The sequence below is a fragment of the Pan troglodytes genome, chromosome Y (genome assembly GCF_028858775.2).
Source record: "Pan troglodytes isolate AG18354 chromosome Y, NHGRI_mPanTro3-v2.0_pri, whole genome shotgun sequence".
Lineage (NCBI taxonomy): Eukaryota > Metazoa > Chordata > Mammalia > Primates > Hominidae > Pan > Pan troglodytes.
Genome location: NC_072422.2, coordinates 32,047,585 through 32,119,673, shown reverse-complemented (window position 1 = coordinate 32,119,673; position 72,089 = coordinate 32,047,585). Strand labels below are relative to the sequence as shown.

The 72,089-nt window shown below is 41.7% G+C and overlaps 1 protein-coding gene and 1 pseudogene across 1 annotated transcript; one reads left to right on the top strand and one right to left on the bottom strand.

Moving 5' to 3' along the window:
* LOC112209183 (argininosuccinate synthase-like) overlaps nucleotides 1-3,692 on the bottom strand; it is a 7,309-nt pseudogene extending 3,617 nt beyond the window's left edge.
* A 27,003-nt stretch (nucleotides 3,693-30,695) lies between these two features.
* LOC112209182 (matrix-remodeling-associated protein 5-like) lies at nucleotides 30,696-62,224 on the top strand. Its single transcript, XM_054677205.2, is given in 8 exon segments — nucleotides 30,696-30,949; nucleotides 41,665-42,606; nucleotides 42,609-43,391; nucleotides 43,394-44,272; nucleotides 44,275-46,590; nucleotides 52,443-53,457; nucleotides 59,122-59,663; nucleotides 59,666-62,224. Coding segments are annotated over 8 exon segments (8,070 nt in total). The 5' UTR covers nucleotides 30,696-30,720; the 3' UTR covers nucleotides 61,030-62,224.
* The last annotated feature ends 9,865 nt before the right edge of the window (nucleotides 62,225-72,089 follow it).

Below are 72,089 nucleotides of genomic sequence, written 5' to 3'. Positions count from 1 at the left end.
GGGCCTCCACTGTCTCATTTTCTGGTTCTCCGATGGGTCCTTCCTGGTATCACCTCCCCATAAACACCTTATCCTCAAATCCTAGTCTCTGCTTGTGCTTCTAGGGGGAACTCAGTTTCCTACATTTAATTCTGCTTAAACCCCTACCCCAATAACCCTACCATAACCCTACCAATAACTCTTTCAAGCAATCCATGTAAGTTGTATGAGCCATAGACAGATAAACTAAGTGTAAGAAATGTTTGAATAAACAGATCAAACATTTAGATTTTAACTCGTTTATTTATGTTTTTTTCCAGTTGAAAAAGAAAGAAAACTTATAAAGAATAACGAACTCCCTAAAGGCAAAGGGAAAATGTTTGTATACTTATCTAATTCATATTGAAATCTGCATAAGATATTCATACATATTTAACTGCATAACTTTATACATGTTTTAATGAATATCAATTTATTGTATTGTAATACATAAATATTTTATAACATACATTATATTGATGACACATTTAAATGTATTGATATATTATAAAATATAAATATATAATTTATATAAACAAATTTTAATTAGATGTTATAAGTTAATTAGATAACTTGATTAGGTAAACATTAGATATTTTTAAATGAATGTATCATATATAATATACAAATATATAAATATAATATATAATATATAAATGTATTATAAATACATAATGGAATGAATATATCATTATAACAAATATTACATAATATAGAAAGATATTTATATTATGATGTCTGTTACATATTCATATGTAACTTTTTTTTTTTTTTCAGATGGTGTCTCACTGCATTGCCCAGGCTGGAGTGCAATTGCGAGATCTCGGCTTCACTGCAACCTCTGCCTTCTGAGTTAAGTGATTCTCCTGCCTCAGCCACCCGAGTAGCTGGGATTACAAGGGTGCCCCACACCCAGCTAATTTTTGTATTTTTAGTAGAGATAGGGTTTCACTATGTTGGCCAGGATGGTTTCAATCTCCTGACCTTGTGATCTGCCTGCCTTCACCTCCCAAAGTGCTGGGATTACAGGCATAAGCCACCACATGCAACTTATGTGCCATATATTATATATAATAGAATATAGTGTGTATTTTATTAATATGATATAATTTTATAATATAGCTTATATACCCATATAATGTATATCTTATATACCCAATAATTTATGAAATATACTTACAGACCCATATATTTATATACTATATACTATTTGCATTATTAACCATAAATATTATAATTACTACATTAAATCATTTGTAATACAATTATTAACAAATATACACAAGATAAAATTGCTTTAATAAGTTTTAAAGAAACCAATGATACAACACGATGTGCCTGGAAATCAAGAAATCTCTTATAGTTGTTATAAGATGTTGAAAATGAGGGCCAGGCATGGTGGCTCATGCCCGTAATTCCAGCATTTTATGAGGCTGAGGCAGGAGGATCGCTCGAGCCCAGGAGTTTGAGACCAGCCTGGGCAACATAATGAAATCTTGTCTCCACAAAAAATATAAATGTTAGCTGGGCATGGTGGTGCATACCTGTAGTCCCAGCTACTCAGGAGGCTGAGGCAGAAGGATTACCTAGGCCAGGAGGTCAAGGCTACAGTGAGCCATAATAGTACCACTGCACTGCAGCCTGAGTGACAGATTGAGACCCTGTCTAAAAAAACAAACAAAACAAAACAAAACAACAACAACAGAAAAAGATGTTCACTTTCCTTTAAGGTTTCCATATTGCTTAATTAGGAGATATTTACAAAAGAATCTATTATCTTTATTTCAGGAAATAAATTGACAGAAAGGTTTTTTCCTGGAAAAAGCTGTTAGAAAAATCTTTAAAAATTAAAGTAAGATATTCTGTGTTAAAATTAGGTTTTAGTAAGCTGGAGAAGCACATTCCTAAAACTACACAGGCAAGCATGTTACCAATGTGATATGGTTTGGCTGTGTCCCCACCGAAATCTCATCTTGAATTGTACTCTTTGTAATTCCCATGTGTTGTGGGAGGGACCCAGTGGGAGATAATTTGAATCATGGGGGCAGTTTCCCCCATACTGTTCTCATGGTAGTGGGTGGGTCTCATGAAATCTGATGGTTTTATGAGGGTTTCTCTTTTGCATCTTCCTCATTTTTTGTTGCTGCCACCATGTAAGAAGTGCTTTTTGCCTCCTGCCATCATACTGAGGCCTCCCCAGCCATGTGGAACTGTAAGCACAATGAAACCTCTTTTTCTTCCCAGTCTTGGGTATGTCTTTATCAGCAGCATGAAATGAACTAAGACACAATGCAGTAAGAGTTTGCACTGACATAGCATTCAGACTGATGAGGGCAGGTGTGCTAATTGAATGTCCCTGTGTCCTCCTTTCTCCCAGCCCTTGGCAGACATCAGTGATTTCTCTAAGTGGTTTTCTCTGCTCAGCCCACACACATCCCCAGACCGGTTCTCTATTTGCACTTCAGACAGGTTGGTACAGACCTGTTAAAAGCAGACAGGCAAGACAGCACACACTGTTCCCTGCTGAGATGTGGAATCCAGCAAGTGGGATTAACACAATTTAGGCCCTTGTGGAGTTCGAGCTATATCAATACACTCAATATTTTTGGATTTATTAACTAGACAAATGATGAAATCAATAAATGAATTTTTTTATTGCTTGACTTTTTAAATGATGACTTTTAGAAGCAGTGTAATTGGTTTTTTAAAAAATGTATGTTAATTTATGGGGTACACATGTGATTATGTAACCTAGACAGATTGTGCAGTGGTGAAGTCTTGGCTTCTGTATCCATCACTGGCATAATGCATTTGTGCCCATTAAGTAACTTGTTATCCCTCAGCACCCTCCTACCCTTCCCAGTCAGCAATGTCTATGATTCCGGACTTTACTCCTATGTGGTAACATTATTTAGCTCCTACTTATAAATAAGAACATGCACTGTTTGTCTTTTTATTTCTGAGTTGTTTTACTTAAGAAAATAACCACCACTTCCTTCCATGTTGCTGCAAAAGATATGGTTGCATTCCTTTTTGTGGTTGAATAGTGTTCCACTGTGTACATATACCACATTTTCTTTATCCCATCATCCATTGATGGACACTTAGGTTGATTCCATATCTTTGCTATTGTAAATAGGGCTTCCAGTACAGGTGTCTTTTCTTTTCATTTTTAGATGGAGTCTCACTCTGTCTCCTAGCCTGCAGTGCAGAGGCACCATCTTGACTCACTGCAACCTCTGCCTCCCGGGTTCAAATGATTCTCTTGCCTCAGTCTCCAGAGTAGTTGGGGCTACAGGAATGTGCCACCACCACTGGCTAATTTTTGTATTTTTACTAGATACAGGGTTTCACCATGTTAGCCAGGCTGGTCTCAAGCTCCTGACCTGTTGTGATCCACCTGCCTCAGTCTCTCAAAGTGCTGGGATTATAGGCATAAGCCACCATGGCAGGCCAGTGCATGTATCTTTTTGATATAATAATTTCTTTTCCTTTGGGTAGATATCCAGTAGTGGGTTGCTGGATGGAATGATAGTTCTATTTTTGGTTCTTTGAGAATTCTCCACACCCTTTTTCATCAGATTGTACTAATCTACATTCCCAAGAACAATGTATAAGTATTCCCTTTTCTCTGCATCCTCACCAACATCTGTTGTTTTTTCAATAATAGCCATTCTGACTGGAGTAGGATGAAATCTCATGGTATGTAATATCTATCTTGCTAAAACGTGTTTAAATGTACTTTGCTGTGTGGTTCACTTTACCATGAAACAAAATCACAGCCCATCATATCTTCTAGTGGCAATCAAAGTGCTCACATGAGGCCATGCAGGATGGCTCATGCCTGTAATCCCAGAAATTTGGGAGGCTGAGGCAGGTGGATCACTTAAGGTTAGGAGTTCAAGACTAGCCTGGCCAACATGGCAATACCCCATCTTTACTAAAAATACAAAAATTAGCCAGATGTGGTGGTGCATGCCTGTAATCCCAACTATTCTGGAGGCTGAGGCAGAAGAATCACTTGAACCCGGAAGGTGGAGGTTGCGGTGAGCCCAGATCATGCCACTGCACTCCAGCCTGGGCAGCAGAGCAAGACTGTCTTAAAAATAAACCAACAAAAAGTGCTTACATGTTAAGATCTACCATAAAATTTGGTATGCACATAGAGGTTCAGATAGGTCTAGGCTGAGTGTACTCCATGAATCTACATAAAAATCAGTCATCTACTTTTTCATTTACAGCACTGTTCATATGGAAGGGGGGCAGGGAACTGCTGGGTAGAGGAGGGTGTGGTCCCTGGCTAGGGCTCCACCTGTGGGCCTGTGCCCACGGACCTAAATGAGGACAGGCACTCCTGTTTTCCTGCCCAAATGTTGCATTTTCCAAGACCTTTCTGGCCTGCTCTGCCTCCAATCTGTGCTTATAAAAACCTCGAGACTGTAGCAGGCAGACACACAATTACCTGGACATTGAGAGGAACACATAAGCGGAGACGACACAAGCAGCTGGACCTTGAGGGGAGCATGCCAGTGGAAGAGTGCACTGGCAGACACTGGCAGGCTGGCGGGCCATTGACTGGCAGAATGGCATGGAGTTTGGCAGGAGAGGTCAGAGGAAAAAAGCCTGGGCTGCTGAGCAGCCAGCAACTCCAGGGGAAAACCATCTCCCTTCTGCCTCCCCTATCTGCTGAGAGCTACCTCCACTCAATAAAACCTTGCACTCATTCTCCAAGCCCACGTGTGGTCTGATTCTTCTGGTACACAAAGACAAGAAACCGGGGATACAGAAAACCCTCCATCTTTGTGATAAGGCAGGGGGTCTAATTGAGCTGAGTAACACAAGCCGCTTATGGATGGCTAAACTAAAAGAGCACTCTGTAACACACGCCCACCGGGGCTTCAGGAGCTATAAACATTCACCCCTAGATGCTGCCGAGGGGTCGGAGCCCCACAACCTCCCGGTCTGCCTGCACCTCTGAGGGGTTTGCGCAGTGGGGCACTGAAGGGGTGAGCCACACCTCCATCGCACGCCCTGTGAGGGAGATGAGGGAACTTTTCCCATTTCACTGTGGCTGAGATAGTCAGATACCTACGTGACACTCATTTTCCCTTACTTCTTTACTGAGTGTAACAGGCTGCATACAGGTGCCCAGAGATGTCCACATCCTAATCCCTGGAGCCCATCAATATGTTATTTCATGTGGAAACAAATGACTTTGCAGATGTATTAGGTTGGTGCAAAAATAATGGCAAAAACTGCGATTACTTTGGCACCAACCTAATATTAACGGCAAAAACCGCAATTGCTTTTGCAGCAAGCTTATAATTAAGTTAAACATCCTGAGATGGGGAGATGAGCCTGGGTTGTCCAGGTGCACCCTGATGTAATCACAGGGTCCGTAGAAGAGGGAAGGAGGAGGGTCAGAAAGAGAAAGATTGGAAGACACTAGGCAGCTGGCTTTGAACATACAGAAAGGGACCACGGATTTCACCCAAGAGCCTCCAGAAGGAACACAGTCTTGCCAGCACCTTAATTTTGGACTTCTGAGCTCCAGAACTATAAGATAATACATTTGTGTTGTTATAATCCACTAAATGTGTGGTAATTGGTTACAGCAGCTGTAGGGGAAAAACACTCACATACCCACACACTATGCAATATGCTCAACAGAAAAATCTATTGTTTTCTGAACACTCTTCAAATTGACGCTTTGTAAGTTCAGTGATGCTAGGAGCTCCTGGAGGGGGTCTTGTTTTGTTTGCTTTTCTTCCTTCCTCCTGTTCTCCTGATTTATGTCTGGAATACAGACGGGGTGGCTGAAGAGTCAGCAGTTTGTTTTTGTTTTTGTTTTGGAGACAGAATCTAGGTCTGTCCAGGCTGGAGTGCAACGGCACAATCTCAGGTCACTGCAACATCCTCCTCCCAGGTTTAAGTGATTCTCCTGCCTCAGCCTCCTGACTAGCTGGGATTACAGGCATGTGCCACCATGCCTGGCTAATTTTTGTGTTTTTAGTAGAGATGGAATTTCGCCATGTTGGCCAGGCTGGTCTCGAACTCCTGACCTCAACTGATCTGCCTGTGTTGGCTTCCTGAAGTGCTGGGATGACAGGCATGAGCCACCATGCCTGGCCAGCAGCTTTTGTTAAACGTGGGAGTCCACGTGCTAAAGGAAGAAGGTGCTGGCATCCCAGAACTTCATCCCTGGGTTTTCCATCTCGAGAATTCTTATAAATGAGGGAGAAACAAATGGTGCTCTTGTTAAAACACTATTTCTGCCAAACAAACACAGTATTTAAATTGTACAAGCACTTTCAAGTCAAGTTTTTTATTTTTCTTAACACCCTGCCCCTTAGGAAACAGGAGAATGTACGGACTTTGAAGGATTGACTAAAAGAAAGAACTGGAAATCACCATTTTTCTAGACATCTCCAATATGTCACTCATCAATTAAGTCCCAAGAATCATATAAAGCCTGCATGATGAGAATGAAACAAATATTTTTGTTCTTTGATTAGTTCTTTGATACTGCAGCACAAACAACAATAACAAAAACCAGACATACGTACATGCAAAAAGTTTATATAGTGTTTTAGGAAAATCTTACACACTTGCCAAGAGAAAAAAAATAAATGAAAGGATGACAATAAAGTCACTTTTTAAAGAATTTAGACTGTATTTTATTACAACTGCATTTTATTCTATGGAAGGAAAAAAATGATCAAACATGATTCTAAGCTAACATTTGAAGAAGCCTATATTTTTATGAAATTAATAAAAAAGAAGATAAATTTAAAATTAAATGAAAATAAATAATAAAATTAAACTTAAAAAATGAAGATAAATTTAAAACGAGATAAATTTAAACTTGTTCTCAATTATAGGTAGGTGGATACAAAGATAGATAGAAAATAGATAGAAAGATAGACAATAGAGATGATAGATGATGGACAGACCAGCAGTCCTCAACTTTTTTGGCATAAGGAATCAGTTTCATGGAAGACAATTTTTCCATGGACTTGGTGGGGAGATGGTTTTAGGATGATTCAAGGGCATTGCATTTATTGTATACTTTATTTCTATTACAATTACATTATAATATATAATGAAATAATTATACAACTCACCATTATGTAGAATCAGTGGAGCCCTGAGCTTGTTTTCTTGCAACTAGATGGTCCCATCTAGGGGTAATGGGAGACTGTGACAGATCATCAAGCATTAGATTCTCATAAGGAGCACGCAGCAAACTCTAGATCCCTCACATGCACAGTTCACAATAGGGTTCTTGCTCCTTTGAGAATCTAATGTGGCCACTAATTTGACAGGAGTTGGAGCTCAAGCAGTAATGCAAGCGATGGGGAGCAGCTGTCAATACAGATGAAGCTTCGCTCTCTCACCTACCGCTCACTTCCTACTGCTTTCAGATGTGCCAGTTCCTAACAGGTCACTGACTGGTACCACTCCAGGCCTGGGGGTTGGGAACCATGGGATAGAGGATAAATAATCAATAGGTGATAAATTAGACAACTGATAGAGGTTAGGTACATAGATATGCATACACAATTTATAGATTGATAGAAATATAGATGGATAGATAGAGGATGGATAGATAAGTTTACCCATTAAGAAAAAAATAGAGTATGCTGAAAGTTCGTAAATAAGAAGTCTGTGCTTGCCGTGCAAGTATGGTCCATATAAGGTCTCTGTCATAACACCCCTGGAGAAACATGGGAAGAGTGGTTTCACGGTGGCTTTCAGATGTTCTTCACGTCATATTCATGGGTGCTCATTTCATGATATGCAGATTCTGTGCTTATTTCACTAGACCGAAAATGAATGTTAACATCTTTGGCTTTTTTCTAAAAAGTATTACAGGCTGGGCATGGTGGCTCACATCTGTAATTCCAGCACTTTGGGAGGCTGAGGCAGGAGGATCACTTGAGGTCATGAGTTTGAGACCAGCCTGGCCAACATGGTGAAACCCCATCTCTAGTAACATACAAAAAACTAGCCGGACATGGTGGTGTGCACTTATAGTCCCAGCTACTTAGGAGGCTGAGGCAGGAGAATTGCTTAACCCTGGGAGGTGGAGGTTGCAGTGAGCCCAGGTGGCACCACTGCACTCCAGCCTGGGTGACAGAGACTCCATCTCAAGAAAAAAAAAATATTACATATAATTTTACCTACCCATCCAAGGATCAAGGAATAAACAAAATATGTTCAATATGTTCAATTCATACAGTCTAATATAATTCATTTATGAAATGGAATGAAGGTCTAATACAGGCTATTATATGTACGAATCTTGAAAACACCATGCTTAGTGAATGAAGCCAGTGTATCATTCTGTTTATATTAAATTTCAAGAATAGCTAAATCTATGGACAGAAAACAGAAAATAACTGGTTTCCAGGGACGAGGATGAGGAGAAAAGGAAAGGAGAGGAGACGAGGAGAAAAGAAGAATGGAAAGTAACACACTCCTCAGCAAATGTAAAAGAACAGAAATAATAACAAACTATCTCTCAGACCACAGTGCAATCAAACTAGAACTCAGGACTAAGAAACTCACTCAAAACTGCTCAACTACATGGAAACTGAACAACATGCTCCTGAATGACTACTGGGTACATAACGAAAAGAAGGCAGAAATAAAGATGTTCTTTGAAACCAACGAGAACAAAGACACAACATGCCAGAATCTCTGGGACACATTCAAAGCAATGTGTAGAGGGAAATTTATAGCACTAAATGCCCACAAGAGAAAGCAGGAAAGATCCAAAATCAACACCCTAATGTTACAATTAAAAGAACTAGAAAAGCAAGAGCAAGCACATTCAAAAGCTAGTAGAAGGCAAGAAATGACTAAAATCAGAGCAGAACTGAAGGAGATAGAGACACAAAAAACCCTTCAAAAAATTAATGAATCCAGGATCTGGTTTTTTGAAAAGATCAACAAAATCGATAGACCACTAGCAAGACTAATAAAGAAGAAAAGAGAGAAGAATCAAATAGATGCAATAAAAAATGATAAAGGGGATATCACCACCGATCCCACAGAAATACAAACTACCGTCAGAGAATACTACAAACACCTCTATGCAAATAAACTAGAAAATCTAGAAGAAATGGATACTTTCCTGGACACATACACCCTCCCAAGACTAAACCAGGAAGAAGATGACTCTCTGAATAGATCAATAACAGGCTCTGAAATTGTGGCAATAATCAATAGCTTACCAACCAAAAAAAGTCCAGGACCAGATGGATTCACAGCCAAATGCTACCAGAAGTACAAGGAGGGGCTGGTACCATTCTTTCTGAAACTATTCCAATCAATAGAAAAACAGGGAATCCTCCCTAACTCTTTTTATGAGGCCAGCATCATCCTGATACCAAAGCCTGGCAGAGACACAACCAAAAAAGAGAATTTTAGACCAATATCCTTGATGAACATTGATGCAAAAATCCTCATTAAAATACTGGCAAACAGAATCCAGCAGCACATCAAAAAGCTTATCCACCATGATCAAGTGGGCTTCATCCCTGGGATGCAAGGCTGGATCAACGTGCATAAATCAATAAATGTAATCCAGCATATAAACAGAACCAAAGAAAAAATCACATGATTATCTCAGTAGATGCAGAAAACGCCTTTGACAAAATTCAACAGCCCTTCATGCTAAAAACTCTCAATAAATTAGGTATTGATGGGACGTATCTCAAAATAATAAGAACTATCTATGACAAACCCAGAGCCAATATCATACTGAATGGGCAAAAACTGGAAGCATTCCTTTTGAAAACTGGCACAAGAGAGGGATGCCCTCTCTCACCACTCCTATTCAACATAGTGTTGTAAGTTCTGGCCAGGGCAATTAGGCAGGAGAAGGAAATAAAGGGTATTCAATTAGGAAAAGAGGAAGTCAAATTGTCCGTGTTTGCAGATGACATAATTGTATATCTAGAAAACCCTATCGTCTCAGCCCAAAATCTCCTGAAGCTGATAAGCAACTTCAGCAAAGTCTCAGGATACAAAATCAATCTACAAAAATCACAAGCATTCTTTTACACCAATAACAGACAGAAAGCCAAATCATGAGTGAACTCCCATTTACAATTGCTTCAAAGAGAATAAAATACCTAAGAATCCAGCTTACAAGGGATGTAAAGGACCTCTTCAAGGAGAACTACAAACCACTGCTCAAGGAAATAAAAGAGGATACAAACAAATGGAAGAACATTCCATGCTCATGGGTAGGAAGAATCATTATCGTGAAAATGGCCATACTGCCCAAGGTAATTTATAGATTCAATGCCATTCCCATCAAGCTACCAATGACTTTCTTCACAGAATTGGAAAAAACTACTTTACAGTTCATATGGAACCAAAAAAGAGCCCGCATCGCCAAGTCAATCCTAAGCCAAAAGAACAAAGCTGGAGGCATCATGCTACCTGACTTCAAACTGTACTACAAGGCTACAGTAACCAAAACAGCATGGTACTGGTACCAAAACAGAGATATAGATCAATGGAACAGAGCAAAGCCCTCAGAAATAATGCCTCATATCTACAACTATCTGATCTTTGACAAACCTGAGAAAAACAAGCAATGGGGAAAGGAGTCCCTATTTAATAAATGGTGCTGGGAAAACTGGCTGGTCATATGTAGAAAGCTGAAACTGGATCTCTTCCTTACACCTTATACAAAAATTAATTCAAGGTGGATTAAAGACTTACATGTTAGACCTAAAGCCATAAAAACCCTAGAAGAAAACCTAGGCAATACCATTCAGGACATAGGCATGGTCAAGGACTTCATGTCTAAAACACCAAAAGCAATGGCAACAAAAGACAAAATTGACAAATAGGATCTAATTAAACTAAAGAGCTTCTGCACAGCAAAAGAAACTACCATCAGAGTGAACAGGCAACCTACAAAATGGAGAAAATTTTTGCAATCTACTCATCTGACAAAGGGCTAATATCCAGAATCTACAATGAACTCAGACAAATTTACAAGAAAAAAAAAACAACCCCATCAAAAAGTGAGCGAAGGATATGAACAGACACTTCTCAAAAGAAGACATTTATGCAGCCAAAAAACACATGAAAAAATGCTCGTCATCACTTGCCATCAGAGAAATGCAAATCAAAACCACAATGAGATACCATCTCACACCAGTTACAACGGCCATCATTAAAAAGTCAGGAAACAACAGGTCCTGGAGAGGATGTGGAGAAATAGGAATACTTTTACACTGTTGGTGGGACTATAAACTAGTTCAACCACTGTGGAAGTCAGTGTGGCAATTCCTCAGGGATCTAGAACTAGAAATACCATTTGACCCAGCCATCCCATCACTGGGTATATACCCAAAGGATTATAAATCATGCTGCTATAAAGACACATGAACATGCATGTTTATTGTGGCACTATCCACAATAGCAAAGACTTGTAACCAACCCAAATGTCCAACAATGATAGACTGGATTAAGAAAATGTGGCACATACACACCATGGAATACTATGCAGCCATAAAAAATGAAGAGTTCATGTCCTCTGTAGGGACATGGATAAAACTGGAAACCATCATTTTCAGCAAACTATTGCAAGGACAAAAAACCAAACACTGCATGTTATCACTCATAGGTGGGAATTGAACAGTGAGAACACATGGACACAGGAAGGGGAACATCACACTCTGAGGACTGTCGAGGGGTGGGGGGAGGGGGGGATGGATAGCATTAGGAGATATACCTAATTCTAAATGACAAGTTAATGGGTGCAGCACACCAACGTTGCACATGTATGCATACATAACAAACCTGCACATTGTGCACATGTACCCTAAAACTTAAAGTATAATAATAATAAAAAAGAAAAAAAAGAAAAGGAGAATAGAGAGTGACTGCTTAATGAATATAGGATTTCCTTTTGGTGTTTTAAAATGTTTAGGAACTAGATAGTGATGATAATTGCACTATATCAGGGGTTTCTAACTCCTAGGTCATGGACTGGCTCCTGTCTGTGGCTTGTTAGGAACCAGGCTACACCCCAGGAGGTGAGCGGCAGGTGACCAGCAAAGCTTCATCTGTATTTAGAGCTGCTCCCCATGGCTCACATTACCACCTGAGCTCCACCTCCTCTCAGATCAGTGGTGGCGTTAGATTCTTATATGAGAGGAAACCCTCCTGTGAACTACACATGTGAAGGATCTAGATTGCATGCTCCTTATGAGAATCTAAGGATGCCTGATGATGTGTCACTGTCTCCCATCACCTCCAGATGGGACTATCTAGTTGCTCCCACTGATTCTACATGATGGTGAGTTGTGGAATTATTTCCTCATGTATTACAAGGGAATAATAATAGAAGGAAATTGCACAATAAATGTCGTACTCGAATCATCCTGGAACCAACCTCCTCAACCCCACCACCACCATCAGTGGAACAATTGTCTTCCACTAAATCAGTCCCTGGAGTCACACAGGTTGGGTACCACTGCACCAAATGCCACTGAATCGTACTTCCAAATGGTTAAAATAGTCCATTTTATGTTATATGAGTTTTATCCCAAAATAAAAAGTGAAACTCATGAAATTACTAAGGTTCAGATGCATTTTATTTAAATGAGAAATATTTCTTTTTAACAGATTATTTCGGCTGGCTGTTGTGGCCCATGCCTATAATCCCAGCATTTTGGGAGGTCGAGGCAGGTGGTCACAAGGTCAGGAGTTCAAGACCAGACTGACTAATATGGTGAAATCCTGTCTCTGCTAAAAATACAAAAAATTGCCAGGCATGGTGGTGGGCGCCTATAGTCCCAGCTACTTGGGAGTCTGAGGCAGGAGAATTGCTTGAACCTGGGAGGTGGAGGTTACAGTGAGCCAACATCATGCCACTGCACTCCAGCCTGGGCAACAGAGTGAGACTCCATCAAAAAAAAATATTTTAGAGTTAAAGAAGAAAAAAAGAAAAACGAGGAGATGAAAAGCACTATGTGCCCTGGGTGTTTTGGGAGTTTAACTAGGTTAACCTCATATTCCTTAATGGCTTTAAGTTTAAACGTCAAGGCAATAAAACATTTAGTGGTCCTTTTAAACATAAAAATCAGAAGGCATTCTTTCTAAACCAAACAAATCGCTCTTTTGCATATAAAACCAAAAATGCATAGAGTAAAAAAAAAATTAATACTAAGATTTTGTCTATCCCTTCTCTCTTTTTCCAGTCTTAAACACAAAGTGGCCTTTAGGAATTTATTTTAACTTCCCTGAATTTTTATATACAGTGAATCATCTATTAATAAATATTGATGTGTGCCATTTAAAATATTTTACATAATGGATGAATAACACTCATACTTAATTAAACCTATCTTTACAATGATTATGTCTGAGAAATAAATGAGGAAAGACTGATCATAAACAATTATCTTATAATAATTTAGTCTTATCTAATATCATTAGATAAGAATATTATATTATTAGATAATAGTAATAATGTGATCTAATAATTTTCAAAATAAAAATCCATGGGTAAAATACTCTGTCTCATAATAAAAATACAGTATAACATAATAATAAATACGAAGCAAAACTTACCTTTATATGTTGGTTCTTCCTTCTTTCTTATAGTTTCTTATCAGAGGAGTAGTGGATTTGGTAATTTAAGAGGTGTTGAATCTTCCCTTCAGCAACCACATGGCTGCGCAGGGAGTCAGCTCACAAGTCATGCATCAGTTATGAGGACAGATGATAGACCCATCGCTTTTAGTAAAGAGAAGGGCCCTGTGATTCAGGAACACAGATTTTTTAAAAAGTGGAGTGAGATAGCTACAACATTTTTGGACAGCTATTGTTTTCTTTAAGTTTCCAATTATTTTTCACCAGTCTAGTATCCATCAGGAAAATACACATCGCCCTCACTTCATTTCAAGCAAGAAGACGTTCTCTGCAGAGCCCTGGGTCCTTGCACTATTATCTGGAATTGTTTCTTTCCAGGGCTGTTGCCTAGGGGAACATTTCTTCTCAATGCATCCTTGATTATTTCTACTGCTCTTTTTATTCTGTTTTATTCTCCCCAGATATTCTTTGTTTTTCGAGGACTGTGTCATTGTGTGTTTATTTTTTCCAGTAAGCATGCTTGGGATAAAAATTTTGGCAAACATGGATCTTTCTTTCCTTTTCTTTTCTTTCTTTCTTTTTTTTTTTTTTGAGACGCCGTCTCGCTCCATCGCCCAGGCTGCAGTCCAGTGGCGCGATCTGGGCTCACTGCAAGCTCCTCCTCCTGGGTTCAAGCCATTCTCCTGCTTCAGCCTCCCGAGTAGCTGGGACTATGGGCGCCGGCCACCATGCTCGCCTAATTTTTTGTATTTTTAGTAGAGATGAGGTTTCACCGTGTTACCCAGGATGGTCTCGATCTCCTGACCTCGTGACCTGCCCACCTCAGCCTCTCAAAGCGCTGGGATTTCAAGCGTGAGCCGCCGTGCCTGGCCCGAACGTGCATCTTTCTAATTCCAAGTAGTTTTATTATAAAGTAATATTCCTTCAGATGTTTGAAAACTCTGCTTCATACTTTCTGATACATTGTGTCTTTCTGATAAGAAGTCTAAAGCTGGTAATAGCTTTCTTTTTAAATTTATAGATAAAGGCCTCTTTCTTTCTCCTCTGATTATGGAATGTATCTAGTGTGTGTCTCCCTTTTATTTTCCCCTTGAAATACATGTGTAGTAGACCGCACAATCATGTTCATAGCAGCTTTATTCTCCACAGCCAAAAGGCAGAAGCAACCCAGGTGTCCATCAACAGGTGAATTTCAACGTGGTAAAACCCTGCTTCTCCAAAAAAAAAAAAAAAAAAAAAAAAAAATAGCCAAACAGGAAATGTCTTATATACAAAAAAGGAATATTTAGCCTTAAAAAGGAAGGAAAATCTAGTAAGTGGTACAACATGAATGAATTTCAAAGATGTTTTGCTATGTAAAATAGGCCAGAAACAAAAAGACAAATAGTGGTGGGGTGCAGTGGCTCATGCCTATAATCCCAGCATATTGGGAGGCCAAGGTGAGGGGATGCCTTGAGATCAGGAGTTCGAGATCAATCTGGGCAACAGAGTGAGATCCCATCTTTATAAAAAATAAAAAAATTAGCTGGGTGTGGTCGTGTATGCCTGTGATCCCACCTACTTAGGAGGCTGAGGCAGGAGGATCATTTGAGCCCAGGAGATTGAGGCTGCAGTAAGCTATGATCACATCACTGCATCCCAGCCTGGGCAACAGACTAAGATCTTGTTTCAGAAAAACAAAAAACAAAAAACACAAATAGTGCATGATTCTATTTATATGAAGTAACAAGAATAATCAAAGTCATAGAGAAAGTAGAATGGGGGTTCCAGGGGATTGAGGAAGGAGGAATGAAGAGTTAGTGTCTATTGTGGACAGAGTTTCAGTGAGGAAGGTGAAAAAATTCTGGGATGGATGGTGGTGATGGTTGCACAACATGTAAATGTCCTTAAAGCCCCTGAAATGTATATTTAAAATGGTAAGTTTTATAATGGGGAAATTTCAAATTTTATTAATATATAGTATTATATTTATGTATACACACACAAGACACCACACACACACACACAAACATATATATATACACACATATATAGCGACACTAAAAAATAGGTATGTGGTGGGGTGTGGTGACTCACAGATGTAATCCTAGCAATTTGGGGGGCTGAGGTGGGTGGATCTCTCTAGCCCAGGAGTTGAAGACCAGCCTGGGCAACGTGGGAGAACCTTGTCTCTACAAAAACAAAAAATAAAAATTAGTCAGTTGTGGTGGCTCACACCTGTAGTCCCAGCTACTTGGGAGGCTCAGGCAGGAGGATTGCTTGAGCCCAGGAGGTATAGGCTACAATGAGCCATGTTTGCACCACTACGTTCCAGCCTGGGTGACAAAGTAAGACCCTGTCTCAGATAGATAGATAGACAGATAGATAGATAGATAGATAGATAGATAGATAGATAGATAGACAGACAGACAGGTAGATAGATAGCTGGATGTGCAACTGGGAGGAACCTTGGCATGGTACTTTGTAATGAGTTTGTCATCACCCAAAACATGTAGTAGCAGATCATGGGCACCATTACAAAGAGGTAGCTCAGCAGTCATGTGGCTTGCTGCTCCTTTGCGACCTCAGCTCTGCATCTGGTCTTCAGAGTGTCATCGAGTCAAAGCACAGATAATATTTATTCCATTAAAACCAATCTGTTCATGATACAGGGGTGTTCCCACTAGTTGTCAACCACTTTTTACAGAGCTTACTGGAAAAGTTGCTTTGGAATCCAGCAGAATGCATCAGAAGGTACTTTGTCTAAAGCGAACTTTATCTTGAAATATTTCCAAATTCATGCAAAATTAATATTTTCAAAGGCAAAGCAATTGCCTGCCATCTGCCTCCAAGCTTTGAGATAGAAATGAAAATAGTTAAGAAGAGAAAACCATGCCACTCTATTTCCATTGAATAATATACCATACCTAAGAGACTAAAAGATAAACAAAATCTGTAAATTTTCTAAAACAGATTAACATTAATGGAAAAAAATAATTTTGCCTGTGTGCAAATTTTGCTTGCAGTTGTAAAGTATAGTAGAAGTTATATAATAACAAAAGTGGTTTCCTTTAATGTTTGCTTTTTAGCTTTCTGGATGTTCTATTGCATTTGACAAAGTCAACCCACTTCTTCGAATTCCTTCACACTTGGTTCCATAGTGAAATGTGACCTCATTTCTTCCTGCTTACTTCTTCTTAGCTGTCTCAAGTCCCCTTTCATTCAGCTCTTCATGGAAACACCAACAGAAATCCATCATGGACCTTTTGTTCTTCTAATTCTCCAGACTTCTTCTGCACAATCCCATTCCTGCCTCAAGCTTCAATCATCGTAGGTCCTTCCATAATTATGAAAGCTAAGAAGTCCCACCATCACCACCAGGTTAATACTGAAAATTCCCTTTTGTTTTACTACCTCTGTTACAAGCAGCTCCATGAGAATGTCAATAAGAAATTGCCATTTATTTTTTATTATTTTAATTTGAGACAGAGAGTCCTGGTCTGTCACCCAGACTGGAGTGCAGTGGCACAATCTCAGCTCACTGCAACCTCCGCCTCCCAGGTTCAAGTGACTCTCCTGAACCTCAGCCTCCTGACTAGCTGGGATTACAGGCATGTGCCACCATGCCCAGCTAATTTTTGTATTTTAGTAGAGACAAGGTTTCACCATGTTGGCCAGTGTGGTCTCGAACCCCTGACCCCAAGTGGTCTACCTCCCTCAGCCTCCCAAAGTACTAGGATTACAGGTGTGAGCCACCACACCTGAACTAGAAATTGCCATTTCTATTTAATAATAATGATAGAGACCACTAACGTGTATTGAGCACTTATGCTATGCGAGAGACTGTTAAGTGCTTTACACAAATTAGCTCATTTCATTATCATAATAACTGTATTATTATTCTCAGTACATCAAAGAAGAAACTGAGGCACAGTACAATCAATTTACCAGCCCGTACAATCAATTTACCGGCCTGTGATTATGCAGCTAATGGCGTACCTGGGAGTCTTACCCCCAAAATTTGGCCCCAAAACCAGTATGTCATGCTGGGAATCATGACATACCAGAAATTCAACATGAATGATATTCACCCCACTCTCTAAATCTCTCTCTCCTCCCTAAAGTCCCTAAATCATACATTCCAATCTCATCCTCTTGTTTTCCCAATCAGGAATTTGAGAACTATCCCAGGGCTGCCATCATCTTTATTCTCATATCCAGTGTGTCTATGGGTCCTTCCAAGCTGATTTCTTACATGTGTATTTCCTTTCATTTCTGTAGCCACAGAGATAGTTGAAACAACATAAGTCAAAGTGACAGCCACAGTGAATGAGAAAGAAGTCAGAACGAAAACTAACAGCAGCCAAGGAGAGATCTTAACATGAAGGGAGGGCATTCTGCCACGGGGTGAAGATCAGAATCCAGTCATCTTGACATCAGACATTCTAACTAATGAGTTGAGACTATGCCTTGAGATTTAACGTGACTGTGCAAGAGCTCTGTATGAGTTTCCTGTGGCTGCTAAAACAAATACCAAAAATGCTAGGTGAAAACAATACCCATTTATTCATGTGCAGCTCTAGAAATAAGAAGTCCTAAATGGGTCTCCTGGGGCTAAAATCAAAGTGTCGGCCAGGTTGATTCCTTCTGGAGGATGCAGGAAACAATCCATTTCCTTGCAATTTGTACCTCCTATAGGCTGCCATGCCTTGGCATGTGGTTTCCCTCTTCATCTTCAAAACCAGCAACAACAGCAGAGACCATCTCACATCTCATCATTCTAACCTCCATTTCTGCCTCCCTCTTCTATTTTTAAGAGCCCTTGCAATTACTTGGATAACCCAGAATAATCTCCTCATTTTAGGATCAGCTGATGAGCAAACTTCATTTTCCCTCCAACTTTGATTCCCCTATTGCCCTATAAGGTAAAATTTTCATAGCTTCTGGGAAAGAGGATGTAAAAACATTTAGTTAAGGATCTTGAGATGAGATCATCCTGGAGTAGAGTCAACCCTAAATGCAATGAGAGGTGTCCTTCTAAGAGACGGAAGAGGAGATGGTACACACACAAAGGAGAAGGCCACGTGGAGACAGAGGCAGAGACTGGAGTGATGCGGCCACAAGCTCAGGAATGCCTGGAGCCCCCAGGAGCTGGGAGAGGCAGGAAGGATCCTCCCCTAGAGCCTCCAGAGAGAGTGCAGCCCTGCCCACACCTTGATCTCAGACTTCTGGCCTCCAGAACTGGGCGAGCATAAATTTCTGTTGTTTTAAGACACTCAGTTAGTGGTGATTTGTGTGGCAGTCCAGATTGCACCCATGTTTGAAGGCTAATTAGGAATCATTACCAAACCACACAGTTTCTGTTTAAACTAAGTATTCTTTGCCCTTTTCTTCCTTGTAAGTTACTCAGGGCAACATTTAGAGGCTGAATTTTCTGATCCAGGCTTTCTAATGGCTTTGAGTTATTTGTTTCCTTCACTTTATTCATAAGATAGTTATATTTATATCTTTAAAGAGCATGTTCCAAAGTGTTATAATACTTCTTTAAAATACATTAGTGCTCCTTTGAATTTAGTCTGAGTTTTAGTGAATTTCTAAGCTTGTCCACTTACAAACACACACCTATATTTATAATCAAGTAAATCTCAGTATGTTTCGATCTCATGATTACACAGGGAATCAAAGATCACTGGGTTTAAGAACTAATTTCCTCTTCTGTATTTTAAGAATAACTTAAAACTTGTTCCATGAGTCACCCCGGGTCTGTTAACTAAGGCGGCTTCTTCTAATTCATGAAAGAGACATCTTACCCAAAGGGAAAGCACTTCACATGGTGTCCTATAGAATTTTGAGTATTCATCTTTATAGGAAGTCTTTCTGAAATGAATAGTTTCATGCTGAAGGAGAGACCATTTGCCATTTTTATTTTGAAAAGTAAGGTGGGTGTTGGAATCTATCCACATGTAAGAAGAATGTCCTAGGACAGGGGTTTGCAACCCCAGGGGCCATGAACTGCTACCTGCCTGTTAGAAACCAGGTTGCAAAGCAGGAGGTGAGCAGCAGGGCAGTGAGTGAGGCTTCATCTGTATTTATAGCTGCTTCCCATCCTGAGCTCCACCTCCTGTCAGATCAGCAGCAGCATTAGATTCCTACTGGAGCAGAAACCCTATTGTGAACTGCACATACGAGGGATCTAGGCTGCAGGCTCCTTATGAGAATCTAATGCCTGATGATTTGTCACTGTCTCTCCCATCACCCCCAGATGGGACTGTCTAGCTGCAGCAGAACAAGCACGGGGCTCCCATGGATTCTACATCGTGGTGAGTTGTATAATTATTTCATTACATATTACAGTGGAATAATAATATACATAAAGGGCACAATAAATGTAATGTGCTTGAATCATCCCAAAACCACATATCCCACCCCCATCCTGCTACATGGAAAAACTGTCTTCCATGAAACTGGTCCCTGGTGCGAGAAAGATTAGGGACCGATGACCTAGGAGATTTCTAGACCATGCCACTTGAGGGCAACGTCTCCACCAGCCAGTAGTGCTCAGAACTAGTTTCAATGACATTCTATCCTCCTTCGTCACAAGCTTCTAGAGCAGCTTCCATGTGGAATCCCCTAGAAGCCATTTGGTTTTTATTCCAAGAGGCCGCTTCTGAAAGAAGACAAGTCAGCAAAAATGTAAGCCAAAACAGTCTGGAGGAAGAAAAAGGGTTTTGACTCTTTAAATATAGAATTTTTAAAACTAGACTTTATTTTTAGAGCAGTCTAAGCTGCGAAATTGAGCAGAAGGCACATAAATTTTTATATATCCCTTTCCCACACACACACACACACCCTCTTCCATGATCAATATCTCTCAGCAGAGTGAGACATTTGTTACAACAGATGAACTCACACGGAGACATCAAAGTCACCCAAAGTCCGTAGTTTTCATTAGGGTTCCCTCTTGATATGAACTCCAGAATTATGAGTATTTATCATTTATAGAACATCTTTCTGAAATGAACAGTTTCATGTTGAAAATGTGCCATTTTTATTTTCAAAAGTGAGATGGGCCGAATGTGGTGGCTCATGCCTGTCATCCCAGCACTTTGGGAGGGCGAGATGGATGGATGACCTGAGGTCAGGAATTTGAGATCAGCCTGGCCAACATGGTGAAACCCCATCTCTACTAAAAATACAAAAATTAGCAAGGCGTGGTGGTGCACACCTGCAGTGCCAGCTACTCGGGAGTCTGAGGCAGGAGAATCGCTTGAACCCGGGAGGTGGAGGTTGCAGCGTGCCAGGATTCCATCATTGCACTCCAGCCTGGACAACAGAGTGAGACTTCATCCCCCTACAAAAAAGTGAGCTAGGTCTCGGTTTCTCCTGAATTGCCCATCTAGGATTGAGGTCTTTGAAGGGATTAATTAATGATTGCTGACATTTTCTTGCCTTTCCCTGTCGGCAATTCACTGGCCTGTGTGGTCTGGGTCAGGGAGGAAGCGGGTAACCTTCCATACCTTCCATGATCTCATCTTCTGCAGCTGGTTTTCTTTTTTCTTTTTCTTTCTTTTTTTTTTTTTTTAAGACGGAGTTTTGCTCTGTTGCCCAGGTTGGAGGGAGTGCAGTGGCGCGGTCTTGGCTCACTGCAAGCTCCGCCTCCCGGGTTCACACCATTCTCCTGCCTCTCCCGAGTAGCTGGGACTACAGGCTCCCGCGACCACGGCCGGCTAATTTTTTGTGTTTTTAGTAGAGATTGGGGTTCACTGTATTAGACAGGATGGTCTCGATCTCCTGACCTCAGGTGATCCGCCGGCCTTGGCCTCCCAAAGTGCTGGGATTACAGGCCTGAGCTACCTTGTCTGGCCTGCAGCTGGTTTTCTACCGACTGAAATTTTAGGGATCCAGAGAGGAGAAGGCTGTGTCTGTGAGTTCCACCGTTCTAGGTGCCGCTGGTTCGGGTAAGTCACAGTAGTAGATAAACAGCTTTCATTTTGCCCAGAAATCCCCATCAGCACATCTGCCCAAGCTGGGTCAGGCTAGTTCACTTCTCCACGATGTGTTTTCTCTGCAGGTTGATACGCACCATGCTAAGCAGAATTTTCTCCAGCCTAATCTGCAGAGATAACTCAACTGTGCTCAGGAGAGCTAGAGGGTTTCTCTGACGTGTTCTTTGTATTTATTTACTTATTTTCCACGCTGCTGTTCTATTTTAAAGTATGCTGTTGAGAAAATCTGGAAGCATTTTAGTACATGCAAGAGAACAGAGTACTCCTACCGACTGTGCTATGAGGATAAGAAGCAAAACAAAAATACCCCCTCATTTTCATTGAGGTGGCCAGTAGCCCGTATTTTCATTGAAGGTTTACCCTACACAGATGAGGGCAAGTTCCCATGGAAAATTCCTAAAAGTCTGTTTCTGCTGAAATAAAGATACAACCCCACTAGCTATTAGTCTGCCCCTGGGATTTCTGAGCTATGCAAGCCCATGAGTTTGAAGTAGAGATTTCCTGTGTCAATTTTTTTTTTCCCTCCAGTCATCCAAGGGTATTCACTAGGTCAGCCTTTCTCTTGATTATAGAGCTTGCGAAGCAGTAGGGTTTGCAGTCATGTGACTCAGAAAGTTACTTTTACAATCCCTGTTAAGAAAATTACATAGTGCTCTACAGAGTCCTTTAGAATATTAGAGTTTCACATTGAAACCAGAAACTCCAGGAACTGCAGTTCATACATGAAACAGCCAGTGTACTTCCAGAGACCTTGCCTTCGGGTAAAAGATGGATATGAAGATGAAAGACAGCAATAAAGTTGAAAAAAATGACTGTAGGTTCTCTGGATCCTATGTATAAATATTCACTGCAGACATGGTGCATGTAGTATGTTCACTTCTCTCTGTACAACATTGCATTCTGTCCTTATGACACCTCCAAGAAGTAAAACTACCCTTATTGTACCCTTGAGAAATCTGGTTTTAGGAAGGGAGAATAGTGTGTTCTAGGCCCTCTGGCCAAGAAATGGCAAGTAGTAGGAGGAGGTGGTTTGAGTTCTACTATCTGTCTGACTCGATCACCTATGGCTCTGCTGTTGGTCAAAGGCTGGCAAGAAAAGTGGATTTTAAAGATCTTATGACGGAGGCAGAGGGATGATGGCTCCCCAGTGGTAAGGGCCTCCTGGGTCTCCTGGGCTGCAAGTTTCCCTACCTCCACATTTCTAAAGGAAAGGGGGTCTCAATGGAGGATCAGGGTTGGGTGATGGGAAGTGAGCTAGCAAACCTGTCTGGATTTCCTTCTGAATGCATGAGTCTAGGGGGTTGAATTTAAAGGGCTGGCACTTCTCAATCATGTCTTTTCCACGCATCACTTTTTAAAACTGGGATGCCATCAGCCTGCTTCAGGAGCATCTCAGCAAACAGGATTTGTTACACAAGGAAATGGTACCATTAGGCTTGTAAAAAAAAAAAAAAAAAAAACAAAAAAAAAACTGTTTTCTTTTATATTCACTGATGTCTTTTGTAGATCAAAGACAAAACAGGCAAATGTTGATAATAAGGACATGTTGTCAAAATGCTGGTTCAGGGAGAGAAATGCTGCTAACCAGAGGAACAGTAAAAAGCAGTGGCTAGTAAGTCACTGGTTCATCTGCAACAAGCCACAATCCATCAGGTTCCATGGCATTTAGCGATTAGGAGGGCTCCAATCTTTTGTTAATCACTGAGCTCAGTATCATTCTTTTGCTTGAAGTACATTCTGTAGCTACAAGGACTGACCTGCCCTTCATTTGATCATCCTTCCTCACCCTCCACATGGTGGAATTATTAGCAAACAGATGAATTTAATTTAACTGACATGTACTGCAAACCTCCTGTATTTAAGGAACTCTCTTGGCACTTCAAGGGATTCAACAATTAATCAAACATGGTCCCTGCTCTAGGAACACATCACCAAGCAAGCAGGCAACATTAGCAGGACAAATGTCAAAATAAAAAAGACTAAATACAGCCAACTATGCATTTTACTTAACAAAAAGGATGGAATGACGAGATTCCATAATACTTTCTTTGTGGATATATTGTACAAGTTACATCCTGGGACTTTTCTACTCTAGGCATTTCTTGTTTATTAGTATGTGTGTAATTAAAAAATAATTTATTGAGGTTAAATTCACATCATAAAGTAAACCATGTTAAAGTAATAATGTAATGGCATTTCATACATCTCAGTGTTGTGCAGCCATCACCTGCGCGTAGTTCCGGATTTTTGTTGCCCCAAGCTAAAATTCTGCACCCACCCAGAGGTTTCTTTCCACTGCTCACTCACCGTCATCCAATGCATGAAATTTTCAAAGCAGAATTGAATTAGTTGACCTGATATTTTATTTACTTCAGACTTGTAGGGAATTAAAACCATTATATTTGAGTTACCTATCTAATTTCCGTAAACCTCTGTCTTTCACCGCACTTCGATAAACCATTTTTGGGGTGCAGATTGTCCAGGTAGCACAAGTATTTAGAGGTATTAATATATATTATCTATTAAGTGAGCCAATAATATTCCCTCTGAATAAGCTAGTATAAATAGATTTCCCTACTGCAGGGAAATCCTGACTTTTTTTTTTTTTTTTTTTGAGGCAGGGTCTCGCTCTGTCACCCTGTCTGGAGTGCGCTGGTGCAATCTTGGCTCACTGTCTCAAGTGATTCTCACATTTCAACCCCCAGTATGTAACTGGAACTACAGGCATATGCCACTATGCCTGGCTAGTTTTTTTGTTTGTTTGTTTGTTTGTTTGGTGCGTGTGTGTGTGTAGAGATAGGGTTTTCCCATGTTGCCTAGGCTAGTCTCAAACTCCTGGACTTAAGCAGTCTTCCCACCTCAGCCTCTCAAAGTGCTGGGATTACAGGCATGAGCCACTGCACCTGGCCAAATCTAGACATTTCTTAATAGAATTCAACCTTAGTCATGTATTCTTTCATTCATTCATACATCTATTCATTTATTCAATTGAACACTTGGTGTATGCCAAGCTCTGTGCTATACTCCAGGTGTCAAGAAGCTATGACAGCATAAAAAGAAGGTGAGCGATTGTCCACAATGCAGGAAAAAGCCCACATTAGCAATGGGCACAGAGGCAAGGTAATGCTGTACAATGGAGATTGAGGAGAAGTTTGTCAAAACAGTGGCATAAACCAACAACAACAAAAATCACGGATGTGCTACCTGTTCTTGACAAGCCAGACATATCAGTAAAAGGTAGAGCCCAGTGACAGGCTGGGAAGCACAAGGCGTGTCACCGGCCACCCATAGAAAACTTCAGCCTTGGGTTTGAGGATGATAGCACCCCTCTAAATCTCAGTTATCAGCTGGAAGGGACAAATTAAGGCATTGATGGAGGAAGAAGTTGTCAAAATCTAAGACATACCCATGCAACTGTAGAGAGAGAGGCAGAGAGAAGAGCACATTGGGCCCAGAGATTGTTAGGCATCAGGAACTAAACTTGGCAACCAGGTGACTATGAGGAAGGTGTGAAGGATAGGCAGAAGGCAAGGATGGCTTGAGTTTCTACTTTACTGACTAGATGGGTGGCAACATCATTAACAAGGATAAAGAGATGTTCAAGAGACAGCTGTTTTTTGTTTTGTTTTGTAATTTAATCAATGGGTTTGGGGCATGCCCAAGAAAAGGCCTAAGGGCATTATTTGACTAATCCCTGGAACTATGTCAACACATGCTGAAAACTAAAGCTAGAGAAGGAATGAATTCCCATTTATGAACCAGTGTTTCCTGACTATCAACTCTGTGGAAGCCACCCTAGGTGTTGGCGGCAGGTGGTGAGGAATTCCTAAACATTGTGTTTCTTAGGAGGAACTAAGACAGTCCATGCTCCATGCAGGGGAAGCAACTTATTTCTTAGGCTTATTCCTTCCTTCTTCCTGACAGCCCCTGAGAAAGTGCTGGATGTAGGGCAGGGCATCAAATCTAAACAGCAGGCACTTCTCAATTATACTTTTTCCATGCATTGTCTTTTAAAAACTGCATGCCTGCTGGGTGTGGTGGCTCATGCCTGTAATCCTAGTGTTACATGAGTCCGTATGAAGAGACCACCAAACAGGCTTTGTGTGAGCAATAAAGCTCTTTAATCACCTGGGTTCAGGTGGGCTGAATCTGAAAAAGGAGTCAGCACAGGGAGATAGGGGTGGGACAGTTTTATAGGATTTGGGAAAGTAGAGGAAAATTACAGTTAAAGGGGGTTGTTCTCTTGCAGGCAGGGGCAGGGGTCACAAGGTACTCGATGGGGAGATAATGAGACTCATTTTCCAGAAGAAGGAATGCCACAAGGTTAACTGATCAGTTAGGGTGGGGCAGGAACAAATCACAATGGTGGAATGTCCTCAGTTAAGGCAGGAACTGGCTATTTTCACTTCTCGTTTTTGTTTTGTTTTGTTTTGTTTTTTTTTGAGTTGGAGTTTTGCTCTTGTTATCCAGGCTGGAGTGCAATGGCACCGGCTCACCATAACCTCTGCCTCCGGGGTTCTTTTGTGGTTTCTTAGTTGCTTCAGGCCATCTGGATTTATATGTGCAGGTCACAGGGGATATGATGGCTTAGCTTGTGCTCAGAGGCCTGACACCCAGCACTTTGGGAGGCTGAGGGGGGTAGATCCTTGAGGCTAAGAGTTCGAGTCCAGCCTGAACAACATAGTGAGACCCTGTTTGTACAAAAATAATAACAACAATAATAATAATATAAAAATTAGCCCAGCATGGTGGCAAATGCCTGTAGTCGTAGCTACATGGGGGACTGAGGTGGGAGAATCGCTTCTGTCTTGGAGGCGGAGGTTACAGTGAGCCAAGATTACACCACCGGCACTCCAGCCTAGGCAACAGAGGGAAGCTCCATCTTAAATAAATAAATAAATAAATAAATAAAAATAAAAGCCGCTTACCTGCTTCAGGGGCATCTCAGCAGACAGGATTGGTTGTACAAGTACATGATACCATTGGGCTTGTAAAAAATTTTTTTTCTTTTTATACTCACAGATGTCTTTTGTAGATCAAAGAACACAACAGGCAAACACTGTCCCTAAGGATATGTTATCAAAATGCTGGGTCAGGAAGAGGATTGCGACTAACCAGAGGAAGAGCCAAAAGCAGTCGCTGGTGCACCCTGCAAGAAGCTGGTGCCGTGGTGCCTTTCCGGGCCCTGCACACTGGTCTGAGCTCCATGTTTTTACCGCAGGTGGGCTCTGCTGACCGACGATCCTTTCCTGACCTCTCCCCACCATTCCAGGTCTGACTTATCCAGGAAGCCAGGCAGCCACCTCCTCCTCGTCCTCTGCCTCCTGGAATAGGGAACTACCCTCTGTACCCTCTACTTTTTGCCTTGTCTCCAGGTCACTGCCACCCCCACACCCTCCCCAGATAATACCATTAGACCATTAGACTCTCCCAACTTCCCAGCCCTCGCCCTTCCCCTCGAAGGCTCTCCACGCCGGAGGGCAGCCGTTCCACCTTTCCGGCAGGAAGACTGGCAGCGGGAGGGAGGCGTGCGCCCGGGAGTCCTGGAGAGGCGGGAGGGCGTGGCGGCGGCTCTCACGTTGCAGCCCTGCAGGCAGCTCCCGGTATGCTTGCAAGGCCAGTCCGCTCCTGCCTGCACAAGGGCTAGGAAGAGCTGCCAGAGAAAACGCCATCTGACCCGGAGAAGCGCAAACTCTGCTCCTTCTCTGTCCCCTGAAAGGAACGGAAACGTTGCCAGCGCTGCTTAGGCGTTCTCCAAGCGCGGACTCTGTTGCGGCTCCCACCGCGCTCCCTGCATCTCGCCCTTTCCTCCTGCGTCCCGGGACTTCTCTCTGACACAGAGCCCTCCTTCCCAGAGCCGCCTGCGGTTCTTGCAGCTGGAGTGGGTGAGGCATGCCCACCCGGGCCCAGGCGCAATGAAGACGCGACAGGAAGGCTGAGCTCAGAGCGGCGCGGCCAGGGTCCCTTGGCTCGGGCCCGCGCCCCGTCTCCCCGGGGTGGGGCAGGGTGGGGGTGTGAAGAGGGGTGGACTTGGGGAAGCCTAGCAGCGCCTGAATAAAAGGGCGCCGGGGCGCTGTGCCGCGCTGGGAAGCCGAGCTGCCTCACCCCCGGCCCGGAAAAGGGCATGGCCCCGGCAGACTCCTGGCCTTGACTTGAGCACCACGGCACGGTGGACGATCCGCGCTCTCCGCTCCCGTGTGCGGCGGCTTCCCAAGGATAGGTGAGGATCCAGGGTGGCCAGGGTGCCCGTGGGCTGCTGTGTCTGCTTGCAGGGGGTGACGGGATTTGAGAGACACCCAAGGGAAACACTGGGGGTAAAGGGCCTGCATGCAGGCAGATTGCACTGTTCCCCAGCACTGTTTGAAGTTGCTAAGAAATCAGGATACCTGAATTCCTGCAATTTTAAGTAGCTGAGGATCAGTTAGGGAGGACAGCCGGATCTTGAAGGAGGATGCATGCAGGTCTAATTAAGCCCAGACAACCCATGCCTCCTTTCCTCCCGCTTCCCAACTCGCCCCTCATCCCTCTGTCTCTCTCTCTGGAGACCTACAATCCCGCCATCCGGCGTTTCTAGGAAGCTGCGGACGGAATTCCTGAATGAAGCCCACTGTGCTCTTGCAATCGGTGGGGGAAAGGACGCTTGAGGGGCCTCTTTTGAAGTTGCTCAGGCTGCGACTACTTCATGTCACCTATTCCTCCTCTCTTCCCCAGCTCCTTCCTTGCCTCTTTCCTCCTACTATTACCCAGGCTTTTCCTGGAAAGGGGACAACCCAACGCCTAGAGTGATCTGAGCCATGCAAAAAAAAAAAAAAAAAAAGGGACAGTCATCACCGCAGAGAGAAGGGGTTTGATGTCCGAGTCCCGAGCGGCGACGACTCGCGGGGCCACCCCATCCGCCTTCCAGGAAAGCGCGTAGTTCACCCCTCAGCCAGCTCGACGCAACCCAACGTACTCTGGAAGCCGGCCAGGGGCGCAGGGCCGCCAGCGCGGCCACTCTAGGTTATCCGCCCAGGGCCAAGAAGAAAGCAGACTGCCTCACCACCCCTGCTTCCCTGCAGGGTTCGCAGACCGTATCCGGCGGCCTAGCTGGCGCAGGGCCGCTTTCTCTGCGGCAGAGACTTGACCCCGCGTCCCGGGGATTAGGGTTGTCTGGGGGCGAGTTTCCCGGGTCCCCCGGGAGGTTGGTGCCGGGGTGGGAGGGTGGACGGGGAGCGGGGGCTGAGGAGTCCTCTGGAACGCCTGGGCCAAGTCCGCCCGCAGGCACAGGACGCTGGGGACCGGCGCCCTCGGCTGCCCTTGGGACCAACCCAGCACCAAGGTCGGGCGCGCTGGCAGGGGCGGGGACAACCTGGGCTCTGACGAGAGAGAAAAGTCCGAGGACTTGCAGAGCTGCGGGAGTCAGTTTGTTCCAGCCCTCAGAGGCGAAGCCGGACTTGCTTTTTTGTAAAGCTACCAGTGCACCATCAGTCCTTGATGGGCAACTGAAGGGAGACGAGCCCCCGGGCTTAAGAGAATAACCTTTCCTAGGTCACTTACAGGCAGGGAAAGCTACAGGTCTGGATGCTCCTCTCTTATAGAAAGGGTTTTAGAATTTTTATTTACTCTTATTATTATTTTTGAGACCAAGTTTCGCTCTTGTTGCCCAGGCTGGAGTGCAATGGCGCGATCTCGGCTCACTGCAACCTCCATCTCCCGGGTTCAAGCGATTCTCCTGCCTCAGCTTCCCGAGTAGCTGGGATTACAGGCATGCACCACCACGACTGGCAAATTTTGTATTTTTAGTAAAGACGGAGCTTACACTTATTGGTCAGGCTGGTATCGAACTCCCGACCTCAGGTGATCCGCCCACCTCTGCCTCCCAAAATGCTGGGATGGCCGGCTTGAGCCACCGCGCCAGGCCTGGGTCTTGGAACTTTTAGTTAGTAGTTCGTGGTCGTTCAGAACCTGGGCGAATGGGCAGGCTGTCGTTTGTTGTGCATCCCTATTTACTTTCCATGTGTGCCACTGTTTTTAAGTAAACGCCATTCAAGAGATGACAAAAATGTTAGATGACATAGACATTGCCAGGGCACGAAGAAAATGATCACTTCTAAATGAAGTAGCTGATGCAATCTAGGTTTTCCATTTTTTTAGTGACTCCATTTTTTTTCTGTTTGCCTGAATGTGTTTCATTAGCAATCCCTTCCTGTTTATTGAATGATCAGAGGTTCCCCCAGAATTCCTCCCCGATTAACAGCAACTCTGTATCATCCAGAAAACTCTCTAGCTTTTCCAAGACAAAAAAATAAGGATAGTAAATACACCCAGAAATAACAGGATGAATCTTCTTCTAGTGAATACCTCTTTAAGCTCTTCAAGAAGCTAGAATTAAAGGTTTGAGAAATATCATTAAAGGAAAGAATCAAAATAAATAGTTTTCTTGGGAAGTAATTTTGTATTTTTTAGTACAGACGGGATTTCTCCGTGTTGGTCAGACTGGTCTTTACCTACCGACATCAGGTGATCCGCCCGCCTCGGCTTCCCGAAATGCTGGGATGACAGGCGTGAGCCACCGCGCCCAGCCTGGGTTTTAGAGTTTTTAATCAGCAGTTCGCCCTCCTTCAGAACCTGGGCGAATGGACAGGCGTGTGTTTGTTGTGTATATAAATATATAATGGCTCAGTTGTTGTTGGATGCAGAAACACAACATTTTATTATTTCTTTTATTATGGAAACATAAATACAAACCTCTCTTTTTCTTGTTCTCTCTCTGTCTGTCTCCCCCACCACCCCCCGCCAATTTCATACCCACAATTACAGAATGCAAGACAGATTTCCAAATCATAGTATCCAAGCCAAGAATCAAGACTATATTCTATAGTCATGATTAAAGTGAATGGTGAAAAGTTTAGAAAAAAACCATGTTTCATCTTTCTCAATTCCCACGGTTTAAGCGTCACTACAACACATCGTGTGAAGTCCTGGGAAGCTTGAAACCGTGATGCACAATTCAAATTTAAAAATTGCCCACAGTTCGTCGGTGCTACCTGTGAATAAGCGCATCTCTTCGTTGTTCTACCTCAGGTATCCGAGAATCAGGCACCCCGACAAGATGCCCAAGCGCGCGCACTGGGGGGCCCTCTCCGTGGTGCTGATCCTGCTTTGGGGCCATCCGCGAGTGGCGCTGGCCTGCCCGCATCCTTGTGCCTGATACGTCCCCAGCGAGGTCCACTGCACGTTCCGATCCCTGGCTTCCGTGCCCGCTGGCATTGCTAAACACGTGGAAAGAATCAATTTGGGGTTTGTACCACTTTCTTCCCGAACCTTCCCACTGTCAGTGCGTGCGTCTTGATCTGGTTTTGCATGTGTGTATGTGCATTTACTTAACTTCATATGTGCATTTCCTCTGTGTAGCTCTGTCGAGAATTATGGAGCTGCAGATGGGCAGAATAGAGAAAAAAGTTTTAGTTATGCTAAATGCAGCTTTTTCGATGATTATCTCAATATATCCATCAGCTGCCATTGCTGTAAGGTCTATTAACGAGCAGCATGAACAACTTTAGAGTCTGTTGAGAAATTGCCTTGATAGCATTTCTTTAATATATTGTAGAGGTGAATGCATGAGAAACACACTTAAACATACGAAGATGATTTAAATAGACTTCAGCAACGATTTAAGAATAATAAAAATAAGCAGAACATCTGTGCCATTTTATAAGTCATGTAGATGATAGAATTGTGACTTTAAGGCAGGAAAAGAATTCCTGCAGATTTTGGCTATTAAAAATGTCAACATCTTTTTTAAAACATATTTTGATGTAGTGTGCCAGGTAGAATTTTAATATATTGGTTTCATTTTATACGCACGAAGGTTGTGTGGACCTAAGTGTTAGGTGCTATGAACTACAGGTGCTCAACTGCAATTTTAATAGTCAACAATCATTTGGAGTACTTCAACAAAATGTATTAGCTACTTTCTGGCATCTATCCCCAGAACAACTGATTAAATTAGTGTCTGAGAAATATCCACCATGGAGATGTTTTAGTAAAAATAAAATGGCCAGATTTGAGCCAATGCAAAATAACTGTAAATGTACGTGGACATCTTATAGAACAAAGTTAAAAAAAAACTTTCCTCTATTGACAGTGGTAGAAAAAGAGAATGAAACACTGAGATAATAAGATGGAAATTTCTCTATCGACAGTGGTAGAGTCAGAGAATGAAACGTTGAGGGAGTAAGGAGGAAACTTCCCTATTGACAGTGGTAGAATTAGACAATGAAACATTGAGGGAATAAGATGATAATTTCCCTAACCCATGGCAACAGACCATTAAATAGCTTTCTCAATGAAATGCTGTTAGAGTTTATGAGTTGACCACCTGAACATCCAACCACAACGATGATAGCTCATTGGGGAAAACAGCTTGGCGTTGGCAGAGGAGGGAATAGTAACATGTAAGCCAGCTTCCCTTTTTACAGTCTTGTAATTTATCAGGACACATTTCTTGTATAATGAAGTAAGAAAAACAGAATAGGTGCTAAAGCCCATTTGTTTTATTTATTTATTTATTTATTTATTTATTTATTTATTTAACTTTAAGTTCCACGGTACATGTGCAGAGTGTACAGGTTGTTACATAGGTATATGTGTGCCATGGTGGTTTTCTGCACCTATTGACCCAACCTCTAAGTTCCCTCCCCTCAACCCCCACCCCCCAGCAGGACCTGGTGTATGTTGTTCCCCTCCCTGTGCTCCTGTGTTCTCAATGTTCAACTCCCACTTACGAGTGAGAACATGCCGCATTTAGTTTTCTCTTCCCCTTGTTAATTCACCGAGGATGATGGCTTCCAGCTTCATCCAGGTCCCTGAAAATAACAAGATCTCATTCCTTTTTACAGCGGCATAGTATTCCATGGTTTATATGTACCACATTCTCTTTATCCAGTCTATCATTGATGAATATTTGGGTTGGTTCCTTGACTGCTAAAGCTCCTTTGAATCCTGAGAGATAGCGCATGTGATATTTGAAAGTGAAGCTTTAACTGTAACTTCTTTTTCTTCCACCCTTGGTGTGCAAAATGGCTCTGTCTAGGAATTGTTTTTTATACATGAACCATTTTAACACATGGTCCCACTTGCTGGGATTAACCACCTCATCTTTCAAACCTAGCACCTTGGCAGGTCCCATGCTGGGGGTACCATCAGCCAGGCCTTGGTGGAGCCTTCTAAAAAAGTGTGGGGCTGATGCAGATATATGTGTGTGTGTGTGTGTGTGTATGTGTATGTGTGTGTGTGTGTGTGTGTGTGTGTGTGTGTGTGTGTGTATATATATATATATATATATATATATATATATATATGGCGGTGCTTCCTGCACAGCAGGTTTGTGTGTTTGTGTTGTGTGTTGGGAAGGGGGATATCAGGCTGGAAATGAGGGTGGGGACAGTCCCAGCATACAACCTCCCCAAAGAGGTGATTTGTTTAATGGCCAGAGACTTAGAGCACCAATAAGACTATTACTTCTGAAGTTGTTTGCATCTCATTTACAGTTTCTGGGATGCTTTTCTTCCTGTTCATTTTTAAACTGAAGTACTTTGTAAGTGCAAAACATAACTAACCTCTAAATTACAACACCATTTCTGATGGTTTCATTTTAAACAACTCACAATAAAGATTGACTTTAATGGGGGAATAAAACAGACATATCAACATGTTAATGTTTCTTTTTCCTATTGATGCCAGTAATATCTAGAGATAGTTTTCTATAATATTAAAAAGAAAAGAAAAATTTTAAGACCCTAGAGAATTACTTCACTGCATCAACATCTATGCCTTCCATCTGGTTTAATCTGTAATAGCAACTAATATACTATTGGAAAAACATCACTAATAATATTATAATAGCATTGTTTCAGAAAAATCAATCTCAAATTAGGTAATGAGTCCAGCATCTTGGACTTTGTTGGGGAAAAAACCTGAAGCAAGAGCAATGTCTAACTGATAAAACTCAGAGATTGATTTGTGTTTTAGTGGTCTGGAGAAAATATAAGACTCTCAAGGAATGAGGAATTGTTGGCCAAGTGCCAATGAAACCTATTCCCACACAGCTGTTTTTAGGATTCTTTGTCAGCATTGGTCTTTCCTGCTTGGACAGACTAAAAGCATTTCTGAAAATTGCTTTCCAAATATTTTTTTTTTCAGGAACCAACAATGTAGCATCCACCTAGAGATGGATTTACAGACTCTTAAATATTTTTTCCCTCGATTAAAAGACTGGTTTTGATTATGACTTTCTGCAACTTTGACAATGCCCATACTCATCCGTTTTATTTTAAGTTCTGCCTTGTGATATTAACCAGAACCTATAACATAATTTTGCAAATATTGTCTGCCATAAACATTTCACAGAGTCAGTTATATATTCAGTGATTGTCAATCAATAGGTGATGAAGATAGTCTGGAATGTAAGCCAAGGGGCTAATAAGCCACGGAACTGCACTTTGTACAGGGTCATCCCAGTCTCCAGTTTCCCAGACTGTCTACTGATTTTTAGAAGGATGCAAAAAGGGGACATGTATACCCTCGGGTTCTGAAAGGGGGTATTCAAGTGATTCTCCAGGCTTTTGTCTGTTCCAGAATAACCGCCCCCCTCCCCCATTCTCACATCTGGCACCCTTGGAATCTGCATCTGCAAGCTCTCTAATGCCCATTAAAAACAATCAGGGGAAGATGACAGTCAGGCACGTTTCTGAGCTGATATGGAGCCTGTCCCAGACTTTGGGTGCCTTCCCAAATAGGGGGAATTATTCAGATGTGAAGGGAAATCAACCAGTATTGATCCTTTGTTCCTATTTTCCCTTCTTCTCCACCTTAATAGTTGTCACCAAAATTCTTAGGTTACTTTTGACATTCAGCTATCCATGGCTTTAATATGAGTCATTCTGTCTGTTTTTCTCAATATCTGTCTATCTATCTATCTACCTACCTACCTATCTATCTGCTTGTCACCTATCTACCTACCTAACCTCTATCTCTATCCTCAATCAGCCAATCTATCTCTCTACCTACCCATCATCTATCAGTCAATCTTTGTTTCATCTGTCTGCCTATCACCTACCTATCACCTATCTCTAGGGGTTTGGCCCACCAAACCCCTCTACTCTCCTTCCTGTCCTTTAATTATTTCCTTCATCTATCTATTGATCTCTCTATCCTATCTATCATCTATTAATCAAGCTACCTATCTATTCTCCATCGTCTATTTATCAATAATCTACCTACCTATCATCTCTATCAATCAATCAATATCATCTATCCATTCTATCTATCTATCTGTCTATCTATCTATTTATCTATTATTTGTCTGCCTATGTATGTATGTATTATCTATCTATGATAGTAGTTATCAACAATGGATGAGTTTGCCCCTGGAGAACATTTGGCAACATCTGGAGACCTTTTTGGTGACCACAACTACGGAATGAGAACATAGCACACTCTTGAAGTAAAATGTGCTGAGGAACATCCAGCTGTTTCTGACCCGTTTCGGAGACTGAGCCTCAGAACCCTACCTTCTCTGTCTGAAGATCTGCCTCCCGTGGGCTCTGTTCAGATTATTTACTCCCAGGGCTCTGTTCCATTGGTTGGTTGGCTAGTCTCCTCTGAATGTGCATCGTGGATCTCCATCGTGGTCTTGATCCCTATTCGCCCCTTAGATGCTTACAAAATTCTCAACCATCGCATGGTAAATACAGCTTTGAATTCTTTCCCCAACACCTGTCTCTCTCAGCCTTTGCCATCCAGCAAATGATAGCATCCCCCCACATGGAGAATCCTCCCCTCCAAGTTTGTCCTCATTCCCACTCCCACCACTCAGCAATTTCTGCTGGCTCTTCCTCTAAGTACATTTGGAAATGTTCTGTATGCTTTCATATTTACTGCCTGGTTGTGAATCCAGCATCCCTCAATTTCTCTGCAGGATTCACCTCATTTCTGCCTCCCTCTCTTGCCCAGCTCTGACACGTTCTCCAGGTAGTGGCCAACATTGCTGTTTTAACACATACTTCAATTCATGTCACTCCCTTCCTTAAACCCTCCAATCACTCCCTTTTGCACTTGGTGTAAATAAAACATAGTCCTTCCCATGTCTTCTCAGCTCTTAGGTAACCTGGTTGCAGACAATCTCACCTACTCACCTGATACCATTATTTCCCCTGCTTGCTGTATCTAGAGAAATCTCAGCATCCAAGAAATGGAAAATGATTTTTTTTTAAGATGGAGTCTCACTTTGTTGCCAGGCTGGAGTGCAGTGCTGCTATCTTGGCTCACTGCAAGCTCCAACTCCTGGGTTCAAGCAATTCTTCTGCCTTGGTCTCCCAAGGTAACTCCTTACCTCAAGTGATCCACCCACCTTGGCCTCGCAAAGTGCTGAGATTACAGGCATGAGCCACCTACACGCAGCCTGGAAAAGGATTTTGGCGCTGACATCAATTCCCTTTTGTGTGTTCACCATTCCAGACAGATTTGTTCTAAAATCCTAAATAATAATAAACACAACACATCTGCCCAAAGATTACCTAGGATTAGAGCAGGATTTCCTCACCTCAGCATAACTGACATTGGGTCACTATTATCATTTTGGATAGGATCATTCTTTGTTTTATGTTGCTGTCATGTGCATTGTAAAATGTTGAGCAACTTCCCTGACCTTCACCCATTAGATGCCAGTAGCACCTGCTTCCATATTTGTGATCACCAAAAATCTCTACACATGATGACAAATGTTCCCTAGAAACAAACTTTTCTCTGGTTGAGAACTGCTGCCACAGATAGACAATAGACAGACAAACAGGGAGACAGAGAGACAGACAGAGAGACAGACAGATGATAGAATGATTGATAGATAGAATGATAAAGATAGATGATAGATAGGTTGATAGATAATAGGATATTAGATGATAGATAAGATAGATGATAGACTGATACTGGATAGGATGATAAACTGATAGGTGATAGAGATAGATAAAAGGTAGGTATGTTGATAGGTAGGTGATTGGATGATAGATAGAATAGATATACATATGTAGAAAGGTGATAGGTAGATGACAGATAGATGTGATGGATGGATAGATAATAGAAGATAGATAGATAGGATACATAGATATTAGATACATAGATGCCATAGATATTAGATGCATAGATGGATGGAAAAATAGATAGATAGATACATAGATAGATAGATAGATAGATAGATAGATAGATAGATAGATAGATAGATGTGGTGGATGAATAGATATAAGATAGATAGATAACGGAAACATGATAATAAGCAGATGATAGAATGATAGCTGATAGATGATAGAGATAGACGAAAGGTAGGTATATTGGTAGGTACATGATAGGATGATAGATAGATGCAATAGATATAGGTACATAGATAGATGATAGATAGATGGATAGATAGATACCCAGATACAGAGCTGGATGCAATGGATAGATAGGTAATAGATGGTAGATAGATAGTAGATAGATAGATAGATAGATAGATAGATAGATAGATAGATAGATACATGTGATGGATGATAGATATATGATTGATAGAAAGATGGATGTGATGGATGGATAATAGATGATAGATAAATAGATGTAATGGATGAATAGATATATGATTGATATATAGATGATAGATAATAGATGCTTGACAGATGATAGGATGATGAGAGATAGGATTATAGATAGATTGATAGATGATAGGTAGGTAGGTAGTTAGGTAGATAGATACAGACAGAGAGACAGGTAGACAAATTTGCACATGCTAAGGTAAGGTTACCAAATTTCTGCAATCTTGATGTTTAGGACTGAATCAATCTGGGTTGTAGGGGCCATCGTGTGCATTACAGGATGTTGAGCATCATCTCTATAGAGAACAAATCAATGGCCATGCTATAAAGCAGGCAAGCTTGGTGAGTCTAAGGAATAGAAAGATGGCCAATAACTCTGAACTTTATGGCAAACAGCAAAATACCAGAGAGGTAACTAATTGTCCACCATGGAATATTCTTCTAAAATGATGAGGCCCTGCCCAAGTGGACCAATAATGAATCTCTGGAAATAAGATGAGGCATCTTGGAACAGAGAGTTAAGAAACCAAATGAATAGTAAGTCAACCAATAATGGAGTGAAACACTGAAGCTGCACCCAAAACCAAGTTCCTAATCAGGATCAACAAAACAAACAGTGAGCTTTTGTATAAAGCAATGAAAATCTCTGGGTGTCTTCCTCCATTGGGAATGCCTTTCCCCAAGAGACCTGTACATGGTCACACCCCTTTGCTTCTGAAGCCCTGCTTCAAATCTCACCTCCCCAGAGAGCTCTGCCACAGGCATTGACCCACCAAACCCCTCTACTCTCCTTCCTGTCCTTTAATTATTTCCTTATGAAATTCACGATTACCTGAAATGATCTTTTTCATTATTTTTACCCTTCTAGTCATCCTTCTTGCTAACAGAGCTGAGCCCTTTCCTATTTGGTTGACCCACTCAGAATAGTAACTTGCAGACCCACAAAGCTCAAATTATAGCTGTGACTGCATTGCAAGATGAATCCATGCACATAGAATCTGTAGCAGACATCGTTTCATATTGAGGGCATTTCAAACAGCACCTCCCTTATTTTTCCTTTCATTTCTCCATCTCTAAAAGCATTAGAGCTTGTTTTCAGAGCCAGCTACATCCTGAAGGCACATATAAAGCTGACCTGCACAATGCTTTTGCAATTTTTTAAAGTAAAATTCAAATGGCATGGCATTCATTATTGTAGACGCTAAAATTCAGTGCCATTTAGTACATTCATACTATTGTGTATACATCATCTCTATCTTGTTCCAAACATTTTTAACACCCAAAAAGGAGATCTCATATCTGTTAAGCAGTCACGCTCTACTCCCTCTCCTCCTCCAGCCTTTGGGGACTACCACTTTCTTTCCTGTATCTATGAATTTGACTATTGTGAACATTTCATATATATGGAATCATACAATATACATTTAATATACATGGAGTCATACAATAGATCAGCAGTCCCCAGCCTTTTTGGCACCAGGGACCAATTTCATGGAAGACAATTTTTCCACAGACAGGGTTGGGGAGGGGGTGGTTTTGGGATGACTCAAATGCATTACATTGTTGTGCACTTTATTTCTTTTATCATTGCATTGTAATATATAATGAAATAAATCTACAACTCACCATAGTGTAGAATCAGTGGGACCCCTGAGTTTATTTTCCTTCAACTAGACAGTTCCATCTGAGGGTGACAGGAGACAGTGACAGATCATCAGGCATTAGATTCTCATAAGGAGTGCACAACCTAGATCCCTTGCATACACAGTTCAGAATAGGGTTTGTGCTTCTATGAGAATCTAATGCTGTCACTGATCTGACAGGAGGTGGAGCTCAGACAGTAATGCCAGAAATGGGGAGTGGCCGTAAATACAGATGGGGTATGGAACTCAGGGAATGTATTTGGACTAGAGAAGCACATATGGTAGTCATCACTGGCAGGTGGGTGGTAATTGGAACCACGCATGTGGGAGAGGCCATTGACTCTGAAGCCAACCAGGAAGGAAAGGGGCTTAGGACCAAGTCAAGGAGGACCCAGTCAGCAAAGATTCAGGCAGAGGAGGAGGAGGAAGCAGTGACTGAGACCAAGTTATGGCTGGAAAGGTGGAGAAAATTCCAGAGGATTTCATATCCAGGAGACCAAGAGGATAATGTGAACTCAAAAGCAAACACTACATGAAGTGTTTACTATAAATACAGAGAGAGTTATAAATATAGATATAGTTACCTAGATACATACATATTGATTATATATACATTGTATATTATAAATTTATAAATATAGAGTTATAAATATATAGTTACCTAGATATCTACACATTGATTATATATAAATTGTTATGAATTTATAAATAGAGTTATAAATACATAGTTACCCAGATACATACAAATTGATTATATATACATTATATATTAAAAATTTATACATATAAATATAGATATAGTTACCTAGATACATACATATTGATTATATATAAATTATATATTATAAATTTATAAATATAGTTATAAATATAGATATAGTTACCTAGATACATACATATTGATTATATATTTGAAAATTTATAAATATATTTATAAATATATAGTTCCTAGATAGACACATATTGATTATATATAAATTACATACTATAAATTTATAAATATAGTTATAAATATAGATATAGTTACCTAGATACATACATATTGATTATATACAAATCATATATTATGAATTTATATAGAGTTATATAGTTACCTAGATACATACATACTGATTATATATAAATTATATATTATAAACTTATAGTTATAAATATAGATATAGTTACCTAGATACATACATATTGACTATATATAAATTATATATTATAAATTTATAGAGTTATAAATATAGATATAGTTACCTAGATACATACATATTGATTATATATAAATTATATATTATAACTTTATAGAGAGAGTTATAAATATAGATATATTTACCTAGAAATATACATATTGATTATATATAAATTAAATATTATAAATATAGTTATAAATAGTTCCTAGATAGATACATATTGATTATATATAAATTATATATTATAAATTTATAAATACATAGTTATATATAGTTACCTAGATACATACATATCAATTATATATTTATATATAAATATATAAATTATATATTTTAAATTTAGAATTTAAATTTATCATTTAAATTTATAAATGATTTATAATATAAATATATTGATTTATATATAATATATTTATAATATAAGGATATTGATTATATATTACTTATAAATACGTTTATCTATAAATTTATATATTGTTATATCACAATTTTAAAAAGTAAATATGATGTGATACATGCCAAAGATTCTTCCTTTTACCTGAAAATGCTTTCACGGGTTTATATATTTATATCCATATATATTTATATATATTTATATATATTTAGATATGAATATACATTGATTATATGTCTATATATCTACATATATTTATTGATATATCAATATATGTTTATATATCATGATAGATATATATCTATATAATATATTATATTATATATTATATATAAAATATAATATAAAATATAATATATATAATATAATATAATATAAAATATAATAAATAGTTACATATCTATCATGATATATAAACATACTGATATATCAATAGATATATATCTTATTTATTATATATTATACAGATATATATCTTTATAATATATATTTAATCTATATATAGATATATAATATCTATATTTATATATTATATATTATATATAATGTATAGAATTATATATATTCTATATATTCTATAGATATATAATAGATCTCTATATTATATCTATATATTATATATAGATATATAGATATATAGATCTATATATCTATATATTATATAGGTATATATAATGTAAATATATATCTATTAAGATAGATACATATTTGTATATATTGAGATAGATATATATAAAGATTTTTTATATATATAGGTATATATATCAAGATGAAAAACAACAAAAAATAGATATGATGTGATACATGCAAAGATTCATCCTTTTACCTAGAAATGCTTCCCCAGTTTGTAGTTATTTATACAGATTCTTCTAAACTTTCACAGAAGGTACATTGTATAATGTATATGAGTGAAGCTGTTTTCTTTAACTTAGAAATGTTTTTTAAATACCTGTTAGTAAGTATTTTAAGATATTTTTAAGTAAAAATTATTATTAATGGTTAAGCAGTTATAAAGCATCCATTAGTTACCACACAGTGTACTAAAACTGTGGTTTAACATGAAGCCTTAAAGGCAACTCATGTATAGGATTCCTTGTTTATGGGATTACAGCTGGGTGATAAAGACGCAAACATAGGCTTTATCCTCTGGCCATGTACAAGGCGTGCCATTCTTTGGCTCCTTACCCTATTGAGTGTCTATTTGCTTATTTGTTTTAGGAATTCTGAAGTGTAAAAAGGACAAAGCTTATGAAGGCGGTCAGTTGTGTGCAATGTGCTTCAGTCCAAAGAAGTTGTACAAACATGAGATTCACAAGCTGAAGGACCTGACTTGTCTGAAGCCTTCCATAGAGTCTCCTCTGAGACAGAACAGGAGCAGGAGTATTGAGGAGGAGCAAGAACAGGAAGAGGATGGTGACAGCCAGCTCATCCTGGAGAAAATCCAACTTCCCCAGTGGAGCATCTCTTTGAATATGACTGATGAGCACGGGAACATGGTGAACTTGGTGTGTGACATCAAGAAACCAATGGATGTGTACAAAATTCACTTGAACCAAACAGATCCTCCAGATATTGACATAAATGCAATGGTTGCCTTGGACTTTGAGTGTCCAATGACCCAGGAAAACTATGAAAATCTATGGAAATTGATAGCATACTACAGTGAAGTTCCCATGAAGCTACATAGAGAGCTCATGCTCAGCAAACACCCCAGAGTCAGCTACCAGTACAGGCAGGATGCTGATGAAGAAGCTCTTTACTACACAGGTGTGAGAGCCCAGATTCTTGCAGAACCAGAATGGGTCATGCAGCCATCCATAGATATCCAGCTGAACCGACCTCAGAGTACGGCCAAGAAGGTGCTACTTTCCTACTACAACCAGTATTCTCAAACAATAGCCACGAAAGATACAAGGCAGGCTCGGGGCAGAAGCTGGGTAATGATTGAGCCTAGTAGAGCTGTGCAAAAAGATCAGACTGTCCTGGAAGGGGGTCCATGCCAGTTGAGCTGCAATGTGAAAGCTTCTGAGAGTCCATCTATCTTCTGGGTGCTTCCAGATGGCTCCATCCTGAAAGTGCCTGTGGATGACCCAGACAGCAAGTTCTCCATTCTCAGCAGTGGCTGGCTGAGGATCAAGTCCATGGAGCCATCTGACTCGGGCTTGCTCAAGTGAGGGATGAAATGGACCGCATGGTATATAGGGTACTTGTGCAGTCTCCCTCCACTCAGCCAGCTGAGAAAGACACAGTGACAATTGGCAAGAACCCAGGGGAGCCAGTGATGTTGCCTTGCAATGCTTTAGCTATACCCGAAGCCCACCTTAGCTGGATTCTTCCAAACAGAAGGATAATTAATGATTTGGCTAACACATCACATGTATACATGCTGCCAAATGGAACTCTTTCCATCCCAAAGATCCAAGTCAGTGATAGCGGTTACTACAGATGTGTGGCTGTCAACCAGCATGGGGCAGACCATATCACGGTGGGAATCACAGTGACCAAGAAAGGTTCTGGCTCGCCATCCAAAAGAGGCAGATGCCCAGGTCCAAAGGCTCTTTCCAGAGTGAGAGAAGACATCGTGGAGGTTGAAGGGGTCTCAGGCACGGGAGATGAAGAGAACACTTCAAGGAGACTTCTACATCCAAAGCACCAAGAGGTGTTCCTCAAAACAAAGGATGATGCCATCAATGGAGATAAGAAAGCCAAGAAAGGGAGAAGAAAGCCGAAACTCTGGAAGCATTCAGAAAAAGAACCAGAGACCAGTGTTGCAGAAGGTCTCAGAGTGTTTGAATCAAGACGAAGGATAAACATGGCAAACAAACAGATTAATCCGGAGCACTGGGCTGATATTTTAGCCAAAGTCCTTGGGAAAAATCTCCCTATAGGCACAGAAGTATCCCCAATTATTAAAACCACAAGTTCTCCATTCTTGAGCCTAGCAGTCAACCACCTTTGCCTGCTGTTTCTCCCCCCTTGGCATCTCCAATACAGACAGCAACAAGTGCTGAAGAATCCTCAGCAGATGTACCTCTACTCAGCGAAGGAAAGCACATTTTGAGTACCATTTCCTCAGCCAGCATGGGACTAGAACACCACAACAATGGAGTTATTCTTGTTGAACCTGAAGTAACAAGCACACCTCTGGAAGAAGTTGTTGATGAGTATTCCAAGAAGACTGAGGAGATAACTTCCACTGAAGGCGACCTGAAGGGGACTGCAGCCTCTACACTTATATCTGAGCCTTATGAACCATCTCCTACTCTGCACACCTTAGACACAGTCTATGAAGAGCCCACCCATGAAGAGACGGAAACAGAGGGTTGGTCTGCAGCAGATGTTGGATCCTCACCAGATCCCACACCCAGTGAGTATGAGCTTCCATTGGTTGTTGTCTCCTTGGCTGAGTCTGAGCCTGTGCAATACTTTGACCCAGATTTGGAGACTAATTCACAACCACATGAGGATAACATAAAAGAATACAGTTTTGCACACCTTACTCCAACCACCACCATCTGGGTTAATGACTCTAGTACATCACTGTCATTTGAGGATTCTACTGTAGGGGAACAAGGTGTCCCAGGCAAATCACATCTACAAGGACCGACAGAGAACATCCAGCTTGTGAAAAGTAGTTTAAGCACTCAAGACACCTTACTGATTAAAAAGGGTATGAAAGAGATGTCTCAGACACTACAGGGAGGAAATATGCTAGAGGGAGACCCTACACACTCCAGAAGTTCTGAGAATGAGGGCCAAGAGAGCAAATCCATCACTTTACCTGACTCCACACTGGGTATAATGAGCAGTACGTCTCCAGTTAAGAAGTCACCCTGCTACACAAAGACACCACAACAGAAACAACTCCAAGGCAAAAAGTGGCTTCATCATCCACCATGAGCACTCACCCTTCTCGAAGGAGACCCAATGGGAGAAAATTACACCCTCACAAATTCCACCACCGGCACAAGCAAACCCCACCCACAACTTTTGCCCCATTAGAGACTTTTTCTACTCAACCAACTCAAGCAACTGACATTAAGATTTCAAATCAAATGGAGAGTTCCCTGGTTCCTACGTCTTGGGAGATTAACACAGTTAATACCCCCAAACAGCTGGAAATGGAGAATAATGTGGAGCTCATATCAAAGGGAACTCCACGGAGAAAACACGGGAAGAGGCCAAACAAACATTGATATACCCCTTCTACAGTGAGCTCAAGAGCATCTGCATCCAAGCCCAGCCCTTCTCCAGAAAATAAACATAGAAACATTGTTACTCCCAGTTCAGAAACTACACTTTTGCCTAGAAATGTTTCTCTGAAAACTGAGGGCGTTTATGATTCCTTAGGTTACACGACAACCACCAGAAAAATACATTCATCTTACCATAAAGTCCAAGACACACTTCCAGTCATGTATAAACCCACATCAGATAGAAAAGAAATTCAGGATGATGTTGCCACAAATGTTGACAAACATAAAAGTGACATTTTAGTCCCTGGTGAGTCAATTACTAACGTCACACCAACTTCTTGCTCCTTGGTCTCCACTATGGGAGAATTTAAGGAAGAATCCTCTCCTGTGGGCTTTCCAGAAATTCCAACCTGGAATCCCTCAAGGACAGCTCAGCCTGGGAGGCTACAGACAGACATACATGTTACCACTTCTGGGGAAACCCCTACAGACCCTCCCCTTGTTAACGAGCTTGAGGATGTGGATTTTACTTCTGAGTTTTTGTCCTCTGTGACAGTCTCCACACCATTTCACCAGGAAGAAGCTGGTTTTTCCACAATTCTCTCAAGCATAAAAGTGGAGATGGCTTCAAGTCAGGTAGAAACTACCACCCTTGGTCAAGATCATCATGAAACCACTGTGGCTATTCTCCACTCTGAAACTAGACCACAGAATCACATCCCTACTGCTGCCCGCATGAAGGAGCCAACATCCTTTTCCCCTCCTATGATTCTCCTGACTTTGGGACAAACCACCACCACTAAGCCAGAACTTCTCAGTCCAAGAACATCTCAAATATGTAAAGATTCCAAGGAAAATGTTTTCTTGAATTACATGGGGAATCCAGAAACAGAAGCAACCCCAGTGAACAATGAAGGAACACAGTGTATATCAGGGCCAAATGAATTATCAACACCATCTTCTGACCAGGATGCATTTAACTTGTCTACAAAGCTAGAATTGGAAAAGCAAGTATTTGATAGTAGGAGTCTAACACGTGGCCCAGATAGCCACCACCAGGATGGAAGAGTTCATACTTCTCATCAACTAACCAGAATCCCTGCCAAACCCATCCTACCAACAGGAACAGTGAGGCTGCCTGAAATGTCCACACAAAGCACTTCCAGATCCTTTGTAACTTTCCAGCCACCTCATCACAGGACCAACAAACCAGAAATAACTACATATCCTTCTAGGGCTTTGCCAGAGAGCAAACAGTTTACAACTCCAAGAGTAGCAAGTACAACTCCTCTCCTATCACACATGTCCAAACCCAGCATTTCTAGTAAGTTTGCTGACCTAAGAACTGACCAATCCAATGGCTCCTACAAAGTGTTTGGAAATAGCAACATCCCTGAGGCAAGAAACTCAGTTGGGAAGCCTCTCAGTCCAAGAATTTCTCATTATTCCAATGGAAGACTCCCTTTCTTTACCAACAGGACTCTTTCTTTTCCACAGTTGGGAATCACCCGGAGACCCCAGATACCCTCTTCTCCTGTCCCAGTAATGAGAGAGAGAAAAGTTAATCCAGGTTCCCACAATAGGATATATTCCCATAGCACCTTCCATCTGGACTTTGGCCCTCCGGCACCTCCGTTGTTGCACACTCCGCAGACCACGAGATCACCCTCAACTAACTTACAGAATATCCCTATGGTCTCTTCCACCCAGAGTTCTGTCTCCTTTATAACATCTTCTGTCCAGTCCTCAGGAAGCATCCACCAAAGCGGCTCAAAGTTCTTTGCAGGAGGACCGCCTGCATCCAAATTCTGGCCTCTTGGGGAAAAGCCCCAAATCCTCACCAAGTCCCCACAGACTGTGTCTGTCACTGCTGAAACGGACGCTGTGTTCCCGTGTGAGGCAATAGGAAAACCAAAGCCTTTCGTTACTTGGACAAAAGTTTCCACACGTAAGATTTTTAAGCATCTACTCTTTTTTGGGTCAATTTTTATTTTATTGGCTAGCAATATTACAATACATTAAAACAGCATGAGGTACAAAACATAAACACGTTAGGAGAAATATTTACAACAAATTTGGGGAATTTTTTTTTGCTTGAAGAAGTGTTTATTTTTATAATTTCAGCTTTTATTTTAGATGCAGGAGGGAACATGTGCAGGTTTCTCACATGGGTATATTGTATGATGCTGAGGTTTGGGTCACAAATGATCCCATTACCCAGGTAGTGAGCATAGCATCCAATAGGTGGATTTTTCAGCCCTTGCTACCCCTCCCTGTCTCCTCTAGTAGCCCCAAGTATCCATTTTTCCTATCTTTATGTCCATGTGTACCCAATCTACACTTCAACCAGAGTGTAGGAGAAAGTTACTGGAGTCTTACTTTAGGCACAACCAGAAACTCAGAAAATAAGGAATTGGTAGGATGAGAGGAGTCATCTGAAATCTTAAATCTAAGCATGTTTCTTTGCAGGGACAGGAAGTGAGGAACTAGAATGGATGTGAGATTTTAATGGAGCCATGGAAACATCTAATAAGTCCTTTCGATGGAGAATAACCCAGGTTTGAAATATTCCATAAGAGAGACTCTCACTTTTTTCAGTTGGCTCCAATACAAATGCCTTCAACCACCATCTGAGGGCAGAGTGGATATGAGACGTGGTCTGTAAATCCCCCTTGCCCTTTTACCAGCTTGCAAAGGTAAACCCAGCTTGGTCAGAGATCTGGTTATAGTCTTCTAAGTGCTAATCAGGTGCTTCTTTGACTTGAACCTAGACCCAGGGTTGTGTTAATCAGCTTGGGCTGCCATGACAAAGTACCACTAACTGGGCAGTTTAAGTAACAGATAGTTATTTTCTCACAATTGCAGATTTTGGAAGTCCAAGATCAAGGTGTTGGCAAGATTAGTTCCTTCTGAGGCCTCTCTCCTTGGCGTGTAGTTGCCGTCTTCTTCCTATGTCATACATGGTCCAACTTCTGTTTGTCTGGGTTCTAATCTCTTCTTATAAAGATACCAGTTTTATCAGATTAGAGACCATCCTATTGACCTCATTTAACCTTAGTCACCTTGGTGAAGATCCTATCTCCAGTCATATTCTGAGTTCCTGGGGGTTAGGACTTTAATATATAAATTTGGGGGGACACATTTCAGCCCATAAAAATGGTTTATACTTGGAATCCTGAGACAGACATTCAAAGAGCAGCTGGCTTCCTAAATTGACCATCTGCTTTCTCTGAATGACAGAACAGTTTCTAGGTTACAGAAGAAAATAAAACCAGAGAATCACAACCTGGACAAAAGAGCATCTTTTTCTCCTTTCTCTTTCCTTCTCTCTCAACACAAATGTATCTTCACCCCTGGATTCTGATCAGAGGATTGTGTGTATGTGTGTCTATGAGTGTTTTGCCTTCATTTCGATAATGCAAAATGATTTATGCTGCTAGCACTTAGCTGTACTTTCTTTGTACTGCTTTATCTCCCAAATGTTGGAGGTATTCCAGAGGTTCACAGAGACTCTGAGCCTAGGGCAATTGTTTACTTCTTTGATAAGCTTAGCACTTGAAGTCATAGGTTTTCATAATTTCATAATGAATTTTGCTGGAAGTGGAAAATGAGGGACACCATGGGTTATTTATTCCAAAAGGGTTATGTCCTTGAAGGAACCCATTCTCCTTCTGGGAATCCCATTTATATAAATCCTTAGGTTCCTTCACACCCTATGCCATTTCAGAGCATCTTTGAACTTTGCCCCTGCACCAGACATTCATGCACATTTTTCTTCTACATTTCCTGGAATCAGCTCTCAATGCTGGCTGCTCATTTGTTAGCTAGCTCTTGTTTTTAGACAAAAGCTATTTCTCTCAATGGATGGCCAAATGAGATTTGCTCACATCCAAAAGTGTTGTAATTGCATGTTGTGGAACTACATGGCAGGGATTTATCATGCCTTTGTTTTCAGATAAACTAATCTCTTTTATTGAGGCATCAGAGAGAAATGGAAGGCACTTTAAAATTGCCCCAGGAGGTGTAAGAATAATTGGCAGGAGGTTTCAGTGGTCCTTCCCTTGCATCCCAAACCAAATGAAAGACAGGCACTCTTGTACCTCTGCATCATAAAATGCCTCAGTGGGGAGGTGGGACTCCATAAGTGATGGTCAGCAGGTTGGTGTCCATGACCATGCCCATGGTCACCTGTCATTCGGGAGGGCTCAGCCACAAAGCTAGGTGGGATCTTAGCTGCATTGCCTGAAAAGTAGGGAGATTATATCAGCACTAAGCAATACCTACTCTCTAAGACCTGGTGGGCTGGGCAGACTCAACGGGCTGCTGATCCTCGTTTTGGAGGGGACAGCTGTGGTCTTGGCTGCTTCTGTAAACACACCAGAGTAGTGACCTTTTTTCAATGTCTGTTCTGTGTTGGAATAATCCACCCACTATGAAATTATTTTCATAGTGAGAGCAAGTAATTTTGCAGGTGTGTGACCACCAGACGCTTTGTCAGAGTATGAGTTCCCCTTGAGGATGGAAATGATGACGAGCTTGCAGGATTTGAAAGTTTCATCCAAAGAATGAGCTCCCATATTAGAGAAAGTTATTAGTAAAACAGTTGGAGGCACTGGTCAGAATGAAGTGAATGGCACACAGGACAAGTCCAGACCCAGGAAGGTCCAGTAACATGGGAGAAGAACGGAAGGAGTTCTAAAATTCAGGGCTCCCTTGGGCTCCCCTGTTTAAAAATGTAGGTTTTATTATTATATTTCATTGTTAACAAAAGTCCATGAGATCTGTGGAGGATAAAGGGGGAGCTGTATTTTCCATTTAAAAAAAAAAAAAAGAAAACCGTTTCCAGATTAGGTGGACATAGCCTTCAGTGCAAGTAAAAAGTGCTCTCTGAAGAACAAAGGAAGTAGAGACAGTTCCTGCACTGGTTCCCAATCAAGTCTATTTACACAAATTAGGAATTCAAATATGTTTAGTTCTGACTGGTCCAAATAGTTGAGCCCTGATTGGGTGATTTCCAAGCCCCAAACTGGAAGTCTCTGGCAAGTTGTTTGTCAAGAGATACTGCTCTGAGAACAAACAGCATTTGACAGCTGTTCTCTCCTCCTGCCATGGTTGCTTGGTTCTGTTTTGTAAATTTGCGGATCTCTATCAGTCACAGGGGGTCCATGTTATGAGAGCTTGAGGTCTCATTTACAGTTTCATTGCATGCCTGTATGGTTAGGCCAAGTGATCAGCAGATGACTGCCATTAAAAAGATAGTTTGTTACTCAGTTACCAGGACAGAGTACAACACATCATGCAGGGCCACAGAGGGAAGCACCAGGTTTGGTTAGGAAGCAGAGAGATAGGAAGAAAGTGTGGGCAAGCACCTTTTTTTGTAGTTTCTATGGGAAGAAACAGGCGAGGCTTAGAATTGAGTATTTTGAAAAATGTCAGCAGGCTCTGGAGCACATGGGGCTGTCCCTAGTTGTATGTTACCTGACCCTGGGATAGTTAAGGCTAGAGGATAGTGACTTGGAATGAGACAGCCCAATAAAGGAGGTGGTTAGGGTGTGGTCTCTGGATTGATTGGTTTGCATATGCAAGCTGCACTCACAGGTGTGTAGTTTGCTATCTCTAGTGATTATCTAGCTTTGGGAGGGGTAGTTTTCCCGGGGTCAGCAAAACCCCAGATGACAGAGCATCAGAAACACACAATTAATACAGAGCCTGATGATTGCAGAGTCTTAGGAGGTCAAACAGAGTGTGAAATATAGAGAGTATAGAGAGTGGAGAGAAATAAGGACCTATGTCCCATAACTCCACCCACTGGCTAGAGTGGTGAGAGGTCAGATGTCACTGAGAAGCCTGAATTCATGCTCAACTCAAGTGGGGAATGACCCCATCATGACCCCGTCCCCATCAGTCTAACCAATCTACCTTATTTTCTTTTCTGTTTTCTTTTCTTTTTTTACTTCTCTCTCTCTTTCCTTTTATTATTATTATTATTATTAAATAGAGTTTCACTCTGTTGCCCAGGCATGAGTGCAGTGACATGATCATGGTTCACTGCAGCCTCTATGTCCCAGGCTCAAGGGATCCTCCCACCTCAGCTTCCCAAATAACTGGGACCAAAGGCACATGCCACCGCACCCAGCTATTTTTTTTTTTGGTAGAAACAGAGTTTAGATATGTGGCCTAGGATGGTCTAGAACTCCTGGGCTCAAGCATCCTCCTGCCTTGGCCTGCTAAGGTGCTGGGAGTAATTTACCTTTCTTGTGGACTCAAGGGCCTCTCTGGGCAGGGGTGGCTGGCCACTGCAAGCCTGGGATGACCATGCAACCAGCTAGCCCAAGGAGTTCAGGAGAATAGCATAAGCATGAATAAATAAGGGAGAGGCTGTGTCTGTAGTAATTGAGCTTGTGGAATCTTAGCTCACCTTGGAAGTGGCTAGGACTTATGCCTGCTTCCAGAATTCTCTATAAAACCCACATTTGCCCTCTTTTGCTTGAGGATGGCCTTGTTTCTGGGACTAGTATAAAAATGAAAAAGAAAAACAAAACGTTATTTTTCTCTATCCTTTTTTTAAAGAGCATATTTATTTCATATGTGTGTGATGACAAAAAATCTACTCTCAACAATTTTCAAATATAAACTAAATTGTTATTAACTATAGTTGCCATGAGTATAACATCACTTAAGCATATTCCTCCTAACTGAACTTTACATTCTTTAATTAACAGCTTCCCCTTTCTCCTACCCCCAGTCCCTGGTAACCCCCATTCCACTATCTGTTTCTTCTTCTATGAGTTCAACTTTCTTCCATTGCACATATAAGTGAGATCATGCAGTATGTGTCTTTCTGTGCCTGGTTTATTTCACTTAACCTAATATCCTCCAGGTTCATTTATGTTGTGGCAAATGACAGAATTTCCTTTAAAAAAAAGACATAATAGTATTTCATTGTGCATATATACTGCATTTTCTTTATCCATTCATTTATTGATGGACACTTAGCTGAATTCTGAATCTTGGCTATTGTGAATAGCACTGTGATAAACACGGGAGTGCAGATGTCTCATAAACAAACTGACATCATTTCCTTTGGATAAATACCCAGTAGTGGGATTGCTAGACCATAGGCAGCTCTATTGTTAGTTTTATGAGGAATCTCCATACTGTTTTCCACAGTGGTTGTACCAATTTACATTCTCACCAACAGTGTACGAGGGTGCCCATTTCTCCACATCTTCACCAGTGTCTGTTGTTTTTGGTCTTTTTGACAATAGCCATTCCAGCAGGCATGAGGTGATAGCTCAGTTTTACATTTCTTTAATGGTTAGGACAAAAACAATCTGGGTGTGATGGCTCACATCTGTAATCCCAGCCCTCTGGGTAGCCAAGACAGAGAATCAATTGAGGCCAGACGTTCAAGAGCAGCCCGGGCAAAACAGTAAGACCATGTCTCTACAAAAAAAAAAATAATAATAAAAAAAGAAAAAAAATGTTTTTAATTATCCAGGACTGGCGGCCTGCACCTGTAGTCCCAGCTCCTTAGAAGGCTGAGTCCAGGAGGTTGAGACTGCAGTGGGCTATGATTGTACCTCTGCACCCCCGCCTGGGAGACAGAGCAAAACCCTATCTCTAACAAATAAAATAAACATGAAAAAACTTTTAAAAACACTAAAACATTCTACCTTCTACATTTGCTTTTGCTGTCTGGGTGATAAAGTGGAGACTTAGATTAACTAATATTGCTCATTTGAGCATTATCAAAAGGGCACAGTTTATGCCAAAGCCTACTATGTTAATTTTCTCCAGGAGCTCTTATGACTCCAAACACCAGGATACAACGGTTTGAGGTTCTCAAGAACGGTACCTTAGTGATAAGGAAGGTTCAAGTGCAAGATCGAGGCCAGTATATGTGCACCGCCAGCAACCTGTACGGCCTGGACAGAATGGTGGTCTTGCTCTGGGTCACCGTGCAGCAACCTCAAATCCTAGCCTCCCACTACCAGGACGTCACCGTCTACCTGGGAGACACCATTGCAATGGAGTGTCTGGCGAAAGGGACCCCAGCCCCCCAAATTTCCTGCATCTTCCGCGACAGGAGGGTGTGGCAAACTGTGTCCTCCGTGGAGGGCCGTATCACCCTGCACCAAAACCGGACCCTTTCCATCAAGGAGGCGTCCTTCTCAGACAGAGGCATCTATAAGTGCGTGGCCAGCAACGCAACCCGGGCGGACAGCGTGTCCATCCGCCTACACGTGGCGGCACTGCCCCCCATTATCCACCAGGAGAAGCTGGAGAACATCTCGCTGCCCCCGGGGCTCAGCATTCACATTCACTGCACTGCCAAGGCTGCGCCCCTGCCCAGCGTGCGCTGGGTGCTCGGGGACGGTACCCAGATCCGCCCCTCGCAGTTCCTCCACGGGAACTTGTTTGTTTTCCCCAACGGGACGCTCTACATCCGCAACCTCGCGCCCAAGGACAGCGGGCGCTATGAGTGCGTGGCCGCCAACCTGATCGGCTCCGCGTGCAGGACCGTGCAGCGCGCAGCAGCCAACGTGCAGCGCGCAGCAGCCAACGTGCAGCGCGCAGCAGCCAACGTGCAGCGCGCAGCAGCCAACGTGCAGCGCGCAGCAGCCAACGTGCAGCGCGCAGCAGCCAACGTGCAGCGCGCAGCAGCCAACGTGCGCATCACGGGCACCTCCTCGCGGAGGACGGACGTCAGGTACGGAGGGACCCTCAAGCTGGACTGCAGCGCCTCGGGGGATCCCTGGCCGCGCATCCTCTGGAGGCTGCCGTCCAAGAGGACGATCGACGCGCTTTTCAGGTAGGCAGCTCCGCGTGGCTTCCTGTAAATCCCTGGGCTGGTGGCCCCAACGAATATAACCTTGCAGGATGAATATGCACACACATTGCTCCCTGCGTGCGATAAAATTAAATGAAATTAATTAGCAGGACACGGTGGCTCACGCCTATAATCCCAGCACTTTGGGGCCAAGGCGGGCGGATCACTTGAGGTCCGGAGTTCGAGACCAGCTTGGCTAACATGGTGAAACCCTGTCTCAACAAACATACAAAAATTTGCCGGACGTGGTGGCGAGTGTCTGCAGTCCCAGCTCCTCAGGAGGCTGAGGCAAGATAATTGCTTGAACCCAGAAGGTGGCAGTTGCAGTGAGCCAAGATCACGCCACTGCATGCCAGCCTGGACGACAGACTGACACTCTATCTAAAAATAATAATAATAAGTTAATTAATTAAGTTGAGACAGGGTGTTGCTCTGTCACCAAGGCTGCAGTGCAGTGGTGCGATCATAGCTCGCTGCAGCCTCAAACTCCTGGGCTGAAGCGATCCCCTGAGTAGCTGGGATTACAGGTGTGCACCATGAGGCATGACTCTTCTTCTTCTTCTTCTTCTTCCTCTTCTCCTTCTCCTCCTCCTCCTTCTTCTTCTTCTTCTTCTTCTTCTTCTTCTTTCTTCTTCTTTCTTCCTCCTTCTTCTTCTTCCTCTTCTTCCTCTCCTTCTTCTTCTTGTTCTTCCTTTCTTCTTCCTCTTCCTCTTCTTCTTCTTTCTTTCTTCTTCTTCTTTCTTCGTCCTCTTTTTTCTTCTTTCTTCTTTTTCTTCCTTCTTCTCTTCTTCTTTCTTCTTCTCCTTCTCCTCTTCTTCTTCTTTTCTTTTCTTCTTCTCTCTTCCTATTCTTCTTCTTCTTTCTTCCTCTTCCTCCTCTTCCTTTTCTTCTTCTTTCTTCAATTTATGTAGAGATGGGATCTGCTATGTTGCCAAGTATGATCTTGAACACTTAACCTCAAGCAGTCCTCCTGCCCTGACCTACCAAAGTGCTGAGATGACAGGCTTGAGCCACCGTGCCTGACCCTGTGTGTGATTTTTATGCAATGACATTTTGTATCTCTAAACTTGGATCTACAACGAATGCTTAACTTCTTCTTAACAAATACTTAACTTCCTCCTCTCTTGTCCCATTCAAAAAAAAAAAAAAACAGGAAAAAGATAAATAAATCAAGAAACTGTTGTTTTAATGATTATATGTTTAACTATAATGTTAGGGCAAACAATTCAGCTTGCTTCTATTTCCATTGTAGATTTCAACAATATACATAGATGTGTTAGGCTTTATTTTAATATGGCATTATTGGTACAATCAAAGTGTACACATTGTTTTAAAAGCATCATTACCACACCAACATAGTGCACTTGAAATGATACAAATGTACTTGGGCTATGAAGAAAGCCAAGCCACCTTCTAATCAAGTACCATCAGTTCCCAGATATACAGGTTTATGGCAGTGCTTTTCAACCAAGGGTGATTTTGCCCCAGGACAACCCTTGGCAACATCCGAAGACACCTTTGATTATCACAAATGGGGCGGTGGGTGCTTCTGGTATCTGGTGGGTGGACCCCAGGGACAGTGCTCAACACCTTGCAGTGCACAGGATGGCCCATCACAGATAGTCATCTATCCTACCTTCAATGTCCATAGTGCCGAGGTCAAGTTACTCTGTCTTAGCAGGAAAGATTCTATCTATCTATCTATCTATCTATCTATCTATCTATCTATCTATCTATCTATCTATCTAATCTATAATCTATCCATCCTTCTACCTATTTCATCTATCATCTATCTATCTATCTATCTATCTATCTATCTATCTATCAATCATCTGTCTGTCTATCCATCCATTATCTATGGCAGTCATTTGCAACCAGGCATCAGGTGTTCCTTAGTCCCTAGGGGACACTTGGTGATGTATGGAGACATTTTTGGTCATCATGACTCTGGGGTGGAGGGTGTGCTTCTGGTAGCTGGTTGCTGCAGTCCTGGGATCCTGCTCAACATCCTACAGTGCACAAGACACCCCACCACATATTAGCATTCATCTTGCCTTAAGTGTTAATACTGCTGAAGTCAAGTAACCCTGTCTTAGCATGTAAGATTTTGTCTGTCCATTTAGCTATCTATTTACCCATTCATTCATTCCTGTATACCTAACCTATCATCCATCCTTATCTCTTGTGTATCTATTCATTCAATCATACACCCATATCTGTCTGTCTGTCTGTCTGTCTGTCTGTCTATCTATCTATCTATCTATCTATCTATCTATCTATCTATCTATCTGCCTATCTGCCTGCCTACCTACCCGTCTATGGCAATTGCTTGCAACCAGGGAGATTTTATTTCCAGGAGATATTTGGCTATGTCTGACAACATTTTTTTTGGTTGTCACAAATGGGATGAATGTTACTGGTGGGTGGAGCCCAGAGATGCTGCTCAACACCCTACAGTGCACAAGACAGACCCACCACAAAGAATCCTCCATACAGCCTTAAATGTCCCTAGTACTGAAGCCAAGAAACCCTATCTTAGTATGAAAATGTTGGTCTATCTGTCTATATACCTGCTTATCTATCCATCCATTTCTATCTACCTAACCTATCCATCCATCCATTCTTATGTCTTATGTATCCATCTATTCATCCATCCACCCATCTCTCCATCCATTTATCCATCCATCCATCCGTATGTATGTATGTATGTATGTATGTATCTATCTATCTATCTATCTATCTATCTATCTATCTAGTCTATCTACTGATCTAGCTAGCTAGCTAGCTATGGTAGTTGTTTGCAACCAAGGAGATTTTACTCCCAGGAGACATTTGGCTGTGTCTGGAAACATTTTTTGGTTGTCACAGATGGGATGGATACTGCTGGCATCTCGTGGGTGGAGTCCAGGGACACTGCTCAACACCCTACAGTTCATAGGTTGGCCCCATCACAGAGAATCATCTAGGCTCAAATGTCGCTAGTGCCAAGGTTGAGAAACCCTGAGCTAGATTCAAAAAAGGGCTAATATCTCTTTAATAAGTGTGTCAAAAAATAGAGGACACTGACAGTAGAGGAAAGGTAAAATGGAGTCCAACTCAATTCACACTGCTATGGTGGAGAATCCCTGGATTGTGCTGTCTTCAGCATTCAGCAGCTCAAGCAGGAAAGCCTCTCACTATGGTGAGAGCAAAATCCGTGTCCAAGGGTTTCTTCTGCACAGTTGTATCTGCCCTTCTAGGACTCTTTGCAGTTCAGGAAAAGGGCTGAGATGCCTTTCCCCTGCCTGTATTTTATACTTTAGATGGCTTGGTGGTGCTCTGAAGAGCTTGCACAATCAGTCCAGAAGAATCATGTACCAAATATACCCAGGAAGGCCTTCCAGCTTAGCAGATGTGCTGCCACTAAGAAAACTGTTTTCCATTGAATTTGGCATGGCGGAGGCAGTTTTGAATGGATAACAGTAGAAGAATGCAGTTCCACTAGGATTTTTGAGTCATTCTATTAATATCTCCATATAAATCCTAAATAAATTATAAACTGTTATTTATGTTACTTTATTCTTTGTAAATTCTGACTATATTCTTAGTAAAGTGTAATTGAACAAACCATGTGCATTTTGTCAGAGCAGGCTCTTCCCTGCCTACATGTTGGGATTACTTAAAAATAAAAATATCAGGCCTTGTGTGATGCCTGACACCTGTAACCCCAGCACTTTGGGAGGCCAATGTGGGTGGATTGCTTGAGGTCAGGAGTTCAAGACCAGACTGACCAACATGGTGAAACCCTGTCTCTACTCAAAATACAAAAATTAGCAGGGCATAGTGCACATGCCTGTAGTCCCAGCTACTTGGAAGCCTGAGGCAGAAGAATTGCTTGAACCCAGAAGGTAGAGGTTTCAGTGAGCCAAGATCAGGCCACTGCACTGCAGCCTGGGTGACAAAGTGAGACTCCATCTCAAAAAACAAAAAGAAAAACAAGTATCAGAGCTTTGTTTCTTGAAGTCAAATCCCTCACAATGCATAGACATCTGTGGCTTTCAGATTTGCTCAGTTGATTTATTCTGATGACAACTGGATTGGGGTCACTGTTACGGAAGCCATAGAACGTTTACATACACATGCTACCATAATCATTTTTGGATTCAAACTCCAAGACACATTAAAATGTGCTTGCCTGCCCCACAGCTATTAAATTCCTTACTGAGTTACATTGACTTCATTCTCACTCATAACCCACAAAACAGTATATTTTGTCATTGTTAATTGTTGCTTTTATTACAATGATTAGGTTGAATGTAAGCACAAGCAGGCTCATTTTTGTTAAGATCTATGACATCGTCTTAGACATGTCATTAGAAAAATGGAATGTTGCCAGATGTGGTGGCACATGCTTGTATTCCCAGCACTTTGGGAGATGAGCAGAAGGATCACTTAAGTCCAGGAGTTCAAAACCAGCCCAGACAACATAGCAAAATCCTGTCTCTACAAAAAAAACAAAAACAAAAAAGCAAAATAAATAAATAAATAAATAAATAAACAAACAAAAAAACACCTCCAGCCACGCATAGGCATATTGGTATATGGTTATAGTCCAAACTACTCAGGAGGCTGAGATAATAGGGTCCCTTGAGTCCAGGAGATCAAGACTACAGTTAGCTATGATTGCACCACTGCACTCCACCCTGGATGACAAAGCAAGATCCCAATTCTTCAGAAAAAAAAGAAAGTGTGGTATTTAGGAAATATTAAGGCTCCCATTACAATGTATGTGTCATGGAGGATTCAACAGGGACAATTTTAAAAGTGAGAACTTTCTCAATCTTTTCACTGGATTATCCAACATACTAGTTCTGAATAACTAAAGAATACTTCAGTATTTATGAAACTGTTACATATATAATGAAGATTTTCCTATCATCCTTTCTAGGTTGCCTCTGTTAAACCGTTTTGTAATTATTAACTCAGCAGTGCTTAGACTTCATAGGGAAGAATGGTACACCAGCCTTGGGGTCTTAGCTAGTGAGTGTTATTCAGCTTTAATTACAAATTCTAGAAAACCCATTACACCAATATTGCCAACTTCTGAAGAGCCCAATTTTAGCCTTGGAACTCTGGGCATAACCATAATTACATGACCTTAGAGTTGCTTTTTCTGACTCTTGCCCAAAACTGGGATACAACAGCTTTAAAAAAAAAAAATTGCCAAAAGTAGAAACAGTGTCTAAAGCATTTTCTCCAGGAAGAAATTAACATCTTTATTAGGCTGACTCAGATTCATCACCATCTCCATGACTGCAGCATTTTATCTGATTTTGTTTTTACATTGACCTCTGCAATGACTACCATGCAAATACTTGATCCAGACACACTTGCAGGAATAGGACTGACATCTTTGACTACATTTCATGTCCTTGAACCCATGGTCAGGCCAACCTAACATCAGATTTAACAGGGAGTTGTTATTTGCAGTCAATCACTTTCCACAATCTTCTCCAGGCTGTAAAAGCCATTGGGCATTTTGCAATAGCAGCCTCGTGGGCTGATGCATCACAGAAATATCTATTTTTTGTGTTATTCCAGTGACATAACACCATGGTAGAGTATTTGGGAAACTGACATCTTACTCCTTTTTCTTTTTTTCTGTAGTTTTGATAGCAGAATCAAGGTGTTTGCCAATGGGACCCTGGTGGTGAAATCAGTGATGGACAAAGATGCCGGAGATTACCTGTGCGTAGCTCGAAATAAGGTTGGTGATGACTACGTGGCGCTCAAGGTGGATGTGGTGATGAAACCGGCCAAGATTGAACACAAGGAGGAGAACGACGACAAAGTCTTGTACGGGGGTGACCTGAAAGTGGACTGTGTGGCCACCGGGCTTCCTAATCCCGAGATCTCCTGGAGCCTCCCAGACGGGAGTCTGGTGAACTCCTTCATGCAGTCGGATGACAGCGGTGGACGCACCAAGCGCTATGTCGTCTTCAACAATGGGACACTCTACTTTAACGAAGTGGGGATGAGGGAGGAAGGAGACTACACCTGCTTTGCTGAAAATCAGGTCGGGAAGGACGAGATGAGAGTCAGAGTCAAGGTGGTGACAGCGCCCGCCACCATCCGGAACAAGACTTACTTGGCGGTTCAGGTGCCCTATGGAGATGTGGTCACTGTAACCTGTGAGGCCAAAGGAGAACCATGCCCAAGGTGACTTGGTTGTCCCCAGCCAACAGGGTGATCCCCACCTCCTCTGAGAAGTATCAGATATACCAAGATGGCACTCTCCTTATTCAGAAAGCCCAGCGTTCTGACAGCGGCAACTACACCTGCTTGGTCAGGAACAGCGCGGGAGAGGATAGGAAGACGGTGTGGATTCACGTCAACCTCCAGCCACCCAAGATCAACGGTAACCCCAACCCCATCACCACTGTGCGGGAGATAGCAGCCGGGGGCAGTCGGAAACTGATTGACTGCAAAGCTGAAGGCATCCCCACCCCGAGGGTGTTATGGGCTTTTCCCGAGGGTGTGGTTCTGCCAGCTCCATACTATGGAAACCGGATCACTGTCCATGGCAACGGTTCCCTGGACATCAGGAGTTTGAGGAAGAGTGACTCCGTCCAGCTGGTATGCATGGCACGCAACGAGGGAGGGGCGGCCAGGTTGATCGTGCAGCTCACTGTCCTGGAGCCCATGGAGAAACCCATCTTCCACGACCCGATCAGCGAGAAGATCACGGCCATGGCGGGCCACACCATCAGCCTCAACTGCTCTGCCGCGGGGACCCCGACACCCAGCCTGGTGTGGGTCCTTCCCAATGGCACCGATCTGCAGAGTGGACAGCAGCTGCAGCGCTTCTACCACAAGGCTGACGGCATGCTACACATTAGCGGTCTCTCCTCGGTGGACGCTGGGGCCTACCGCTGCGTGGCCCGCAATGCCGCTGGCCACACGGAGAGGCTGGTCTCCCTGAAGGTGGGACTGAAGCCAGAAGCAAACAAGCAGTATCATAACCTGGTCAGCATCATCAATGGTGAGACCCTGAAGCTCCCCTGCACCCCTCCCGGGGCTGGGCAGGGACGTTTCTCCTGGACGCTCCCCAATGGCATGCATCTGGAGGGCCCCCAAACCCTGGGACGCGTTTCTCTTCTGGACAATGGCACCCTCACGGTTCGTGAGGCCTCGGTGTTTGACAGGGGTACCTATGTATGCAGGATGGAGACGGAGTACGGCCCTTCGGTCACCAGCATCCCCGTGATTGTGATCGCCTATCCTCCCCGGATCACCAGCGAGCCCACCCCGGTCATCTACACCCGGCCCGGGAACACCGTGAAACTGAACTGCATGGCTATGGGGATTCCCAAAGCTGACATCACGTGGGAGTTACCGGATAAGTCGCATCTGAAGGCAGGGGTTCAGGCTTGTCTGTATGGAAACAGATTTCTTCACCCCCAGGGATCACTGACCGTCCAGCATGCCACACAGAGAGATGCCGGCTTCTACAAGTGCATGGCAAAAAACATTCTCGGCAGTGACTCCAAAACAACTTACATCCACCTCTTCTGAAATGTGGATTCCAGGATGATTGCTCAGGAACTGACAACAAAGCGGGGTTTGTAAGGGAAGCCAGGCTGGGGAATCGGAGCTCTTAAATAATGTGTCACAGTGCATGGTGGCCCCCTGTGGGTTTCAAGTTGAGGTTGATCTTGATCTACAATTGTTGGGAAAAGGAAGCAATACAGACATGAGTAAAAGGGCTCAGCCTCACTGAGAACTTTCTTTTGTGTTTACATCATGCCAGGGGCTTCATTCAGGGTGTCTGTGCTCTGACTGTAATTTTTATTTTTTTGCAAATGTCATTCAACTGCCTGCATAAGTGTCCGTAGGATATCTGAGGAAAGTTCACCAAAAATAAGCCATAGACATGAACAACACCTCACTACCCCATTGAAGATGCATCACCTAGTTAACCTGCTGCAGTTTTTACATGATAGACTTTGTTCCAGATTGACAAGTCATTTTTCAGTTATTTCCTCTGTCACTTCAAAATTCCAGCTTGCCCAATAAGGATTTAGAACTAGAGTGATTGTTATATATATAAATTATATATATATAAATTTATATAATTTGTATATATAAAATTTATAAATAATATATATATTTTAATTCAGAGTTACATACATACAGCTACCATTTTATATGAAAAAAACATTTCTTCCTGGAACCCACTTTTTATGTAATTTTTTAATATAAATATTTTTCCTTTCAAAACAGATGATGAGACTAGAAGGAGAAATACTTTCTGTCTCATTAAAATTAATAAATGATTGGTCTTTACAAGACTTGGATACATTACAGCAGACATGGAAATAGAATTTTAAACAATTCCTCTCCAACCTCCTTCAAATTCAGTCACTACTGTTATGTTACTTTCTCCAGCAACCCTGCACTGGCGAAGGCTGTGATATTAGATTTCCTTGTATGCAAAGTTTTTGTTGAAAGCTGTGCTCAGCGGAGGTGAGAGGAGAGGAGGAGAAAACTGCATCATATCTTTCCAGAATTGAATCTAGAGTCTTCCCTGGAAAGCCCAGAAACTTCTCTGCAGTATCTGACTTGTCCATCTGGTCTAAGGTGGCTGCTGCTTCCGCAACCATGAGTTAGTCTGTGCCCATGAATAATACAAGATCTGTTATTTCCATGACTGCTTTACTGTAATTTTAGGGTCAATATACTGTACATTTGATAATAAAATATGTTCTCCCAAAAACCTGGCAGTGATGACAATGCTATTTTCTTTTCTTTTTTTTTTTTAATTATACTTTAAGTTCTAGGGTACATGTGCACATTGTGCAGGTTAGTTACATATGTATACATGTGCCATGCTGGTGCGCTGCACCCACTAACTCATCATCTAGCATTAGGTATATCTCGCAATGCTATCCCTCACCCCTCCCCGCACCCCACAACAGTCCCCAGAGTGTGATATTCCCCTTCCTGTGTCCATGTGATCTCATTGTTCAATTCCCACCTATGAGTGAAAATATGCGGTGTTTGGTTTCTCGTTCTTGTGATAGTTTACTGAGAATGATGATTTCCAATTTCATCTATGTCCCTACAAAGGACATGAACTCATCATTTTTTATGGCTGCATAGTATTCGATGGTGTATATGTACCACATTTTCTTAATCCAGTCTATAATTGTTGGACATTTGGGTTGGTTCCAAGTCTTCGCTATTGTGAATAATGCCACAATAAACATACGCGTGCATGTGTCTTTATAGCAGCATGATTTATAGTCCTTTGGGTATATACCCAGTAATGGGATGGCTGCGTCAAATGGTATTTCTAGTTCTAGATCCCTGAGGAATCGCCACACTGACTTCCACAGTGGTTGAAATAGTTTACAGTCCCACCAACAGTGTAAAAGTATTCCTATCTCTCCACATCCTCTCCAGCACCTGTTGTTTCCTGACTTTTTAATGATTGCCATTCTAACTGGTGTGAGATGGTATCTCATTGTGGTTTTGATTTGCATTTCTCTGATGGCCAGTGATGATGAACATTTTTTCATGTGTTTTTTGGCTGCATAAATGTCTTCTTTTGAGAAGTGTCTGTTCATGTCCTTCACCCACTTTTTGATGGGGTTGTTTGTTTTTTTCTTGTAAATTTGTTTGAGTTCATTGTATATTCTGGATATTAGCCCTTTGTCAGATGAGTAGGTTGTGAAAATTTTCTCCCATTTTGTAGGTTGCCTGTTCACTCTGATGGTAGTTTCTTTTGCTGTGCAGAAGCTCTTTAGTTTAATTAGATCCTATTTGTCAATTTTGTCCTTTGTTGCCATTGCTTTTGGTGTTTTAGGCATGAAGTCCTTGCCCATGCCTATGTCCTGAATGGTAATGCCTAGGTTTTCTTCTAGGGTTTTTATGGTTTTAGGTCTAACGTTTAAGTCTTTAATCCATCTTGAATTGATTTTTGTATAAGGTGTAAGGAAGAGATCCAGTTTCAGCTTTCTACATATGGCTAGCCAGTTTTCCCAGCACCATTTATTGAATAGGGAATCCTTTCCCCACTGCTTGTTTTTCTCAGGTTTGTCAAAGATCAGATAGTTGTAGATATGCGGCATTATTTCTGAGGTCTCTGTTCTGTTCCATTGATCTATATCTCTGTTTTGGTACCAGTACCATGCTGTTTTGGTTACTGTAGCCTTGTAGTATAGTTTGAAGTGAGGTAGTGTGATGCCTCCAGCTTTGTTCTTTTGGCTTAGGATTGATTTGGTGATGTGGGCTCTTTTTTGCTTCCATATGAACTTTAACGCAGTTTTTTCCAATTCTGTGAAGAAAGTCATTGGTAGCTTGATGGGGATGGCATTGAATCTGTAAATTACCGTTGGCAGTATGGCCCTTTTCACGATATTGATTCTTCCTACCCTTGAGCATGGAATGTTCTTCCATTTGTTTGTATCCTCTTTTATTTCCTTGAGCAGTGGTTTGTAGTTTTCCTTGAAGAGGTCCTTCACATCCCTTGTAAGTTGGATTCCTAGGTATTTTATTCTCTTTGAAGAAATTGTGAATGGGAGTTCACTCATGGTTTGGCTCTCTGTTTGTCTGTTGTTGGTGTATAAGAATGCTTGTGATTTTTGTACATTGATTTTGTATCCTGAGACTTTGCTGAAGTTGCTTATCAGCTTATGGAGATTTCGGGCTGAGACAATGGGGATTTCTAGATATACAATCATGTCGTCTGTAAACAAGGATAATTTGACTTCCTCTTTTCCTAGTTGAATACCTTTTATTTCCTTCTCCTGCCTAATTGCCCTGGCCAGAACTTCCAACACTAGGTTGAATAGCAGTGGTGAGAGAGAGGGCATCCCTGTCTTGTGCCAGTTTTCAAAGGGAATGCTTCCAGTTTTTGCCCATTCACTATGATATTGGCTGTGGGTTTGTCATAGATAGCTCTTATTATTTTGAAATACGTCCCATCAATATCTAATTTATTGAGAGTTTTTAGCATGAAGGGTTGTTGAATTTTGTCAAAGGCCTTTTCTGCATCTATTGAGATAATCACGTGGTTTCTGTCTTTGGTTCTGTTTATATGCTGGATTACATTTATTGATTTGCGTAAATTGAACGAGCCCTGCATCCCAGGGATGAAACCCACTTGATCATGGTGGATAAGCTTTTTGATGTGCTGCTGGGTTCATTTTGCCAGTAGTTTATTGAGGATTTTTCCATCAATGTTCATCAAGGATATTGGTATAAAATTCTCTTTTTTTGTTGTGCTCTGCCTGGCTTTGTTATCAGGATGATGCTGGCCTCATAAAAAGAGTGAGGGAGGATTCCCTGTTTTTCTATTGATTGGAATAGTTTCAGAAGGAATGGTACCAGTTCCTCCTTGTACTTCTGGTAGAATTCGGCTGTGAATCCATCTGGTCCTGGACTTTGTTTGTTGGTAAACTATTGATTATTGCCACAATTTCAGATCCTGTTATTGGTCTATTCAGAGGTTCAACTTCTTCCTGGTTTAGTTTTGGGAGAGTGTATGTGTCCAGGAATTTATCCATTTCTTCTAGATTTTCTAGTTTTTTTGCGTAGAAGTGTTTGTAGTATTCTCTGACGGTAGTTTGTATTTCTGTGGGATCGGTGGTGTTATCCCCTTTATCATTTTTTATTGCATCTATTTGATTCTTCTCTCTTTTTTTCTATATTAGTCTTGCTAGCAGTCTATCAGTTTTGTTGATCCTTTCAAAAAACCAGCTCCTGGATTCATTAATTTTTTGAAGGGTTTTTTGTGTCTCTATTTCCTTCAGTTCTGCTCTGATTTTAGTTATTTCTTACCTTCTGCTAGCTTTTGAATGTTTTTGCTCTTGCTTTTCTAGTTCTTTTAATTGTGATGTTAGGGTGTCAATTTTGGATCTTTCCCGCTTTCTCTTGTGGGTATTTAGTGCTATAAATTTCCCTCTACACACTGCTTTGAATGCATCCCAGAGATTCTGGTATGTTGTGTCTTTGTTCTCGTTGGTTTCAAAGAACATCTTTATTTCTGCCTTCATTTTGTTATGTACCCAGTAGTCATTCAGGAGCAGGTTGTTCAGTTTCCATGTAGTTAAGCGGTTTTGAGTGAGATTCTTAATCCTGAGTTCTAGTTTGATTGCACTGTGGTCTGAGAGATAGTTTGTTATAATTTCTCTTCTTTTACATTTGCTGAGGAGAGCTTTACTTCCAAGTATGTGGTCAATTTTGGAATAGGTGCTGTGGTGCTGAAAAAAATGTATATTCTGTTGATTTGGGGTGGAGAGTTCTGTAGATGTCTATTAGGTCTGCTTGGTGTGGAGCCGAGTTCAATTCCTGAGTATCCTTGTTGACTTGCTGTCTCGTTGATCTGTCTAATGTTGACAGTGGGGTGTTAAAGTCTCCCATTATTAATGTGTGGGAGTCTAAGTCTCTTTGTAGGTCACTCAGGACTTGCTTTATGAATCTTGGTGCTCCTGTATTGGGTGCATATATATTTAGGATAGTTAGCTCTTCTTGTTGAATTGATCACTTTACCATTATGTAATGGCCTTCTTTGTCTCTTTTTATCTTTGTTGGTTTAAAGTCTGTTTCATCAGAGACTAGGGTTGCAACCCCTGCCTTTTTTTGTTTTCCATTTGCTTGGTAGATCTTCCTCCATCCTTTTATTTTGAGCCTGTGTGTGTCTCTGCACGTGAGATGGGTTTCCTGAATACAGCACACTGATGGGTCTTGATTCTGAATCCAATTTAAAGTCTGTGTCTTTTAATTGGAGCATTTAGTCCACTTACCTTTAAAGTTAATATTATTATGTGTGATTTGATCCTGTCATTATGATGCTAGCTGGTTATTTTGCTCATTAGTTGACGTAGTTTCTTCCTAGTCTTGATGGTCTTTACAATTTGGCATGATTTTGCAGTGGCTGTTACTGGTTGTTCCCTTCCATGTTTAGCGCTTCCTTCAGGAGCTCTTTTAGGGCAGGCCTGGTGGTGATAAAATCTCTCAGCATTTGCTTTTCTGTAAAGTGTTTTATTTCTTCTTTGCTTATGAAGCTTAGTTTGGCTGGATATGAAATTCTGGTTTGAAACTTCTTTTCTTTAAGAATGTTGAACATTGGCCCCCACTCTCTTCTGGCTTGTAGGGTTTCTGCCGAGAGATCTGCTTGAATCTGAATGTTGGCCTGCCTTGCTAGATTGGGGAAGTTCTCCTGGATAATATCCTGCAGAGTGTTTTCCAACTTGATTCCATTCTCCCTATCACTTTCAGATACAGCAATCAGATGTAGATTTGGTCTTTTCACATAGTCCCATATTTCTTGGAGGATTTGCTCATTTCTTGTTATTCTTTTTTCTCTAAACTTCCCTTCTCGCTTCATTTCATTCATTTCACCTTCCAGTACTGATGCCTTTTCTTGCTGTTGATCACATTGGCTCCTGAGGCTTCCGCATTCTTTACGTAGTTCTCGAGCCTTGGTTTTCAGCTCCATCAGCTCCTTTAAGCACTTCTCTGTATTGGTTATTCTAGTTATACATTCTTCTAAAGTTTTTTCAAGGTTTTCAACTTCTTTGCCTTTGGTTTGAATGTCCTCCCATAGCTCAGAATAATTTGATTGTCTGAAGCCTTCTTCTCTCAGCTCGTCAAAGTCATTCTCCGTCCAGCTTTCTTCCGTTGCTGGTGAGGAACTGCGTTCCTTTGGAGGAGGAGAGGCGCTCTGGTTTTTAGAGTTTCCAGTTTTTCTGTTCTGTTTTTTCCCCATCTTTGTGGTTTTATCTACTTTTGGTGTTTGATGATGGTGATGTACAGATGGGTTTTTGGTGTGGATGTTCTTTCTGTTTGTTAGTTTTCCTTGTAACAGACAGGATGCTCAGCCACAGGTCTGTTCGAATACCTGGCTGTGTGAGGTGTCAGTCTGCCCCTGCTGGGGGGTGCCTCCCAGTTAGGCTGCTCAGGGGTCAGGGGTCAGGGACCCCTTCTGCCCCTTCTCAGATCTCCAGCTGTGTGCTGGGAGAACCACTGCTCTCTTCAAAGCTGTCAGACAGGGACATTTAAGTCTGCAAAGGTTACTGCTGTCTTTTTGTTTGTCTATGCCCTGCCCCCAGAGGTGGAGCCTACAGAGGCAGGCAGGCCTCCTTGAGCTGTGGTGGGCTCCACCCAGTTCGAGCTTCCCAGCTGCTTTGTTTACCTAAGCAAGCCTGGGCAATGGTGGGCGCCCCTCCCCCAGCTTCGCTGCCACCTTGCAGTTTGATCTCAGACTGCTGTGCTAGCAATCAGTGAGACTCTGTGGGTGTAGGACCCTCTGAGCCAGGTGCGGGATATAATCTCGTGGTGCGCCATTTTTTAAGCCCGTCCGAAAAACGCAGTATTCAGGTGGGAGTGACCCAATTTTCCAGGTGCCATCTGTCACCCCTTTCTTTGACTCGGAAAGGAACTCCCTGACCCCTTGCGCTTCTCAAGTGAGGCAATGCCTCACCCTGCTTTGGCTCATTCATGGTGCACGCATCCACTGACCTGCACCCACTGTCTGGCACTCCCCAGTGAGATGAACCCGGTACCTCAGATGGAAATGCAGAAATCACCGTCTTCTGCGTCCCTCACACTGGGAGCTGTAGACCGGAGCTGTTGCTATTCGGCCATCTTCAACAATGCTATTTTCAAGGACAAAAGAGGGTCACATTAATTTGGGTTTCCATCAGAGTGGTTGAAAAAACTGCTTTCATCACCTTCTCTCAATGATTAGCTTCTCTACACATTTTTAACAGGCAAGGAAACTGAGTCAAAGGCAATGCTTCTGATGACAGATTTGGCAGGCAGGAAGGCAGGATTTGAGTGTCAGTTGCATGTAGTGACAATTTCAGTATGCAGCAAGACAGCTTGGGGACTGAGAAGCTGTGCTCTAGGAAATCATTCAGGATTTTTCTTTTTTATATTGTTTTCAAAGAGACACCTGGATATACATGTATTCGTATTCCACAAATATGCAAAACTGTCCTTCTTTTGCTTCCCCTGAGAGAAAGGAAAAAGGCAAACAAGATAAATATTTGGGAAAAATATTACTGTCAGCATTTCAAGAAATGCAGTATCACAAATTGTTAAAGAATGTCGGTCATGGAAACTAAAGAGTGCTTTTTTTTTAACTCTGTGGAAGGCATAGAGCATGTCTCTCATTCATGAATCCACTTATTTGCTTAAATATGTCTGCACAGCCCTTACTTGTGCTGGGTATCAACAGAGCCTGAGGAAGCAGAGAGGAGGAGGAGGAGGTGGTGCTTGGAGTGTTTATGCTCAATAGACAGGTTCTTCAGATGGTGCAGGGTCTCTCAAAATGCCCATGAATGACATATGGGGATGGATGATTCTCTGGGCTTGGGTGTCCTGTGTAGGGTGTTGAGAAGTATCCCTGGGCTCTACCTGCCACATGGTAGCATCCCCCCACCCCCAAAAAGTTGTGATGACCAAAATGTCTCTAGACATTACCAAATGCCCCTTTAGAGGGTGCAAACTTGCTCCTGAGAGCCACTGATGTGGACAGATTAGATTGGTAAATAAATAACTGATAGATGATTGATATAGATAGATAAGTGATAGATAGATGGTAGATAGGTGATAGATAAATGACTGATAGATACAAAGAGATAGATGATAGGTTGATAATAGATATAGATAGGAGACAAAGATTGATACAGATAGATGATTGATAGATATAAATAGATAGTAGGTACAGATAGGAGTAAGATAGGTAGATAGATAATAGATGGTTGGATGGAGGATAGATAGATAAATGATGGATGGTTGGGATAAATGATGGATGGTTGGATGCATGATAGATACACAGATAAATAAATGATGGATGGTTGGGTGGATGATAGGTATATAGATAAATAGATGATGTATGTTTGGATGAATTATAGATAGAAGATAAAGTGGTAGATAATGTATGGTTGAATAGATGATCAATAATTGGATAGATACATATGTAGATAAACTGATGATAGATGGTTGGGTGGATTAGATAGGTAGTTGGGTAGATGATAGATGTATAGATAAATAGATGATGCATGGTTGGATAGGTGATAGATGAATGGATGGATGATAGATGATAGATGAGAGATAGATAGATAGATAGATACATACATACATGCATACATACATACATACATACATACATAGACAGACAAATAGATGAAGGTTGACTGGATGGATAATAGATAGAGTTTCTCATGCTAAGGATTTCTCCGCCTCAGCAGTATGGACATCTGGGGCAGGAGGATTCTCTATGGTGGGACTGTCCTGTGCACTGTAGGGTGTTGAGCAGTGTCCCTGGGCTCCACCCACCAGATGCCAGGAGCACGCACCACCCCAGTGGACAACCAAAAATGTCTCTAGACATGGCTACATTCCCTGCATAAGGCTGTACCATTCCTGAATGCGAAACACTGTGCTAGGTAAATACACGCAGCAGAGGGTTTCAGAAACATGTTCATTTGGACAGCCTTCTTCAGTGCATGATGTGGAAACAGATCTGGGGAGGTAAGTTCACCTAGGTGTAGAGAATGTTTCTGCAGGACATACCTTGGTAAAATTTTACCTGGAAAAAATTTGGCAAAAACATCCTATCAAAAAAAATTTCTGCATTCGTATGAGGTGATGGGCTGAAGAGGTGTTTGGAAACATTAAAAGTGTTTCAGAGAGCATTCAGATTCTAGAAGATAAAAAAACCAAGTGGGATTGTAGTCCCATTAAAAAAGAGCTATATTTTTATGACTTAGATAGCATTTTCACTGAGTCAAGAATACAAGAATGGCTGGGCAGAATGATATGGACAAATGAGAGGACGTGTTCTCCTGGCCGCAAAAAGATCATGAAGAAAGTTCGACCCTCAAGCAAGGAGACCTGGGGTTTAGTAATAGATAAAATGTAATAGTGGTGCAGGCCCGTAGTCACAGCTACTCAGGAGGCTGAGCTAGGAGGATTACTTGAGCCCAGGAGTTTGAGGCTGCAGTTTGCAAAAAAATCATTTCTACCTGGAACCTGTCAGTGCAACCTTATTTGAAAAAAGAGTTTTTGCAGATGTAATCATGTGAAGGATCTGGAAATGAGATTATTCTGGATAAGGATGGGTTCTAAATGCAAAAGTGTGCCCATAAGAGACAAATGAGGGGACACAGACACAGAGGAGGAGGCCATGTGGAGACAGAGGCAGAAAATGGAGTGACATGGCCCAGGGATTCCTGGAGCCCCCAGGATCTGGAAGAGGCAGCAAGGATCCTCCCCTAGAACATCCAGAGGGAACTGCATACAATTGTAGTGCATTGAACAGTGGCCCTCAAAATATATGCCCATATTCTGACTCCTAGAACCTGGGAATGGGACCTTATTTGGAAATAGGGTCTTTGCAGGTGTAATTAAGTTAAAGATCTTGAGATGAGTTCATCCTGGATTAGACAGGCTCTAAACCCAACGATAGGTGTCTGTCTAACAGACAAAACAGGAGGAACAGACACAGGAGAAGGCCATGTGGAGATGGAGGCAGACTGGAGTGAGGCGGCCACAAGCCCAGGGACGTCTGGAGCCCGCCAGGAGCTGGGAGAGGCAGGAAGGATCCTCCCCTAGAGCCTCCATAGGGAGCATGGGCCTGAGACACTTTGATTTCAGACTTCTGGTCTCCAAAACTGAGAAGGAGTCCATTCTGTTTTTTTTTTTCTTTCTGAAGGTAACATCTATTTTTATTTCTTTTCTTATTATTATTATACTTTAAGTTTTAGGGTACATGTGCACAATGTGCAGGTTTGTTACATATGTATACATGTGTCATGTTGGTGTGCTGTACCCATTAACTCGTCATTTAGCATTAGGTATATCACCTAATGCTATCTCTCCTCTCTCCCCACACTCCAAAACAGTCCCTGATGTGTGATGTTCCCCTTCCGGTGTCCATGTGTTCTCATTATTCAGTTCCCACCTATGAGCGAGAACATGCGGTGTTTGATTTTTGTCCTTGTGATAGTTTGCTGAGAATGATGGTTTCCAGCTTCATCCAGGTCCCTATAAAGGACATGAACTCACCATTTTTTATGGCTGCATATTATTCCATGGTGTATATAGGCGACATTTTCTTAATCCAGTCTATCATTGTTGGACATTTGGGTTCATTCCAAGTCTTTGCTATTGTGAATAGTGCCACAATAAACATACGTCTGCATGTGTCTTTATAGCAGCATGATTTATAATCCTTTGGGTATATACCCAACAATGGGATGGCTGGGTCAAATGATATTTCTAGTTCTAGATCCCTGAGGAATCGCCACACTGACTTCCACAATGGTTGAACTAGTTTACCGTCCCACCAACAGTGTAAAAGTGTTCCTATTTCTCCACATCCTCTCCAGCACCTGTTGTTTCCTGACTTTTTAATGATTGCCATTCTAACTGGTGTGAGATGGTATCTCATTGTGGTTTTATTTCCATTTCTCTGATGGCCAATGATGATGAGCATTTTTTCATGTGTTTTTTCACGGCATAAATGTCTTGAGAAGTATCTGTTCATATCCTTCGCTCACTTTTTGATGGGGTTGTTTATTTTTTTCTTGTAAATTTGTTTGAGTTCATTGTAGATTCTG